We start from the raw sequence: 55,187 nt of genomic DNA, 5'->3' as shown, positions 1-55,187 counted from the left end.
GCTTTTTAAATTTTTTTTCACATAATTTATAGTGTGCACACAAGTGCTGTGTTTTAAAGGGTGCACGTTTAACATACTATTAACATACTATTGGACAGCTAAGATTCTTATGGAAATTCATTGGCTGATATTTCCATTTAAAACATTTCTTATTGACAAACATTCTGATGATTTCAGAAAAAAAAAAAAAAAGAAAAACACTTCCAGTATATTACCACAGATTGCTATCGCATCATTTCCAATTACCCGGCTTTATTGTTCACATATTCTTTTAAGTTACATTTCTATGCAAATGTTCATGTTATGGCTATTTCAAAATACAGCCAATCATCTTAGATTTTGCCTGATACCTAACTGAAGACTCTAGGACAAGGATTACCAACTCTGGACCTCCTGGGCCAAAATCCTTCAAGTTTTTACAATTTTTCCTGATGCACTCAAATCAAATGGTTCTCCAACAGCTTTTTACCAAGTTCTGCCCAAACCTCTTGTTGGCCCATTAATTTGAGTCAGGTATGTTGCAACGGGGAAGGATCTAAAACCTGCAGCACACTGGCCCAAGAGGTCCGGAGTTCACGATTCCTTCTCTAGGAGCTTCCATATCATGTCCACAAGTTACCATAGCCACCTGCAGAGCCAGAAAGTGTTCTGCACACCAAAAAAAATAAATAAATAAAAATAAAAAAACAGCTGTAAACAAGCTTGATCAGGTTGAGGTTCGTTACAATGCACCCACAACTATCAAGACAGTTCCAGAGCTTTGGAGTTTTAAAAGTGTGGCAAGAAATGTCCTGGACCTTCTAAATGTGGCCTGAGTGATCAGATCTGTTGTTACGCCTGTATCGTGATCCAATCCACTTGTGATCCGATCACCCAGAATTGATGTTAAATTTGGGTCTAAGCTCCCTTTGAGTTTTAAATCTATAACAGCAGACCTTTGAAGAACTGCACTTCTATGTTTCTTTTATTATTATTATTATTTTATTTAACTGAATTAACTTCAGGCATGACTGTTTCAGTCTTTGAAAGTGCCATACAGCAGTGGAGACGTAGGTCTGACGAGTCTCCCATCTCTTTGCTTTGTACGGTGCAGCATTTGTACAGTGAAGTTGTATTTTTGTACACAGTATTATTTATTTTTCTGCTTTCTGCTTCACTCTGAAACTCACACCATGTTGTCCTTGCCTAAAAGCAAGTTATGCCTGCCAATGTTGACTAAGAAAAGTGATGGAAACAATTAAAGAAAAAACTTTTGTTGTTTGACTCCATGCTCTGGTGTTTGCTTTCTGACTGTGTGCTGTTCATATTTACAGCTGTTAACATTCGCATAAACTCTTTCTTCAAAAACTCGCACAATTTCTACATTTATCCTTGTTTTTATTCTTCTTCTGTTTTTTTGTTCCCTTCTTGATTCTCTTCTTCCACTCTGGTTTGTTTCTTTCTCTGGCCACATGTGCGCTATTGTGCTCAGCACTGCCCCCACGATTTCTGGTGGTATTGCTCCGTCTTCTGAGTCAAGTGACAGAAAGCTAAGCTCTGTGAAAACTGTCCGTCTGCCTTAAATGGGCCTTTAGTTGTAGACCTTTAATTATTTCCCAGAAAATAATGCATGATACAAACATTAGGAATGCAAATATAGTTAAATAACACTTAATCTAGCACTAGGCTGAAGATAAATGTCATTTAAATTTATTTAAATTTCAGTGATATACTGAACTCCTGCCAGCAATATGTGTGTACCAAAGATCATTGACCCTTACTTTAGTACAACCAAATTAGTGATAAACAGATACAACACTAACTTGGAGTAAATTCAGAGTTTTGCAGGAAATTTATTTTTCTTTCTGAATTTCAAGTTGTTAAAACATTTAAATAAAAACGTGACATATTGAGATATCTTTTATATATTAAGTCAGATTAGTTTTAGTCTTCTGAGTTTCTCAGTCATATGGATAGGTGGCTGCACTTGACCTATGTTTCTTCATCCTCGAAGTGTGTTCAGCAGGAGTGGCACAATGCTTCACTTCACATCATCTTCACCTGCCTAGTAAGGGAACCCTGCCTGGATCCAAGATGGCACCAGCATGACCACTACTGACTTGTGATATGCCCATCTTTCAGTCAAGTCTGTGACGCACTGGTAAAGTTCTCTTTCGGAGTTTTAGATTCAACCCGTATCAGCTATTAAATTTAGTTTGTTGCTGTAAAACAGAAAGTTTATTTTTTATTTAAATGACACAAAAAAAGAAAAAAAAGAAAAAAGAAAATAAAAAAAACACAATTATGACTCCTATTTAAACATGGACGTGTTATTTTGTTAAGCAGCTTCTGGAGTGTTGAATGTAGATGAGTAAAGGAAAAAAAGAGATAAGAAAAACTTTTTGAATATATTGTCTGTTGGGTAAAAATGGAGTAAAATCTTGGAAAAGGCAAAGAGGGAACTTTTTCTTTTAAGGAAGGATGAATGCATGGAGTTAGCCCTTCTGGAAAGAGACTTTTTTTTTTACTAAGTTACTATTTTAAAATAGTTTTATTAGTTTTTATCAAACTTGCTTTAAGTTTATGAACCTTCCAGAGCCTTCCGGTCATTGGGGGCTGGCCTCTTGTTTATTCCTAAGGTGGGGACTGAAACATGAGGAGAGGCGTCTTTTCGTCCTCACATGTTTCAGACGACCTGAGGGCAGCTGGGAGCGTTGGTATTTTTAAAAGAAAGCTTAAGACTTATATTTTTTGTAAACATTTTAATTAAATTGAATGATAAAAAAGATTTGAAGGCATTCTTTCAAATGGCATGAAAATGAATACATATAGCTTGTGGTAAAAAAAAAAAAAAAAAAAAAAAAAATCTCCCTAATGGCAGTTGGTGCCTAGGTTATGTTGAACATTTTTACACCACATTTGTTTCTCTGAAGTGTTTGTTTCATGCTGAAGCTTATTTTAAAATATATAACAGTTTCATGGTTGAAAGTAGAAAACCAGGCAGTTGCTGGTTATCTGCTGACCATGATTCTACCCATCAGCTGAAGAACTTTCCGATTCAAGAGCAATTTCTGCTTAAAATGTCAACTAATTAAGTCAAAGTAAAAAAAATAAATAAATAAAAAATTAAATAAAAGATCACATCCTGGACACATCTGCTCTGCTGTTAAAGCAAAATTTGCATATTGCAGCTGTAGTGTGCACATGACAGTGATTTTATATATTTGTTTTATGTAAATAAGATATATATATATAAAATATGACACGTCATCCGACTGAATGGACATTATAAGTGATTATAAGCCCATATGGTCCAAATATAAGTGAAGCTAAATGCTGAGGATGAGGGGTTTCATATTTATCTGAATTATTGGGATGACAAAGTTTAGGCCATTGATATTGCATCTGTCCGATCATGACCTATAGTGCATCTTTTTAATTTTAAAGAATTTCTCCAGTAATGTGCTCTTGCTTTTTATTTGATGAATCGGCCAGTGTGTTGATATACAGTTGCTGGCGTGTGTGCGTAAAGTGAAACTCAGATCTAGTGTTATGTTCCAGGCCCCTCAGACAGCTCCAGAAATGTACATAATAAATGTCAATGTGTCATCAAAATGACTAAAAACATTTAATTTTAAGGTCAGAAAGTTGCATTGTGCTACTTTAAACTGAAGTTTATGTAATTCTACAGCCGCTATGGTGTCGCAGCATCAAAACAATATGTTTGGACAGTAATTTGGGGTTTAGATTTGTCTTTCCTCTTTTTTAAACATGTGTTTTGGAAAGCAGTGTTCAGTTTCCTGGAAGCTGTCCTCGGGTTTAGCTGGTGACCTGTGCTTTACTTCCAGGTCAGTGCCTTCTGTAGGTCTTCGGTGCTCTCAACAATGTATCCCTTACATGAGAGGGAAGAGCTGGCGCTTAAGCGAGTCCCTCTGGAAGCTCTTCAAAACACCGTTTCCATGGTCACAAACTTGACCGAGAGAGAAGTGAGTAGCGTGGTTGTGTACACTGTATGAGGAGAAAACCGGGGGGGGGGGGCGTACAGACAGGACTGTGTATGCGTGCGTGTGTGAGAGAGTGAATGGGGAGGGGGAGTGCAGGTGCAGCTTAAATTAATGTTATAAAGAAATTAATAGCGGGACTAATTTTATTTACTTTGTTGTATTGCTCCTGTTTTCATAAAAACTTTAATGCCCATACTTAAAAATAATAATAATTAAAAAATAAAATAAAAAAGACTCCCATGACAAAGCTGTCATTGACTCTGGCCGTGCGTACCGCCTGCAGCCGTGCGTGATTGACTGCCAGCAATCTGACCCACTGAAAGACATTGACAACCAATAGGAAGCGGAGTGCGCCTTGTTTCCATGGGAGGCCCCGGGAGGCGATGCCAAGCCGCTAGGAAGCAGCACAGTGAGCGGGGAGAAACGCAGGCAGCAGTCGGGACTGTGCAGATCCTGCAGCCGCTCTGTGGAACTCTGCACGCGGATGAAAGCGGCGCGAAGTCGCAAAGGTATGTGCAGCGTCGTTTTCCTTCCTTCTTCTGCTGTACAAGTTTATTGAACACAGAGGAAAAGATTTCGGTGCGCCCTCTAGTTCTGCGCGCACTTCTTTTACGCATCATATTGACTGACTGGTAACTTTACAGCATCGCCGTCGGTGTCGACGGTAATTTCGTTTATTGAAACGCCTGATCATCGTTTCAATCTCTCTCTATCGCTCTTTTTTTTTTTTAAAGGTTGATGGGGCAGAAGACTGGACGCTTTGGAGATTCTTCGCCACCACGGTGCAGAATGGATGGATTTCACGACCAGCAAGTGCCTTACTGTAACTCCAAAGTGAGTGAATCGCAGCCTTTACAAATAAAGTTGAGCCAAAATCAGCTTATTAAGCTGGTTTCCCTCCCTTCTTCGAGATACCTTCTCCTGATTTGTCCATTTCTCACAAATCAGATGGCAGTTCTTCTCTTAAGCTCAAGTTTGTTCTAGTTTCGTGTTTTTTCTCTGCTGCTGCCAAGATTTCCTCCTCAGGGACCATTTAAGTTTCATCTAATCAGCAAAGATAAACAGATAAACGAGGTGCCTGCTACTTCACAGCTTTATTGGTTATGCACCTTGTTACATCTTAATTATGGCTGATAAGTGAAGCACAGACCCCTTTGCATAAGTTAGGCTTTAGAAGTGAGTGAAGCATCAGTGAGTGGCCCATTGAGGCTCTTTCATTTGCTATGTCAGTCACACAAGTGTTGCAGCCAACAAGAGGATTGCTGCTTCATCAAGGAGAAATAATAAAAATATCCTTTTTTTTTTCCTCCCTAGAAGCTGCAAGAAAAGACAACAAGCCAGGAGAGGCCAGCAAATGACAGAAAGAGAAAATTCATTAAGTCCGACCTGGCTTTGGACACTGAAGGTAGGCGCAGGACAGAGGGAGAAGCTAATTTCACGGCTTCTAAACATTTAGCAAAATTCAATTGGTTTGTGGCCACCTGTGCTGCTAACTACAGAATCTCAATTACAGCACAGCAGCCTGTGATGATTCTCGCAAGCTTCTGTCAGTGGTCAGACACATAAATTGACTTGTTATTAGCTGCACACATGCCCACTGAGCTCCAGTGGCATATCAGCCTCCCATAATGAAGTCAGTTGTTTTTGATGCTTCTCCTGGGCTTTGACAGTGTTTTCTTTTTTTCTTTTCTCTTTTTTTTAACTGCCTTCAAACCTTCTCTTCTCTGGTTTCCCTCCTCAGAGCTCTTCCAGGACCTCAGTCAGCTGCAGGAGACTTGGCTGGCAGAAGGTGAGTGTTTCAAATCTCAGGCAAAAAAGGAGGAGAGATGGATAAAAAATGGAAAGGTTGCGAAAGGGGGGGAAAAAAGCTGCCTGGAGTTACATGCCTAGCGTCGCAGTCCAATTAAAAGCCTGTGTGGAAGAGGCACCTTGTGTGTCATGCATACATTAGAGACTGAGAGCGAGGGGTCTTGAGGGAGACCGAGGAGGCTCTACCCAGAGAGTGTCATCACAAATTACCAGGAGAAGGCTCTCCGACGCTCACTGTCTCTCCTGCTTTTGGCATCAGCTAACACGCCACGCGCCAGCCGCCGCCACTACCTCCACCTCCACCAGAGCTCTGCTGCAGCCCACCAGTTCTCTCTCTTTCTCTCACCCACTCTCTCATCTGCCCCCCCACCCCCCCTCTGCCACCCCCCTTCATTGCTTCCTCTCAACACTCCTCTCTTTATCTTCTACAGCTGTACTGTACCATCACCTTGTCTTCTTCAATTTCATTTCTTGGCGGCAAAAAAAAAAGAAAGAATGGATCTATGATCTTTTTTTTATTTTTTACTTTTTTCTCACAAACTTCGAAAACACCAGAGTCAGTCTCAGAGAAAAAAGAGGGTTTTTTTATATACATATATATATCTGCACATTTCTCAGCTTTTTTCATATTTTGTCTCTAATGGCAAGACTTGCTCGTTGTGGTCTAACTGAGACGTGATGCTTCAGGATTTAAGCGCGAGCGTCCTCTTTCCACCGTGTCTACAGCATCGAACTTTTGGTTAGTGTTGGAAAAATATGTTTATCTTTGTTGTGTTTTTATGTGCATGTGTGCATGGCATCTTTGTATTTGCATCTCACTAGGCTGCTAATTATTTTATACTGCATGCAATGTGAGAGTTTAAAGTATCTAAACTTTCTCTGTACAGACATTTAAAGTATTAAAGTACGAAAAATTCTCATTTTAGTGCATATTTGCAGTAGTTGAAATCTGCTTCTACACATGCAGAATAAATAGTGAAAAGCTATGAAATGTTAGGTTACTAAATGACTGAAATTGTTTTGAAAGTAGTAAAACTTAGAGTTTTAGCAATTCTCATTATTAAACTGCATTTGCTTGATAATGCGCTACATGGAAATTGAAAAAAGTATAATCTAATAATTCAACTAGTGTATATGTGCAAAATTAATCTACAAACATCTAAAAATTGAATTGGGGTTGTATTTTAGTTTTTTAGTACTTTATTATTAAATTTAAAATATGTAGCTAGAAAATCATGCACTTAATATATCATCCGGTGTCTCTTTATTTACTATTATCTTGCCATATATTTTGGTCAAACATCTGGTTCCCAGTTTATTTATTTGTTATGTGTTGTTTTATTACATGTTGATATTACAGCTGCAACATGCATGTTTTATTTTTTAACAGTGCAAATTTTGTACAGAAAAGTCATAACTGGTTAAAAAGTCCAACTTTTAAGCGTGTAATTTATTTAAGTTAACTTTAATACTTAAAAAAAAAAGTTATAATACATCTGCTGGAAAAAGTGGAGAATTTCCGCTTTGACGTTGCCCAGAAAAAGACTCAATCATTTATGGGCTCCATTTATTCTTTAACACATTTGAAAACGCTCGCAGTGCAATCCCAAGCTTTTAAAAAATGAGAAGTATTCTTTGAAACAGATATTGGAAGAGTTGAGGGCTGTGCAGACGGAGGTGAGATGAGGCGTCGCGCCGCACACCGCAGGGTGTGCGAAAGAATAAGACAAGATTTTAATATTTCAGCATCCAAAGTGAGAAAGGAGACGGCAGCTGATAAGAGGTATTACCGTTAAAGATTACAGTTCTGCCTGTCATGGATCAATGTGATGATGTACGGCTCAAGGTTGTAGATTTAATGAATGACTTCCTGTCCATTAAGATGAAAAGGGATACCTTCCCATTTTTAAGATTTATTAGTTCAGGTAATTGGAACAAGAGGAGGAATTATGAGCGACGAACTGAATTTCCGACTCCGTGGGTTGAAGGTTTGTCAAATGACAGCAGATTTCTGACCGTCCGAACCACATCAAACCTCCTTCTCCTCACTTGGACACAAAAAAAAAAGGACGAGATATTAAACTTTTTTTTTCTGTTTTTAATACATTAATTTCACTGACAAAATCTTATACAATTATTTTAACACCAGTAAATTTGAATAAATTAGTTTAAAACCTGCTCGCTTTTCCTGCAGTTAAATAAAACAAAACAAACAAAACTCATCCAGGAGTCTCAGGCCTTGTTTCATTCAAGCTTTGCAACTTTTTTGCTTTTGTCCTCTGTCTTTCTTCCCCTCTTTTTTACCTTTTTTTTTTTTGTGAATGGCGGCAGATTTCCAGCTCTGCCGTTCTCCCCAGGAGGTTATTGCAGAGATCAGCTGGCTCATTCACAGACTGAGACCAATGACTCACCCATCCTGTACTTCATTTTGGACACAGAAACACTGCTCCTCCTCCTTTGTGTATTTGTTTCAATAGAGAGGTGTTTGGAGTTGTATTGGTTTGACAGATTAAAATTGTGCTTTTTTTTCCCCTTTTTTTTTAAATTAAATGATTGACCACTGAGTTAAGTATTTCCTCAAATTTGATAATTTCTGGTCCTGTAAGGGCTTTCTTCATATCTGTATTGGATTTTTTTGCATCACAACTCCTTAAGAAAAAGCAAATTCTTGTCTGTTTCCATCAAAAAGGGATTCAGATGGGCTAAAATACAGTTTGTGTGCAAAATAAACAGAAAGTAGAGTGCTGATGGCTTTAACTAACTAGAATCTAGAGCAAAATGGATTCATTTTTGCTGTTTTCTTCACATACTTGACATGTTTTAGAAAACAAGGAGCAATTTCTTTTCTTGTTCTGTTAATTGTTTACTCTCCTCAATTCACACCTCTGGTGAAGGAGACATTAAAACGTACCCCTGACCACACCAAGGGTGACAAAAGTGGAAAATCAGTTAATTTTTTTCCGAAGATCTCTTAACTTGTCAAGGCAAGTTACTGATCCTGTGATAATGAGGATCCACCTCATTGTGTGTATAAATAGATGTGCTAATGACACATTTAAATCTCTTTTTGCTTTCTGCCAGGGAGAGTAAAACTTGAGGGACGGGTAGAACTGTCACAGAGTGTAAATATGTGTGATATAAATATGTGCATGCCTAATTGGAGCCGAAGTGGAGCAGGCTTCATTATTTTAGCATTAGCCTGGGTGCAGGGGCGTTTGAAAGCGCAGGTGAAGCACTGGAAGGTTTGGAACAGACCTAACTCGGTAGGTACAGGTGGATTCACCAGTAGGGAAGAAGCCAATTAGATACTGTTAACAATGGGTGTTTGGCTGCTGGCAAAGAGTGAGAGGCGAGGCTGCAGAGCAGTCAATGGACAAGGCGACCTCAGGAAGTGGATTTAGGAGGTAGACGGTCAACTAAAGTAATGTAATATCTCCCTCTTAGGCAGAGCTTTGTAGAAAAATGTAAACTCATTGTAAAAATTTGTAATATTTTGTGGAAAATATTCAAAGTATTATCTAGCATGCATGTTGACAGATGTGTCAGATTTGTATTTTATTAATTATTTCTTGCCAGACATTTATGTTTTCAATAACAGTAATGCAACACAATACTTACAAAGTGAGTATTTTCTGTTTATTCAAAATTAGATTGTCTGGTATGACATAGAAATGTTAAAATCAATGGATAGCAAGTCCTTAGTGTTGAGAAAAAAGGATGGTGTAATACGATTGAAGGTCTGCAGATGCCAGAAAAACTGCTCAAGAATTTAACAAGAAACAAAAATGATTTTATTAAGTTGTTACACAGACTGGGACCCTGAGGTTGTCAAAGCCTATTAAAGCTGTCGCCACAGATTTTAAAATTTATACTTGGTTGCCTAAAAAACATAAAAGAACAAAAAAAGTCCTAACCCTAAAATCCTGTGAAATATATTTTTTGTAGTAACAATGTTCTTGGACCGACAGTAGAGCCAAACACTGCTGAGATAGGCCAAGCTAATATCCCATGGCACCGCTTGGCGGTGGATGGTATTAGATAGTAGAGATCTGCGATCAGAGCCGCGTTGTCCATCAACATCAGAAACAATCATTACCTTTCTTCTTCTCTGCTTGTGTCTTTAGCTCAAGTTCCCGACAATGACGAGCAGTTTGTTCCAGACTTCCAGACTGAAAACTGTGAGTAAGAGACCATGTTGCTTTTTTTCTGTATCTTATGTGTGTGTGAACATCTGTGGTGTTTCTTTTCCTTGCAAGTGGCATCGTGTGTTTTTCCGTGCTTCTCGGTGAACTCACCTTCACTTGCACAAGTGTTCTTTGGAGAGCTGCAGCAGTCTTGAAGGATCTGCAGACAGGTGCATGGGGCAATGAGGGGTTATCTTTTGCTGTCTTCATCTCCTTCCACCACTAAGATATTATTACACTGTGACTTATTTGCATAAGGAAACATCAAAATATTGAGGCAGACTATTATTTTTATTTTTATTTTTTTTTTTTGTGGTTGAGATGATATTTTTAACTCCAGGTGGTGCAAACAGCTGTCAAGTGACGGTTGTTTTATTTATTTGTTTATTTTTTTAAATAAGAGCTTTTTTAAAATGCTCCCTCAGACCTTTCCTCAATGTTTTTTTTTTTTGTGCCAACCATCAAGTGTGGTAACAATTTCTAAATCAGGCAGAGTAATATTAGAAACTACATCTACCGTTGCAGTTGGAGCTTGGTTCGCCTTGCACACTTCCCACCCTTTACTAGGGCTTTTTATAACAGACAAGCATGGATTTTTTTATACTTGTTGACAACCTTTTTATTCATTTGTTTATTTTTATTATTATTTTATTCTAAAAAAATAAAATTCTGTTTCCAGAAATACTTCCCAAAAGTTAAAAATGGTCCTCTAATGTCTGTCAGGAGCCAGTTCTGTACAATGATAAAGATAAAGTATTTAATGCAACATCACCTGGTTGTGAACGGTGTTTGCACATGGTGAATGGTGGGTTGGCACGGGACACTTTAGGAGGAAATAGTGCCAAGGTAGGGACAGAAATTGAGTGAGTGGAGCTCAGTGGGACCCGGAGAGAGCACATGTCTTTCAGATGAGCCAATATGCGCATAAAACTGTGAGAAAAAAACACATAAGTGTGTGTCCACACCCTGTATCTTCCCTATGTCTTCAAAGCCCTTTAACCTCAATATGAAAGTTGAACAAAAGCAGTATTTTTAAAAAAAAAAAGTAAGCATGAAATATTCCATAATATGTTTATAGTGACAGGCGGCATTTTAAAGTCAAAGTCAAAAATTTAATCTTCGTAATTAGATAAGATTTGGAAAAGATTATACTGAGGAGAATCCAACACCAAGCAAGGTCACTGACCGGATAACATTATTTAATCTAGATTACCCTGCAAGATCACTGAGCACATATCCATTTGTTATCTAAAATAATAATAAAAAACATGCTGCATCAGCATGTTTCCTTTACTTTTAAAAATGTTATTTTAGCATTTTGATGATGTGTGTAAAGTAAATTAAATACTAAAATATAAATTTTAATTTTATTTTATATTTTCATCCCATTTCTCTACATTTATCTGACCACATTTTTTAATTTTTTTTAAAAAGCACAAAATGCATGAACTTAGCAGCTGTAATGCATTTAAAAAATTAAAATCAGTGATGTGAATTTGCTTCCCTAAAATCCATGATAGAGGAGTTATGTGGTTTTCAGGAAAGTAGAGAACCAGAGGTCACCAAGACTGTCCTGTTGTCCTTCAGAGGTAGCCAGGGTGGGTGGCCATGATGGCAGGAGACTGCTGACCATCTGAATTGTCCTGTTGGCAAACCTGCAGCAGACTGTACAGGCACTAACAGATGGCAGGAGGGTGAGGGCACTGTGGTTGGGCGCTTGAGTAGGCATCCCAGCCGGCAGCTCTCCCATATGGGTTTCACCAGTCCGAGAGACGGAACGGTCGGTGAGATAGAGAGCAATGAAATGGGTGAAGGTGGAGGGAGATAAAGGAAGTTATGCCCAAACAAAAGAGACTGAGAAGAAAAAGGACAGCAAGGAAGCGCCAGTGTTGTCATAAAATACTAAAGGTGGTGAAAGTCTTTGTTCTTTTAATCATTGGGGGCACTATTTACTTAGCATCAGTCCCACATACATTATCCTTAGATCACAACATGTGTATTATATTATGCGTATCTGCAGCTGAAAATTGGTGACTACACTCTTAAATGGATTTTGAGAAGCATTTGCAACAGTGTCCAGTCAATCCCATATCCAAAGCTAGCAAAAGAAATAATCACCATAACTGCTTTTTAGAAAAGGTTTTTAAAATAACTAAGCTAATTTAAGCCAAAGAACAACCTAAATGTTGTTGTTCTCCCATTTTTTTAGTGTCAAGCTAGCATTAACATGTTTGCTAACTAACATTTCCTAACATTGACATGTTAGCTTGAAAGAGTGAATACATTAATATGTTATCTTGAAGGCATTAGCTAATTTATCAAATTTCTTTTGAATCAAATGGAAACTAAAACTTAGAATACATGAACACTAAAAATCTATGATAGCAGCATAGTTAGTTCAAAAAGCAAATTTTCCTGTCGAGATATACAGATATTTTCTTAGCTAAGCTATAAATTTGGCTAGTTTGTAACAAAAGAATTAGCAATAGCAAGATAAATAGCAATAGCAATCGAAGGGGAAAATGGATTTGAATTACTTGCTTTTTGGATAAATGTGTTTTTTAAATATATTTATTCATTTTGAGAAATTTGTTTTATATCATTTTCAGTATCAGTAACAACAGTAGTGTTTTTATATTTTGCGTTCGTTTTTCTTTTAAAAGTCAAAAAGACTGGTACAAGGAAAAGGGAAACATCTGTGTGTTTTGATTTAAATATTGCATCAGAAAAGCATCTTTAAAATATTGTTTCAACTTATTTTATTTCATATTTTCATGGCCTCTCATGACTTTTTTCAAGAAGCTTTGCCAGTTTCCCTCAATGTCAACTTTACAGTTTGCACTAGTGTGGCAAAGAAGCAGCATGTGAGCGGCCTCAAAGTAAGAAGTGTCCTCAGGCTGAAGGAGAAGAAGGAGAAATTTCTTTGTCTCGAACTCCAACACAGATGCTTACCATTAGCATAACTTAGCAGGGAATGAAGGAGTAGAGGAGGTGTAAAATGAGGCCACACGTTACCAGCAGATCTGAGCCTCCATCATTTAACAGGAAAGGCGAGCACCTACAGTAGGTGAAAATGGAATGGAAGGTTTTTCGCTGTTGCCAAAAGACCTGTATTTTTTCATGAATGGGGTGGAGAAATATCTGCCAAACGTAGGCTCTGGTTCTGCCAAAAAACACAGTTATTTCCTTAGAGTACAACTGTTTTGGCCAAGAGTTCTTAGATAGTGTTATGAAAATACTGCTATTCATCGTGCATCTGAAATTAAATTAACCTTTTCTTAAATAAAAGACAAAATTAACAGTTTTGCTAAATGTGCCACAGTGTTTAAAGCAAATATCTTTATCTGTAGAGCAACAACCAAAGAAAATTTCTGCCGAGAAAATAGATAGATTTTTTTTTTAAATGCATTGAAAATAGACCCAGTAATTGCTCTAAATGCTTCTTCTAAACAGCCTACCATCTTAGTTAATCAATATGTAGATAATGAGAGCAATCAAGCGGTGATGGGCATGACATTCTGGACTAAAAAGGAAGTCTCTGTTTTAGTCAGAGGCAATGCCCTCACTATTGATTTGTGTACCTTGGCACCCCACTGACGAAATCTATTGTGGCATTTCCATTTCTTATTTAAGACTTTGTGCTGCTGCACACATGAAGCCATTGTTAGGAGCTGATAAAACAAACAGTTAAAACACCATTTTCATAGACGGAATATCTCAGAAAATGTATTCAGAATTAAATGAAGAAATGGAAATTAGAGTTTTGCTTCAGATGACCTGAAAACAGGAAGTCAGGAGATTAAGCTCTTGTTGCAAACAAATTTATGTTTATTGCAATTGGTAATCGAAGTGACACTGATTTTAATCTTGACAGGCAAAGCTAAGATATTGTTTTGACTCTATAAGCTTTTAACAAGGCTTTGCCATGCCAGTACCGTCAAAGGTCTCCCCTCAGGAAGTGTCTCTTTGACCTCAGATCGATGACCTGGAAAGGTCAGGCCCCCAACGAGGGCTGCGAACAACCCCTGAGCACTGTCATGCCGGGCCCGTGTGGCCCGTCCCCCAGGGGCTCGGCTCTGCATCAGATGGGGTGTTGGCAGATCGACCCCTGCTCATACGGCAGCTGTCAGTCAGTCGTGAGAAAACCCAAAACATCCTCCCTTCTAGACTCTTTTGCAGACTTGGAGACTCTACTGTTGTTTTTTTTTTTTTTTGGGGGGGGGGGGGGGGGGGGGTTTCCTTCTTCTTAAAAGAAAAATATTCCCAGACCCCAGCTTGATCTTCATATGTCTAAATGTTTCTTCTTTAGTTGGACTAAGAGTTGATTGACTTCTGCTCTCAGTCTGAAATATCAGTAAAATAAAATCCTCCCTTTCAGCCTCGGCTGGTCCTCTCTTGTGTGTGATAGAGTGCTGTGGGAAGGCTTCGCTGCTGCTTTGTGTGCAGTCGCGGTGAGACAGCGATCGCGAGGAAACCTGAGCCTGACTTCATTCTGACTGACTGGGTTTTCGTCAGAGGCGCAGTCAATTGGATTAGCGTTGATCATGACTCAAGAAGATGGGATGTTAATCAGGACTGATCAGGCACTTAACAGACTCTCAGATGCATCGCGCTCACTGTGGGGCCATAGGTAGAGGGGCCCACCCACCCCTCCCACCCACCCCTCCATCCCCTTCAGATCAATGAGCCCTGTTGTTGTCGTCTGGAACGTATTGACAGCCAGCTGAAAGCAGATAAAGCATTTATGGGAGCTCGCCGCACAGTCAGTTTTATGATTGTCATATTTCACTAACAGAGTCCCAGGAAAAAGCCAAACAAATGAGATTTGAAGTGAGTTGTCTGTGTAAGTAATGGCTTGAGATGTCAAATCCATTGGAAGACGGAAGCTCTGAAAAGCAATTTTTTTAACCTTAAAGGCTGAATAATTGGGATTTTTTCCTTAAAAAATTTTTTAAATGTTCTCATTTGCTGCGAGGGATAAAAAGAAGCTTCCGTATAAACAGTCTGTCTCCTACATCAAAAACGTCTTTGTCAAGTTTTTCTACTTCAAAATAAGAGTTCCGTGCCGGAATAACTTGGGTGCAATGTATTGCTCTTTCCAACTTCCTGGTTCTTTAAAACCAATCATTTGCGACTCCCCACGCTTGCCTAACAACAACAAGGCAGCATTTGGTATTTTATGTCGGCAAAAGAGCAGCAGCGTGCAGGTATGGAAGTTGGTAAAAGAAGCGGGCAAGAAATAGTTTTAGAAAAACCTAAAAGGCCTCAGCATCCAGCTAAAAAAGCAGACGACAAAAAACGGAATAAAACAAGGATCAATATTGGAGAATCTTTTGCAAGGTGGAGAAGTCTGAGCTGGCAAAGTTTCTCCTCGACAGGTAAACACCGGAATTTTGCTTAAATTAACCAAAAATTTTATCTTGATTTACAAAGATTTTAGTCTAATTTATTTCTCGGCACTCATTAAATTAATTTGTGTGACTGTATGGATGTATTAGTGGAGTAAATTAGTGGCCTGTTAGTTTACAACAACAAATGTAATGATGTTTGGGCCGAGTGAATACTGTGTTTGTCCTTATAAAATTATGAAATTACTATCAAATTAATTTAAGTGAATCTAAGGTTAAACTGCCGCTGCGTGGCATTTGTTGATTAATGTAGCCTTTGTTTACACTGCATTTTATGCTAACGTAAATTAGCACGTAAAATTAGCGCTAGCATTGCAAAGGATAGCAACTTACTGTGTGTGTGAATCATCTTCTTTCGTCATCATGATGTTTGATGTGTTCTCCGTCCTTCATAGACCGTATAAAAGAACCGTCCACTCACAAACCGGCAACCTACGCGAAACTCTCCGAGGGGTAGGAGGGGAGGGGGGAAGAACGCGCTCCGTGTTTTTATCTTTCGACTGCAGTTCTGATTTGAAACACTAGGTGTCAATCCTACTTATTTCGCCTTTAATTTAGCCATCAGAAAGTTATTTTAATGTTGCTTTATGTGGATTTTTTTTAATATCTGCCCCCTGATAAGTGGCTGCTAATGATATGAATGTGAATTAAGACCATTTCTTTTTCTAGTGTTGTATTAGAACCATTTCAGGGACTTTGGTCACTGCCATAGATAATATTCTGTTATAAATATGTGCCAGATGGGAGGGACTGGCAAAAATCAAAAATATGATCTGCACCTGCTTTCCTGTCAAATAGTGAGGTGGCATTTTTTCTTCTCGCATTGTAGTGGCTTTCCACGGACTGCAGCTGAAGATCAAGAGGGAGCTGCACAGCCCGTGCTCGGAGCTGAACTCCAACTGCAGTCAGGAGCGGCCCTTCAAACTCCAGTATGGAGAGAAGTGCCCATACAGCATCAGGTGGGCGCCCGCTCTGCAACTTACCATTATTTAGAGCGTCTTTTATTCATGCAGGTGCAGTTTTTATAAATGATGCTTTAGTCATGGTCACAGTTAGTAAATTAGACATTTTCTTTTGAGTATTTCAACTCTGAATCTATCTAAATGACTTTCTGACACTACCAGAAACAGATTGTGTTAAATTTATTGAAAGTCAGAGTCTGTTGAGAGATCCATGTAGTCATGTGCCTGTTACCAGGGGCAATTTGAGTGATGCTTGGCTATTCTCAGTCTTCACTTGATTTGATTTGAATCACATAATACAATCAAACTTGCTTGCTTAGTGATATAATGACGAAGGCATGAAGCTTTCCTGAGATTTATTTTCTAACCTGGTGGCCTCTTACAGACAGCAAACACAAAGGCAAAGTCTAGCACTTGGCAAGGCTTGCTTTGCAATAAAATCTTGATGCAAGATAGTAAAGTGTTTCCTGATTTGTTCACTGTAACTGATCAGTCCAACTCTGAGTCAACATTTAGTTGACAAATGGAACATAAACAACCTAATGACAAAGACAAAACATAAATAAAAGTTAATATTACTATACATTTATATAAATTTTCTTGTAAAGGTAAAAGCAACTATTATTTTTAACCTAATTAATATCAGTTTTGTTTGCAATCTCTCAGAGGTATTTCTGTAATCTAATAATCTAAACTTGTGTGAAAGCAGCAGCATCTATTACATCCATGTGCGTGGAAATCTTCTTTATAATAGATCAAACTCTAGATGCATCAGATGAATCTTTCATTTTCATCATTGTCGTTACCACAGTGCCTATGAGCAGAAGCAGCCCGCAGGTATGAAGCCCTCCAGCCCAGTGACTCCCCCCTGTAGTACCCCCGTGTCACCCCTTCACCATGGCTCACCTACAGCAGCCCCGACACCCAAACCAGACAGGACCTATGCCCACATACCGCCCTCACAGCCTCTCCCCGACAACGCCTACTCAATGGACCACAGGTACTGCAGCCTGCACCCTTATACATTTCCTCCACACTGGGCTGGAGGTTGTTCTCAGCAGACCAGAGTTTGATTTACAACTTAATTTCTTTCTCTGGATGAATTCTCAATGAGTTAGCACATTGTTTGATTGTCAAACCTGCATGACAAAGATATTGCTCAGTGTGCTTCTTTACTCTTGTAATAATTTTACTTTAATCAATCAGCATTTTAGTCTTTTTTGTGATTAAAGTTTATCTTTATCTTTATATATATATATATATATATATATATATATATATATATATATATATATATATGTATATATTAATTTAGTTAAAATCTAATACTTCTGTATCAGTGTATCAGTAAAATAGATAATAATAATAATAATAATATGTTAGTTAGGCTTCTTTTTAGTTATTTAATTTTTTTTTTTTTTTACTTAGACATGTACTTATGTATATATTATTTATATTTTTATTATGTGATTTTATAACTGAATTATTTTAGAATATATTTATCAAAATAATTGATTGTCAAAATTATTATGACTACTTAGGTTTTTTTTTTCCTTTGATTAATTTACTGTCACATGCAAGTCAGTTAAGTGAAAAGGGGCATGTTTTACTCTTAGAAGTACCAAACTGTACCTATAGGGAAACAGAGGATTGTCACAGTGGGTACTTCTACTTTTGTACCCCTAAGGCTACATTTTGTAATGTTAATTTTTGTTTACAGAAGATTTCTGAATTATTTCTTGATTATTTTTATATTGTAACCTTTGGTTCAAGTGTCTGGTGGTGTGTCTTGGATTATGAATCCACTGACTTTTTTCCTCCAGATTTCGTCGTCAGCTCTCAGAGCCATGCCACTCGTTCCCCTCCCCACCGACGATGGCTCGAGACAGCAGGCCCATCTACCACAGGCAGATGTCGGAGCCCAACATCCCCTTCCCTCCTCAAGGCTTCAAGAAGGAGTACCCCGACCCCCTCTTCGAACACCCTGCCATGATGGGCGCGCCGCTTCCCCACGGGTACCCCTCCGGCATGATGATCAAGCAGGAACCGAGAGACTTCAGCTATGACTCAGGTGAAACATTAGAAAATGAAGAAAAGTAGCTGGTTTTTAGTTTTTCAGGTCACTTGCAAGTCTGGTACGTGAAAGGGCCAAAAAGAGATTTGCGTCCAGAGCATTATCATTTCAGGAATGAGAGAAGACATGATAGGAGGGGGCGGCGCTTATTGAGTTTGCCCATTATTAGGGCAGGGGTTCTGGGTGTCTGTGCCGCTCTGTACCATTTCCTGTGGAGCTCTAATAGAAAAGAGGGTGCGGGGCAGGGGGGGCTTTGCCTGGTCACAGTTCATAATCTGCCCGCCCACACTTGTCCACTCCCTTGTAAAAGAGTAAAGGGACATCATCATGAGGCTCTGTAGAGCCCGAGGCTACATCAGGACATGAATGAACATTCGCTGGACTGCTGGTTCATTCACAAGGCGACAGAGAGAGGACCCAGGAGAGACAGAGCTGGAGGAGAGTGTGTGACCAGTCAGGGGGAAAAGAAGCCCCATGGCGACCAGTTGAAGGAAAACACTGGGGCCTCTCATATCTCTTTTACTGTCTGTTTGCCTAACAGCAGCCCAGCGGTTCTTTATCGCTGAAACGCCGGATAACTGTCGATTTTGGGGGCGTTTTCTCGCTTTGCAGCGCCATAGATGTGTTTACAGAGTTTCACTACTGTGTGTCTTCTTAATGCCAATTAACACCAGTGGATGATTTTAATAAAAACACATGGGTTTCAGCACAAAGACATTTTTTTTTCTTTGCCAATGCTTTACTAGGTTGTGTGTGTTTGCATCATCAAGTGAACTTTTTCTTTTTTCTTTTTAATCAGTTATTTTATTAAAATATAACAAAGTGGTTGCATTCTGGCATCATTAACAAGATTTAAACCTGATAAAAGCGACAAATTCTCATATTTCTGCATTTTTCTTTTTAAAAAATAGCTGAACAAGCCATTGGTGGCAAACACAGAAAAGGCAGAAAATGTATTAATTATTGAAGTTTTAAGAAGTCTTGCTGGTCTTGCTACCAGTACTGTGCTGCACATGCAAGATGAGTGGATTTATTAGGAGTCACAGCGGAGCATGTTGACTGGAGCAGGCCTGTCGTAGAGGATGGGAGGGGAGCTGGTAATTTCATTAGCAGCAATTTCCTCCACAAGCCCATTACTTTGATGAAGCTCAGAGAAATGTTTATGGGCCTAAATGAAGGACCTCAGTGTGTTTATTGAATATTCACTTTGTAACCTGTTTGGCCGTTTTTTTTAATAACACAGAATCACATCTGTGTTGTGGGAGGTTTCGATTTACCCAGTAAATAGACAGGTCAGTTAGTCATCGCTGTAAAGCAAACATAGGCAGGTGAAAGAACTTTTAGAGAATTGTTGTTGATTTTAACCGCCAGATATTAAAAATGTATATTTTATGGTTTAAAAATGACACAGAACCAAAAATTTAGGAGCTGATCACAGAAGACAAAGTAAACACTGATTCATGTATTTATTTTAACCGTTTGCAAACAATTTAAAATATTTTAGCATAATAAGCTAATCTGCATCCATTGTGAGTTTTGTGTAACAACCAGTGAACTGCATCATAAACACTGCCAACGCTATCGTCACTTTTTGATTTTAATGTCACTGTTATCACCAGATATAATATTATGTGACATTATGTTATAAGTGAGTCTCGTCCAGGAACACTAATGAGATGTTCAATATGGGAAACCAAATAAATAATTGGCGTATTCATGGGGAATGCTAACTTACAATAAGAGAAAAATCAAGAAGACAAGCTCGGGTGGTCTTTGAATCCAAATGATTTTAGTTAACGTGCTACAGTTGCACAATATTCTCTGAAAAAAAAACTACCACCTTCTGGTTCATTCAGTTTCGATCAAAGACAAAAATGTGTAAAAGCATCATATTGCGTCCTCGCATTATGAAAAACTTACATCATGTCAGCCTGTGTTTTCACATTCAGTGATAAATCCTTGTGTGTTGTGTACGCTCGGGGTGCGTATTAACAGCAGATACAGTAAGCTTGCCCGTGGCTGCGAGCCATCGCTATGCCGACGCTTGAGGGCATTTCCTTTAATCAGAGCCAGTGGTGCATTGAGTGAACAGGCTTTGACTGCTCTCAGGTAACTGAGATAGTGTTCTTAATACCGCCTTCGGGCCCTTTAACACCCACTCTCATTCTTGCCTGGGTTTCAGCAGAAGTGCCTAGCTGCCATTCTGTCTACTTACGGCAAGACGGCTATCTGGCTCACACTAACAGGACTGAAGGTACCGACGATGATACGTGTGGATGTTGTGATGGTGCACTTTTACTAAATAATAAATCAAATAGTCTTTATGTTTTTATCTTGTCTTCCAGGTTGTATGTTTGACAAAGTGGCGAGACATTTCTACGATGATACCTGCGTAGTACCAGAAAAGGTTGAAGGTGAGTCATCACTGAAAGAATTTCAGGAAATAGCTGTATTTGTACTCATTTACATCCACCATACAACACTTATCTTTACCTTGTTCTGCAGGTGACATCAAGCAGGAGTCAGGTCTGTACCGTGAGGGCCCGTCATACCAGCGCAGAGGCTCATTGCAGCTCTGGCAGTTCCTGGTGGCTCTACTGGACGACCCATCCAACTCCCACTTCATCGCCTGGACTGGTCGCGGCATGGAGTTTAAGCTCATCGAGCCAGAGGAGGTGAGAGGCTCAGAAACACACAGTCTTTAAAAGCAGACACAATATGTATGACTCTGCTTCTACTTTACTTCTTCAAAAAGATTTTCAGTGTTTTCAGTCTTTATACTTTCTTGTTATTTTTCATTACAGTCTAAAGGGGATTTGATTTGATTTAGCAAACTGAGATTGCTCACTGTCAACTACAGATAGGACAATGAATTCTCACAAGGACTTAATACAACCACATAAAAAAAAACAAAATAGATAAAAATGGTAAATTAATAAAAATAGGTGATAACAGATCAAATAAAAACTTTAACGTTACCATAAATTATCTAGGAAAACATTTATCTACACATTTCACTTGGCCCCTCCCACACAACCTAGTGTGGCCCGGGTCTACGAAGGATTTCATTGGAGGTCTCATTGTACACGCCCCCGAGTGCAGGACGAGTCCTCGCTCCTAAACACTGAAAATAGAATATCTAAAAAAAACATTTTGCCATTGTTGGATCACATATTAGTTTTCGGATATGGCAAGGCAGTTTATTTATAAGGCAAGGCAAGGGAAGGCAGTTTTTTTGTATAGCCCGATTCACCGACAGAGTGAATCAAAGGGCTTTACAAAAACATTGAAACATCAGAAAATAAGAAGCAGAATTTAAAATGGAAAACAAAAGAGAAAGGAAAAAGAAAGAACATTAGATAAAAACAGTATTAAAACATGATAAAGTTAAAAAAAAATCAAGCTTAAAAGAAACAAATGCAGATTTGGACTTTGAAATGAAAGCTATTGAGATGCAGCAGAGAACAGGTGGGTCTTTAACCTGGATTTAAATAAACTGAGTGTTTCAGCTGATCTGAGGCTTTCTGGGAGTTTGTTCCAGACATGTGGAGCAGAGAAGCTGAATGCAGCTTCTCCATGTCTGGTTCTGACTCTGGGAACTGATGAAAGACTGGATCCAGATGACCTGATGGTGTATTGTTCATGGCAGATCATATTAAAACACTTCAACATTTTATATTAATATAAACTGAGTAGCTGGAACCACCTCAGTTGTTTCCAGGTTTTTAATTGTAAATTATGCTTCTTATTTTCTGCTGTGTGATGATGTTTTAAAGCGCTTTGAAATACAGTTGTGCTATACAAATAAGCTTGCCTAAACTATATTCATTAACCCATTGAAACAGAAGCCTGTTTGATGGAGCTGGATTTTCTCTTACCGAGGTCATTTCAGGGTTAACTTGTGGTTTTCTGTACAACGTATCTGGTTAACTTCTTACTGGGATATATCGCCATGACAATTTGCGCTGAACGGCAAACCATTTTCCAGAGCAGGTTAGGTTCTGGATAAGAGCTCAACCCCCTGACCAATCAGTTCTCTTAGAAAATGGCCCGCCCATTTTGTTGACCGGATCATGAGAGAAGCACTAAGTAGAGACAGAAGTTTTTGGAATAGATGCATTCTTTTGATTAAGAAATAAAGCCTTGTCACTGACTGCTTTGAAGTATGTTGTTCTTGACTTGTTTCCAAGTCTGGTTAGATCCACTAGGGTTGCAGCTGAAGTAATGAGGTCAATAGTAATGGTCACACATGGCAGAACGGCAGAACTACTGGTGCCATTGTGGTGAGGAATAAATATTCCAAAACAAATACGCTCACACAGGGATACTGAGCCTCTAAAGAACTTATTGGAAACTAAAACCACTGAGAGCTCTGCCAATATTTGGTTTATTTTTATTTTTTATTTTTTGCCAATGGTTATGCCCATTATTATTGATTTAGAAGCTCTAATGGCAAAATTATCCATATCTCCCCATAGTAAAGAATCCTTTAAAGATTTATTGGATCAAGGCGGTGATCTGGATCAGTCCCCAAAATCTAATTGCTTGTTTCTTTTTTACTGAAAACTTAATCTAAATCCGTCCATAACTTTTTGAGTTATGTTGCTAACAGACAGACAAAGAAAAAATAAATGAAAGTAAAGAAACACTAATAATAAAGTGAAATTGAGTGATTAGAGTGCTGTATGTCTGATGAATTAATATTGCATAATCTGATGAAATTACGCAGTCGAAAATTTTCTGCCAGCATTCCTTCCTTGATGTTGCTACGGCAACTGTGTTGCTTTTAAACTGGAAGATGTGTTTGAATTCTTCACGTGTGAAGAATAACTATCTGCTCCTCAGTGGTAAAGTAGGCTGCTCTGCAGGGTTTCTCCATGTCTGTGATTGGTCAGACGCTGCAGAGACCACACCTTTTATGTGAACGCACACTGATCGAGATGGGAATGTTAGGGGATGTTAAACTTTGTCGTACAGGCCTCTGGTGTCCCGTAGGTGGGACGTAACAAATAAACATGTATTTTACTCAGTTGCAAATTTATCTTTGAAGCCACACTGTTCTCCAGTAGCAGATGATGCTGCAACAAAAATGGTCTGGTTATATCAGAAAGGGTCCAGTAAAAGTACTCCAGTAAAGTAGTTGATCCACAACAAGTCTTTTATCCATAAAAATCTGTTTTAGATGAAAAAAATTGTTAAATGTTAAATATGAATAGAACCAAACTGACTCCAGTTTGATTACTGACACAGATTTGCTGATTTTTGTTGGTCTCTGTTTTTATGATTTCAAACTGCAATTTCAACCTTTTTAAAGATTTTTCTGTTTTCTAGCATGTTTTTTTTAAATAAAATAAGTAAAGAAAACCTAATTGTTTTCATTCATCTCTCAAATAAAGTAAGCTTGCTGTTTAAGATCAGATGAACTAATTAATATTTTCTGCCCAAGTGGTTAAACCTGGATTTTTTTTTCACATTTGGTTGTTTCACAACCAGATCCAGCTAACTGACCCTCTTTGTCTGTCCCTGTTAAATATTTCACAGGACATAGTACTAAAAATACAACCCATGTTGGTGGTTGGGCTTTTTGAAATGAAAACAGAGGCTGGGTCTGTGTGTGTGTCCACATCACAAACAGTGGGGCTTAGTCACTGTTGGAGGCTTCATCAGGGGAGTGGGGGTAGAGAAAGAAGGAAATGGAGGAGTATGTGGCATTGGTCCACGTAGCCCGATGGTGTCTAGAGGTACGGGCCAGCTGCAGCTAACAGGGGGGTCCATTCATGCCATCAGGTGACCAAACGCATTTGGGACGCAGCAAACAACCATTAGCTAACGGCTTCTGTCTTTATAGCAGGCAGGTGTTAGCATGTTAGTGGACAAAAAGACACCAGTTCCATTGTTTGTGACAGTATCCTCAGCAAGAGTTAGAGAGAAAATTTGAAGTCGGGTAGAAAAGCAGAGAGAAGAAGCTGAGTGCTGTGGGGTTGTGGGTTTGGACTGCGAGGCCGGATGGTGGGTGGTCTGCTAGACAGGTGCTGTAACATCTGCTGCCTCCTCAGCTGGGTGTGTGACAGGCTCCTAATGAACACATCGCTGATCAGGTCGGCTCAGGCTGGACGCCGGCTAATTACTGTTACTAGGAAAATAAGAATTAATAACTTTCTTTAACATTTAAGCTGTTGCATTCTTGTCAGGGAATCAGGTCAAGCGTGCACGGCTCTGATCATCTTCTTGTTGTCATCCCTTTGTTTACTGATAATCTTTGTGTTGTCTGTTTGAACAAGGTGGCACGCCGATGGGGGATACAGAAGAATCGGCCGGCAATGAATTATGACAAACTCAGCAGATCATTGCGTTACTACTACGAGAAGGGAATCATGCAAAAGGTAAAGTTAAAAAAATTAAATACAGACAATATTTTTCTAAAAATGAAGAGATCCTTTTCACCTATTTTCATCAGCAAACTGACATATTATGTCAAGACTTTGAGCGTTTACACATATTAAACAGGCTGATTATTAATGTGCCAACTCCCCTCCTTTGGGCTGCTAATATGAGGAGTTTTTTTTTTTTTTTTTAATTTTTAAAATTTAATTATTTCCTTTTCTCAGGTAGAGCCTGTCAAAGCAGTTAAACTAGCCTTTTGTGGAGCTAAAAATTCTGCCTCATCTATTTTAAACTTAAACATAAACTCACTGGAAGTTTTTTTTTTTCTGAGGAATAAAAGAAGTAATATTTCTGTTTAATGAATAGATATTTAACCTTTTAATTGTAATTTATGGAATCAGTTTGAAAATACGGCTGTGAATATTATCAGTAAAATAGAGCGAACATGTCCGTCTTCCTCCAGGTTGCCGGTGAGAGATACGTCTACAAGTTCGTGTGCGACCCCGAGGCCTTGTTCTCCATGGCGTTCCCTGACAATCAGCGACCGGTGCTGAAGACGGACATGGAGCGGCAGATCAACGAGGAGGACACGGTGCCGCTGTCGCACTTCGATGAGAACATGGCCTACGTGCAGGAAGGGCCCTACTGCCAGCCACACCCCTACAGCGAGGGCTACGTTTATTAACGTCAGCCCCACAAACGCACACACACACTGACAAAAACACACCTTCACTCTAACCTGCTGCCCCCCCCTGCCTCCTCCATACACCTGAGACTGTCACATCCTCTGGTAAACAGCCTGAACACACACATATATGCACACACACACACATAAAAGGGCACTTCCCTCTATCTGTCTTACATAAAAACTACACACATCCTCTTTTTGCTCTCGTCTTTCTGACGTCCAGGCTGCACAGCAGGATGGAGAGTGCACTTTATGGACAGGAACGGCGCGATGGTTGGCTGTGTGGTTGACTTTAACATTGTTTATGTTTGTAGATTATTATGGAAATCATTCAGTTCATTTTTCTTTTTAGTTCCTCTGATTTTGAGCATGTGAGATTGGACTCAGTCTCTAACCCGTGGCCACCCGAGGCTAAATTCCTAAAACTTTGATTTAATCTACACATGTGAAGCAAATCAAAGGATGACTCCTGTTTTTTGTCGGACATGTCCTTTAGTCAGCCCTTACTTAAACATCCCATAATGGAAATGTAACAACACTTTTATGAGGAAGAGACGAGATTAAAGACTTGAAAAGAAAACAGACTTTGGTGAGAAGGCTGAACTCAGCAGATCTGTCCGTCAGTGATTTCTGCCCCTTTGTCCAGTCAAACTGTAGATCTCATCATTTAGGTGTATTTGCTGTAAAGACATAAACTCTACTGGATTGTTCCCTCATGAACTGAAAAAAAAAAAAAAAAACACTTTGTTGGTCGGTGAAGACGAGACTTTGGAACACTGGAACTGTACAGAGGAAATGAGACTTTTTCCTGCATCACATGTGAACGGACCGTGTTTAGGATGAGTCACCGAAGCTCTACAGGCTGCTGTAAAGTAACTCAGAAGTTGATTTGTGTTCTGAAACTCATCAGAGCAGAAATCGTTTATTCACCGTTCAGGTGTTCAGTTTTTCAATGAATAACAGGTCAAAGTTTATGTACAGATGAAGTGGATACAGCAGTCAGTTCCATTTCAGGATAACGTTTGCATCCATCAAAAAAAAAAAAAAAAGGAGGAAAAACATGATTTCATGAGTATAAATGATAAAAAGCTTGAAAAAATCTAACATAACGTCTAATCTTTCCTTTCAATTTTTCATTTTTTTTTCCAGGTGAACATGAGGTGTAAATTTTGCTTTAAAAAAATGCATTGCCTTTAATAGGTTGATTTTTGTTTGAATGACAAAAAAGGAACTATTTAGAGATTTATAATGTGGTGAATAAAAACAATCATGTTATATGAAAATGTTTCGTTGTATAATCAGGTAAATTCACATTTTGTTGCTGCTTTAAATTGTAAGTGTATTTTCTAGTCTCAAGAAAACAAAAGTCAAAAGGAAAAAAAGGAGTGTGTGGCAGATTCCTTTCATTTTTATTTATTTATATTTTATTTTTGTTTAATTCAAGCATTAAAAGATGTCTGGTCTGTTGAAGTTTTGTTCTCGAGGTTCACATGTACGGGATGGGATTGGCAATAGGAAAAATTCTGTAATAAAATCATTCTCGAAAACTAAATTATGGCCACTTTTCAAATGTTTTACATAACTAATGAGGTTTTCAAGGGTTGTCCTCTTTGCTTAGCATTTGCATGCCTCTTTTTTTGCACTCAAACACATTTTTATATATTTCTCGACAAAAAAAGATCCCACATTTGCAAAGAGGACAAAACTCATATAGTCAACTAATAGATTAGGAGTTCTTGTCAGTTTCCAGTTTGGAGAGAAAACTTCCAACCACAACACATTTAACCAAAGTGACACCTGAGAAAAAAAAAATCAATGACTAATTTAAAACACCACTTTTTCATGTAGGTGAACAGTTTCTGTCCTTTTTTGTTTTTGTTGCTCTTGACGCAACTGGCAGTAATGAAAAAAAGCAGCAACACTCCCTTAAAGTTATTATTTCCTTCTTTAAAGTGTCACTATTGCTAAAAATCAATGACTAATTTAAGGAAGCATTGTTTAATTGCTTCCACTGATGGGAAAAATGAAAACGGATGTGTAAGTAATGAAAAAACACTACTTGCCTTAATTTGTCAGAGCGGGTTTACGAGCCAACCCTATTACAGTCCCTTCTCTTGGAGTTATTTATTGATTGTCTGTAGTGTGGGGAATTGCCCTTAACTTTAAACACCTGATTGCTTCCCTGAAGATATTTAACATCTAATCTGACATGTACAAGGCTAAAAACAGCAGGACAGCTTTTAATATGATCTATGAGATTCCTTGTGAGGGTTTTCTATTAAGAATGGGAATAAGATAGAATGATAAGCCATCTTTTTATAGCACAAATGTAAGATTAATCTAGAAAAAAGTCTTTTTAAGGTGTACATTATTGTTTTATTGCAAAAACATACTTTTTTTCTTTTTGAGAGTAAGAGTTATGTACATGACTTGGTTGTGTTTTCCTCAGAGGCTGCCTGTGGTTTGACTTGTTGTTCAAATGAACTTCACGGTTACAGACCGGACACAGATGATTGCGGCATATTCAAATTCTCATCATTGAAATCCCATGCAAATGCCTCAGTGCTTTAAATATGTGGTGAGATTTCCACGTCAGCCGTGACTTGCGGATGGGACTGCAGCACTTTCCACCTGTGTGCAGCGAAGAGCCTGAAGGTCACTTGCAGGATTGCTTGTCTTACACCTTGTAAGGGGGTTGTGTCGCTGGGTCTGAAAAAAATCACCATGCAAATCCTGTTATCTGGCCCCAGCTCAGAGAATCAGGGCCTTAGCCATCAACATATTTACCATTTATGGACATATGCTTTACATCCTGTGCCACCGGCCAATTCCTTCCCTCCTCTGCTGCACTACCGGCTAATATTCTGTGTATCTAAACTGTGAATTGTGGTCCTCCCCCACTGTAACAAACAGATGGCCACTCGATCTTGAGTCATCACAAACCCATTACGAGAGTGACTTGTCCTTAGCCAGGCGGCCTTGATTCGTGCCCGATGGCTCTCGCCAGTGTTTGCTCAGGCTCTTAAGTCATCCTCAGGCTTCGTGACACACACTGTTTGCTCAGGTTAAATGGCTTGTGTTGCCCGAGGAGTGCCCTGATTGGCTGTGACACTGCAGTGTTTGACAAGTGAAATGACACCGAGTGGCCCACGTCGCAGCAAATGTGTTTGGCTGTTTGAAACAAGTTGGCTTTTAATACAGTGTGTTTACACACCAAAAAGCCCTAAGTGTGTTTCTATCTGTGTTGCCAGGGTCTATCAGTGGCCAGACCACTGAGCATAAATCATTCAGGGGTAATTCAGAGGAACAACAGAGGCTCTAAGAGGAAAAAGAAAGGAAATTATAAAGCCTCCATAATGGAGGCACCTATTACTGCTGCTGGTCCACTTAAAACTGTCTTATGAAAGGTTTTATTTCTTAGAAGGCTCCATTTTTGGCAAGCCAACCAGCACATCCAACCAAAATCACTAAGTCGCACCACAATTCAGCCGTAATCAAAAACTTTCTAAACACATCCCTATTTTCTTCAGAAATTCAAAGCTGACATTTTCCTTTTTCCATTTCTTTTTTTTTTTTTGGGGTGTGTGCGTCTGTGTGAGGGTGGGTGTATGTGCGTCAATTACAAACTAAACCACAATATGCTGTAGGACACACACCCGGGTCATAATTTCTATCAGCAGCAGTCAGTCTGGCCCGATCAAAGTTCTTCCAAAAGCTGCTGACTGCAGAAAGAAGTAACGGATTCTGGTCTAATTTAATAAGGATGCCTTGTTTTTCTTTAAAAAAAGGTTTAAGGCAACACCACAGGTTCCTCACTCATTACACTTTACGCTGTCTTGTTGATCATCTTCCTGCTTCACAGCAGATGAAACACAAAAGCCGCCTCCCCTCCTCCTCAACACAAAGACTGTGACAGTAATAAATAGCCTCTGTGATCCAGGTTTAGAAAGCTGTGAAATTGGATATTGAGATGCTCTCTGGAGCTGCGGGTCGGGAGTAGTTTCAGACTAGACTGTGGGAATCGTCTAATCCGATCACTGGGAATGTAAGATGGGCTAATCGCCTAACAGGCCGGGTCTCTCATACCCACAGGGCATTGGAGGTGGGGAATGGATACTGGCCCCCCTTTGAATAGAGATTTATCAACTCTTTGTTTCACTTTGACACACCAAAACAATTATATGTCTTTTGGTTCTTAAAATGTCGCTGTGTTTGATTTAGAATTACATATTACAGTATAATTCAGTGTGTTCGGCTCATGATATGGGTTACATGGGTTCTTTGTATTCTTTACATTGAATTAGTTCGTATCTGATTAATCTGATGTGATGAAATACTCCACATAAAGCTGGATCAGCATCTTATATTACTGACATTAGTACAAGCCTCCTAAATGTAAAGCAATTTTAAGTTCTTTTCAATCATTGGTGAAATGTCTCATGGCAGATTGACACTTTTCACCCAGCAAAGCCTGCAAGCTTCAGTCCATCTCTCTGCCCACACTTCAGCCAAGGCAGAGGCTGAGAAATTACTCCGTGCAAGTAAGATAGCCACACATTATGTTCTCATTTCGGTGACTTTACAAAGACACGGCTTATGCAAACAGCTTTGAGCGCAGCGTGATGCAACCTAATGAAAGCTGTTTGCTGTAACGTTTGGATCTTTATAAACATGAGAGAACATGAGAATGAGAAATTGTATATTGGCCACCTCTGTTATTCACTCTTGCTGTGATTGCATGTTTATTTCTGACCAGTCACACAAAAAACAGCCACTATAATGGCAATTTTTGTATCTTCTGTATCTTTTTTTCTTATTTTTATATTTCAAGAAGTAAACTGGGCCATGATAACTGGTAAAAGGTTATTAGTGTTTAAGAAACTGGTATATTCATGAATGTCTGTCAGTAGTCACATGACTGCAGTAAACTGGTTAAAACAAATGTTTTTTTTACTAAAAAACACATTTTTATGCTATTTATTTTTTCCCAACATTTGGAAAACCTTCCTTTTTAGTAAATTAGTCTGGAATATGTTGAGATTTCTTTCTGTAGCATGATGTACTACATATTTATTTATCTCTACATTGTGTTTCAGAACCTTTCCAGAGACTTTACTTGTGAGTTTTCTCAGTAAAAGTCCTAAATTGTCCTGGTTTTCAAAGATAGCTTTAAACATTAACTTTTAGTAACTTAAAGCTCAAGATATCAGCATTGGCTGCCTCCTCCAAAGCCTCCAAACGGAGCTGTAACTCCATCCCTCCCAACCTGACCTGGCACGCCACCCGTCTCTTCACCTTCCACAATGTCGTTTGATCTCTGCAACGCTGTCAACGCCGCGATCAGCCTTGCAACAGACCTTGTAGCCACAGCCACCCCGCGAGGTGTCCAACCATCTGTCACCAGAGCCTGGAGACCTTGGGCAGCAAAGGGCCCCAACCCCACCCCATTCAACCCACCCTTCACCCCCTCCCTGGGCCCATTAGCTCTCCCTAATGCAGCCAGCGTAGCTCCAAGAGGGTCCCTAACAGGCACAAGACGGACTACTTATCCTCTTTAATTCCCAAATGAGTTCCCTTTAGCATATACATAATTCATTCCCAGAAGTCACTTACTTTCAGCCGTTTAGCAAATACTCTCGGAAGGTTTATGCTCTTTTCTAACACGTTCTGGTGTGTAAATGCAATCACAGCTGCTGTAAACTGTACAGAAAGATTAATCTAAGTAAGAAGAAAAATATCTGAATGTGAAAAACAGAAAACGAGAACAGAAAACGAATTCATCTGGAAATCAGAGGCATGCAATGAGACTTAAATAGCGAGCAAAGAGCCTGGAAAAGTATACTCATGTAGTCAGATGAAGACAGATATTATGGGGGTAAAATTAGACCACCTCACATTCATAACACCTAATACCCTTTAAATAGGCTTAAGAGGAGGACTAGAAATAGACTCTAAAAATTAATTACTTTCAGTAGATTTTCTTCTTGCTTTCTTTTCCACAGGCGTATTAATTCTTTCTCTGTGAATGTGTGGCAGCCATGTCAAATCTACTAAATAATGCACTTACTACAATACACCTTAATTTCTTGGAAAAAGAGGAATTCATGGGGTATTCGCTTGTTTAATAAAGGCAGACAGTCATGTTTCAGAGATATTTTTCTTCAGGTCATTATGTCTTCTTCTGCAAGTGAAGAAAGCTTGTGCAAAGATGGTAGATTTGTGTGTTTTAACAAGAATTTATTCTAAGGATCAGATTATATTAAATACTGATTCATGTGCATAGTATTGAATATCTAACATTGCTTAAAAGTGCATTTGTTGGCTTTATGTTTGAAGCGAATGTACAGTAAATGCATGCAAACTAAACTGAGTAAAGAACTACCAACACTAAAAAAAATGCCAGAAAAATAAACTCTGCTGTGGTAAACAGTCATATTTAGTGCTCAGTCTCAAAACACGTCATAAATAAGAGTGACAAAGATATCTCTGGTTATCACAAAACCTGCAAAACACACAAGACAAGTGCAGCCTTCTCTTCGTAAGCCGCATGAGAAACAAAGGCATAGTGTGATAGCGCAAATGGCACACATCCAGAATCCTCTCCGCAAGCCGCGCCATGAAGAGCTGAGTAAATACATTACAACTGGAGGACCTGTAAGCACAGACACAAAGGCTGCAGGAGCAGGCCGCAGCAGCAAGCTGACCATTACGAAACCACCCATGTGAGAAGAGATTCTGCTCTGGACCCCTGTTGCCTTGTTTTGGCAATGGAGGGCAGAGGGAGTGCGCGTCGAGCCAGGACAATATGTTTTTTCAAATGCTCCTCGGCCAATATTTATTTAGCTACAAGCTGGCATGTCTGAGGAGTCCGGCGCAGCCAAGACGGGCGTGCAAGCGTGATTTTCAAGATGTTACAAACATCAGGCTTCAGTATGATCCTGACCTTGCTAATATCCAATATATTACAAATGAGTTGTGTATATGATAACTGCTGCGGTGCCGTGTTTGATGATGCATAATGAGGTGGTTGTCAAGGCAAAAACAAATCAACAATATTATTTACCAAGAAAAGCTGATGAAATAAAGTAGTTTTCTGGAATAAGAAATTGAACACTTTTTTTCATTTTGACACAATTTGAAGCCAATAAAGGACAGTAGTCACAGCAGTCATTTTGGTGGCTAGCTGTAGATTGCAAATGATGAGGAGTGAGGTGCAGGATAATAACAAAGCTTTATACTGTAGACTTGTGGTAGAAAGAGTAAGTGGGGGAGAGAGGAGGCCAGAGAGAAGCACACAGAAAGAGCAAGAGAGAGAGACTGAGAAAGAGAGAAAGGGGGCTCTTTATTTATTTCTTTCTGGCTTTTAAAACAGATGGTTCCTTATGTGCTGAGCGGAAGTGTCTGTTAACTCAGTTGGCTCACTATTGGTGGCTGCCGGCCAATAACAACAACGAGATCGGGGAGTGTGAGCAACAGTGCAGTTTGCTTTTCTTCAGATGCTCTGTGAACAGAAGGATGGCAGCCTGCAGATACTGTTGCACGGCCACCCAAACGTGGCGATGCCAGCACCGGCACCCTTCACACCTCTCGGCAGCACCCACTCCACCTCACTGCTGCAAGAGCAGGTTACAGGACAAACAGAGGCTGAAAGCACGCAGAACAGTTTAGGTTTTAATCCTGAATATTGGGGTTATTTTACATGCAATAAACAGGGAGAAAAAGCTGCAGCTTATGTATCTTATAGTAGGGAAGTTTCCTATTATATTTACATCTCAAGCAAGGCATGAAGCAGGAGACTGAAACTGTGCATGTTCAAATTTAACATGTTGATGGTCTCCATGGCAGAAGACCTGTTTTTTTAGCAGCTTTAGGAGTTAAAGTTCAGTTTTCTAAACTGTATTCAGGCAGAGCAGCATCACGTTTTAATCTATATATTGATGTCATCTCAGATTGTGCCTTCCATGTAGAAATTCAATAAAGTGTTAAATACATGTTTGTCATAAAAAAGACGGCATCAGAGGGATCGCTTATCAGATTGATATGAAACATATAATTACTGTACACTTCCTCCAAGCAATCAAGTTGCAGTTTACATCAGTCCTCCCTTTTTATTCCTAAATTATGGGTTTGAATAATAGTATATTACTTCTTTGTGAATCATAACATTTAAAATGATTAATATAAAATTTGGGCATTATCATATTTTCCTAGTTAGCATTTGAGAGAAAAGTCAAATTAATTAGTAAAACATAGGGACAAATACATGTCTCGTGTGGTTACAGTGAGGTTTTACCTTCAGTGACCAAATTCTACCAAGTGCATGTATAAGTTTAAGTGCCAAATTTTGAAAACTTCACCCCAATGAGCTTTGTATCATAAAACAGTGTTTTAATAAGTTCATGTTGGGTTTCATTACTATGATTTGTGCTGTCATTTACCATGTAATATGACAGTGACACTCCCTGACCCATAGATTGATTTGAAGTGTCACTTTAACTGTGTAAAATTACACAAACACACACACACACACACACACAAACACACACACACAAACCTTTAAATGCATAAAACTGGCACTTATATGAGGGTGGGACTGACAGATGTTTGATGACCAGGCATGAGCACTGACTGGGAAAATGGTAGCTCAGATTAATTTTCTTTTTCTTTTTTGAGGGTCTCAATTTTAAGAAAAAATAAACTAATTATTACAACTAAAGTGGTCATCTAATATAATAAGTAAAGTCCAATTTGTAAAAGCAAACAGCCTGGTTTTTATTTTCATCAACATTTACTTTGGATGATCCTGTATCATATTTTCTTAATCACTGCTGCACAAACACTTGCTTTGGGCCAAATCACAAGCTTCATTGTTTCTTCAGGATTCTTGGCTGCTTAACTTTGCTCAGTCATCACATCTGGCATCCTCTTCATAAAAGTAAACACTTTGGACAGTCAAATATTATCACCCACATAGGCAGTTAGTGAGACGATGCTCTAAATATGCTACAATGTGATCAAGAACATAGTACTGTTGGTGTATAACATCATTGAAAAAAACACTGAAGTACATCAGTACATTGATATCGGTCAGTTTACACTAAACAGATGTTAGAATTTGATTGTTTGTTCTTGAGGGACCATCAGATTTTAGGGGTGGTCTCTGGCCTCACCCTATACATGACATATACAGTATGTATGTGTGGAAGGGTATTGTAAGCCTCTGTGCAATGAAATGTTATATTTATATTGCCGTTTCCAATTCAGTGTCAGAAATACCAAGATACTGAGAAAGTTACTTAGCGTTAAAGGGTCAGATGTGGTGAGACTTCATATTCATTAGCATGTAAACCGTTTTGGTACATATGGATAATGATTGCTGCAGAGTTGTGTCTTAAAACAAACATCCATGTTGTTGCTCCGCACTTCTTTGTCCAGTATATTTTAATATGAATAGATATTTATCTCTCCCAGGTATCTGAAAGTTCCTGTCATGGAGAATGTGGGAGGGAAAGGGCCCAAATGCAGGTAGAGAACAAGGAGGCACATGGTTAAAAACAACCAGAAAAACTTTAATCAGATAAGAACTCTGCAATGGAGGAAATTCAAAATACATCAAAGGTATAAAACAGGGTTTGGCAAAAACTGAACTGGTCACAAAAAGGAAAAAATAAGAAAAATAAGATCTGAGGCTGAGTACACATGACGGTATTTACCCTCCTCTGAGAAAAAACTGACAACATTGGTTTTAAGTTCTGTGTCACTGTGTGTTTTTATGTCCTCCAGTGTTCTGACTGCCTAGTTTCTCAATAGATCTGGTGAGTAACTGTATTTATGTGCAAACATAAAAAAAAGTCTATTTAGAAGGTTAAAGCAACAGCATTATCATGGTCAAGGTTTTCATTACCATGGCAACACAATGCGCGGACATCTTGCCCAATATCTGTATATTGTTTTTGTTTCAAACTGTCTTAAGCCCCCAGTTAAGTGTCTCTTACTAATCATGACATCCTTAACTGCAAGAGATTGCAGAGTATCAGTGTTCTTTAATATTTTAGGGTTTTTGAGTAGGACTCAAAATCCCCAGTGTTGCTAGAAAGTAAGCAGACTGTTACTTGTTTTAGTAGAATCTGTAGTTTGGGGGAAACAATAAAGATGTAGAGCTGCTGTTGAAAGCATATCTGGTGTCTATAGTTGGGCCGATACTAGCATAGAAAATGGATAGTTCAGTGGGCAGTGAATCTGTCTCCCATGCAGGAGACCCGAGTTCAAACCGGGGACAATTTTTAACTCCTAAGGACCCAACTGGAGGGTTCCTTAATAATAATAATAATAATAATGGATTAGATTTATATAGCGCTTTTCAAGGCACCCAAAGCGCTTTACATTGTGTGAATCCATTATTCATCCACTCCTCACTCATACCTGGTGATGGTAAGCTACGTGTGTAGCCACAGCTGCCCTGGGGCAAGCTGACGGAAACGTGGCTGCAAGTCTGCGCCTACGGCCTCTCCGACCATCACCGAACATTCATCCACACATTCATACACCAGCGATGCCAACACTGGAGGCAAGGCGGGTTAAGTGTCTTGCCCAAGGACACAACGACAGATAACTGCGGGAGCGGGAATCGAACCGCCGACCTTCCGATCATTGGACGACCTGCTCTACCGCCTGAGCCACTGCTCACTCCCTCAACTTCCTTAATGCTACTGCCTAACCACCTTCAGATGTAAGTCGCTTTGGAGAAAAGCGTCTGCTAAATAACCGTAGAATAGAGTAAAATAAATACTCGCCGAAAGTACGGGCATCAGTATCGGCAAATATTTCCATCTAAACATCATTCAATACCACGGAAACAGAATTATAATTCTTTGTTTCCTGCCCTACACAACCATACACAGTCTTGCATGGCCATGGTTTTGAGTTAGTAGGTGGAATCACTGATGTGCTAACATTTAGCATTAGTGGTTTGTTAGTAATTTGGCGCCATTATTCATTAGAAAATCCCGCTAGCAAAACAGTGACATGCCCAATATGCAGGACTGAAGTTTCCAGAGGCAACATGAATGTTGCACCAGCATTTGAGTTGTCATTACATGGAAGAGCACGAGGAGTTTGTTGCCTTAAAGCACAAAAAAACTGCAGCATAAGCAAATGCTGGCAAATTTGCTGAAGAAAGCCAGAAAGCCACCGCAGTAACGGACATTTTAAAATTTATTGTCCTTGATTAGCAGCCCCTGTCCTTTGTAGAAAATGTTAACTGTAAGTCCAATTTCAAGATAATTTTAATAGAAATTCTTTGATCTGAGTTTATTTACTCATTAATTTAAAAAGTTCTGTGGCAATCATGGTTTTCATCTGTTAATAAAACATGAATTATAAAATAAACATTAAGGCTGTCGAAAATAACACGTTAACGGCAGTAACTAATTTATGTAACTGCGTAAATTTTTTAAATGGAATTAACGCTCTGTCTTCCCCCACACTAGTGAGAGGGTTCAATTAGTAAAAGAAAAAAACTTTTCCTGCAGTTCTGTACTAATATGCCTTCTCCTCCTCCACCTCTACTCCGCCTCCCTCTCCTGTTGTTTGTGACCAGCTGTCGGTGATCAGCTGATCGGCTTCTCTGGTGTTAGCACCGTCTTTCTTGTTGAGCTTGTGTATTGCTCATCTGAGAAAGAGGAAACTAGTGGTTAACAGGGCTGGTCAATATTAGGAGATTTTCAGATATATCGGGACTTATCAGACGCGATATAGGAGGGAATATTATTTATATCGAGATAGCTTTTTCAAGCTAAAAGCATCTTTTCTTTTGCATTTTGCATAGCTGTATTTTTGTTATGGTCATTAAAAAATATTTTTCATTAATTTAGTTTTAGGAGCATTTAATTTAATGTCAAGCTACTTTAATTTCAGTCAACTGTTTTAATACACATGTGCTGCTGATCCTTAATTAAAGTATATTTAGCACTGAAGGCTGTAAATTAGAGCTGTCTCTTTGGTTACTTGACAAAAAAGGATATATATTGAGATATATATCGTATATCGTGATTCAGGTAAAAAATATCGAGATATAAAATTTGGTTCATATCGCCCAGCCCTAGTGTTTCATCTCATATTTACCCCAAAGTATTGTTATTGGACGCACCAGAAATAGCAAGAAATGATCAGTCTCATATCAATCAGATCCATGTCACTATCACGTGAAGCTGAAGAATGAAGCAGAATTTATAGAGGCCTTAATAAAATAACACAGGTATCGGATTGGTACTCAACATCGGCAGATACCTAAACCCCAGGTATTGGAATCAGTATCGGACAAAGAAATGGCATCGGAACATCTCTACTGGTGTACAATCTCTGTTGTTTTGTAGCAAGCTGTGTAGTAAGGGTAGGTAAATCCACTAAGATTGCACGATTTTATTTGGCTAGTACAGTGTGTGCAGTAGACCTGCAAGGACTCTGGTTTTTCATGAAATATCACAATTATTCATGCTTCATGTGCACGCTAACCATAAATTTTATGCATATCTAACACGTGGCCACAAGTTAATCATCTTGTTTCCATGTGTTAGTAATACATTATCCCAAATTAGTAACAGATTCATGTGTTTTTCATTGATGTCAAGTATTAGCGCCCAAAAACTGCTTTTGCATATGATGGGTGCAACTGCATAAAACAATCTGCGTCATGAGTGTAGAAAGGAACATGGAGTAAAACAAATTATAAAAACTGAAGATGGCAATGACAAACACAAGGCAGGTGTGGTAATTAGGAAATCTGGAGCCAGTGTGTGGACAATCAGAAAACTTAAACCAGGGAACAAACTGAGGAAACAAAAGAATTGGCTACAGGACAAGGAATCAACTGAGATGAAGCAGGAAATTTAAGGTGAACTTAAAGATTTATGTAGAAAACATGGATTATACTGTAAATGTCTAAATGAGAATGACACGGTTACACTAAAACAGCACCAAAACAACAGAAACTCAAAGTTCTTGATTTCAAAATGTAAACCTTTTTTCTTTGTTTGTTTGGTACCAGGACTTTACTTGTGGGCCAGATGGTTTGTTTTACAGAAGCATCCAGAAAGTTCACAATTTTCAGAAGAAATATTCAGCAGGTGATCAAATGAATCATCTATCAACAGCACCAGGTAACTTTTACTAATCAGATACACCAGGTGTTACTGCCAAACTAGTAAGTGAAATGGAGCTGCTAATAGCATGAGAATGACTGATGAGGGCCGTCATTCCCAAAATGAAACATTATGGTCTTTTTCAGCTGATGTTTTCATCTTGAATGGGACTTTACAATCTGTCGAGATTGTTAAACCTCAAAACAAGGAAACTGTTGTGTCTGTAAACAACAGAAATGTGCTGTGAACAAGGCAAGTCTCATTCAACAGACTGTAGTCCTGTTGGATATATTAAAAATTTTTATATTGAAAAAAGTTATGCATTTTAGCCCATATTTAAAGCATTCTGAATGTTTTTGTTTAACCAAAGAGAGAATAGTCTTGCCTTGCCATGTATTGGATAATTTAATTACAAATGCACTCCATACATCTTCACACCAAGAGGTCCAGGAGGCATAATCAGTCTATAGGAAATTTGTCTAATTAACCAGCTGACAAATCAGTACGCTGATGAAACCATATTGAAACAGTTTCATGTATCTGACTTGGGTCTAGCTTGTAATGAGATCAAATCAGAGCAGTGGGACAGTTGCTGTTTTAAAATGATGTCGCGACTGTCTGGCAATATGTTCCTCCACATTGAGGAGAAAAAAAAAACACCACACAGAAACACTTCTCAGTCTACCCATATGGCAGCTTTTGTGATGCATCTGGCTCAGCATGCCGTATACAGTTACCAACCTATATTTCCAGTTGTATTCGCACCTCACGATGCCACGCGCAAAGTGAAAATTAAAGGCAGAAGGGTTGTGTGACGGGATTAATTAGACGGAGGCCAAGTGAAGTCACACTCCTCGTGGCAAACACGCTCCAACCCTCAATTACTCACAGTGAACAAAGCAATTAAAAGGTCTGTCCTATGGAGTTACCTGGGACTGGATTGTGAGCTGTCTATAGTGAAACCCCCAGGGGCCAAAGGAGCTCCACTAGTCAGGTCCACAGGTAGGTAATTACTATTGATCAACTGGCATTAGAGCATGTGAAACGACATTGTTATTTTTGCCAGTGCTCTATTTAGCTGTCTACTTGTTTAGTTCTCATGAGGTCTTACAATGAATGAGATTCAGATACATGTTGAGAAAAGGGGCTTCACTGCTTCATTTTCTTAAGCACATTATATGCTGGACTGTTGTTTAAGAAAAGGGGGGAAAAAACAACCTTAAATTGTCCAAAGATCACAAACAAATTCTAATAACTGGGTGTATGAAGACTAAGAGACTAATAGCAATGAACTGAAGGGATGCAGATCAACTGGAAGACTGAATGCAGATCTTCAAAATTATTTCCAGGGAAGTGGCTGCAACTTATTTAAACGAAGTTTCTAACGAGGAGCAACAGCTGTGGAAAACTATAATATTTTTCATAAAATTCCCAACTTTTCCAGAATTTTGAGGCAGAAATTGATAGCAATATAAATGACTCCATATTTATTTATTCATTTACATCAGATATGCTGTACATGTATGTTTTAGCTCATTTTATGAGTGGTCATCTCACCAACAAGTGCTACACCCCCCCTTTTTAATTAATATTTGCGAGATTGTTCATGTTTAAACAACCTGTATAGCAAGAACTCCACGTGTCTGACATTATCTCCTTTTTCTTGATTTCAGATATCATATTTATTATATGTAGATGTAGAATAAAGACTCTTTTTGATAAAATGAAATGGAATAATAAAAACTAGTATATGTTTTACCTAACTGTAGATACAGTGGAATATTCAGGGATTGCTGTCGTCTCGCTGCATGTCATCTGTGCTTTTTAAGGTGAGTTATTTTATGTAACTTTATGTCCAAGTTTTTTGTTTGTTTGAATTTTGTGACCTTTATTTTTGACAGTGAATCTGTTTATGTGATCACCAAAAATTTGATCATCACCTGATTTCTGGATTAGATAATTCAAGTGTTTATGTAGACATCATAATCTGATAACCTTTATCAGATAACTTATCTGATTATGAGAAATCAGATACACACACAGATTTCTCTGCAATTCTCTGATGTCTTCATGCATGTAGACCCATATATCTTAATTATTTTCCCTTTTTACATCAGCACATGTGCATAAAACTACGCTGCTACTGTCTTTTTAACTGCTTCAGTCACTTTGTGCATTTCTCACATCAGAATTAACATTTGCACCAATCAGTTAATTCATTTTTCAAAACAATTAGTACAAACTGCAGAACCTAGTGGACAACCTGCAAAAGCGTATCACTTGCTAAAAATAAATTATTCCATCCTTAAAAAGCAACTATTTGTCAATGAAACTGTCAGAGCCAACAAAATTAAAACACTGAGTACAAACAAGATACTCCAGCAGCTTAGTCATCTCAGAGACATTACATCAAAATGCCACAGACAGGACTACACAATAAATGTACAGCCATTTGAAAACTAAAGTTATATGTTACTGTTAGTAGGGCAATTGAATACGTGACACAGTATACATTTGTTTCACATTTTCACTTTGCCATCTTACAGTAATTTGTTCACAACATTATGCAATAAAACATACAATTCAGTCACTCATATATAGCAAACCTAAATTATCAACCCATGGGTAGAGTACTGTAACAGTACATACATATCACTGTGGACAAATGGCTTATCATTGGTTACAACTAATGCTTCACACACCTAATCATTGAAAGCTGAGAGCTGCAAAATATAAAGAAATGTTTAAAATCTGCTCGTCAGAATTTGATAACTAGTTTAACTCTTTTTGTATGTAATGACTCAGGCAATGACACTGTATTTCTGAAATGAATGTAGATACATAAATTAAGATTATTACGATTACCTAATTACTCCCTGATATCTGATTTTGATGGTCATGTAAACAGGCTCAGTGACAGGCATGACTGGTGGCAGAGAAGCAGTGATGGGAGAAAGGGCATCAAAATAAACCTCGTTACTTTTTTCATCAATGACTAATTACTCTTTCCATCGTTAAAAAGCTGTCACCATTACAGAGGAGAAAAGGTTACTGACGTTACTAGTTACTATTGTAAGATTAGAGTAATTTTCGTTGTGCATTTCTTTAGACTATATTGTGCTACAGTGGAGAGGAGGCGGAGTTTAAACTGGAGAATACAGTGTTTGCGTAAACGAGTCGCTGTGTTGTGACCGGCTGCAAGCTAAAAATAAAGCAGCATCATGTGTTCGAACCAGAAGTTGTCCCCAAACTATTTTTACGATAAATTTAGTTAAAAGTTAACGCTGAAGATGCATATAGCGCCCCACTATAATCCTGCCCACTGTATCTGTCTTCATCTGACCTTGAGCTTAGGGGGAGAAACAACCTTATAGCCAAAGTGATGATGATTGCCTGATAAAGAGTAAAACATCATGGCAGATTTGGGTAAGTCAGTGTGCGCAGCTGGAATCACGTGACACTCCTTTCCTCATGAGGACACGCAGACAAGACAGCCTGAGATAGTGTCCATGATTTTTCTGTTTTTCTGTAATTTATTCCATTAGGTTTCCATTTCATTTATTAGTCATATCTAATGTTCAGTTTTATTATGAATAAATGAACATGTAGATGAATTTGAAGTTCAGTTAAAAGGAAAATTTCATAATTATTTATTTATTTTTAAGCAAAAGAATACTTTTTTAAGTAATTTATTGCATTTGCTTTGTAAGTCTGTTATTAGCTCTTTTACTTTAGCACAAAGTAATTAATAACTATAATTAAGTACTTTTTTAAAGTGTTACTACACCCCCTACTTTTTGTGTAACTTGACCCACTGCTGAATTTGAAAAATGCCTGAAACTGCAAGGGTTGAAGTGGGAGGTGTGGGCTGATCATGGAGTGGAGAGTGGGCGGGATGGAATACACAGGCAGAAATGATTGACAGAGAGCAGCTCAGCTCACTGGCACTATGCGAATCAAGATTCACAAAGCACCTACAACACAGAGCGGTCTCTGAGGTGGAAAACTTTTCCCCTCCTGAACCTCCTCAGCTACACATGAACAAGGTGGTCCTGAGCTGTATCAGTCTGAGCCGTTAGCTCTGTTATTCTGGTCTGTCCGCAGCTCCAGCAGCTCTGAAAAGCTGTAGAGAGTAGGCCTGTCATGATAACAAATTTTGCTGTGCGATTAATTTTCTCAGAAATTATTGTGCAAAGCGATAATGTCATTTTGAGACCATTTTCAACTAAAAATATGACAGTGCCATAACAATGCAAGTACACCCTTTCAAAGATCAATAAACTTTCATTTCTAAAGAACATTTTACACTGGAACTGGAAGAAATTTTAAATAACAAAACAAAAACAATAAATAGAACGGCCTCTCAGTCTCATTAACAATTAATAAAAAACCAACACAACCAAAAACAATAAGTATGATAATAAAGTCTCTGTTCTGTAAACAAAATTGCTTTTCAAAAAATATATAAAAAAATATTAAACATGGGGCTCAGACAGGGAAAACAGGCAAAACTGTCAGTTAATCCCACTTTATTAAAAAGAAAAACGAGAAAGAAATATACTGCGCATTGTTGCTGTTGTGAAGCGGAAATATCTCCCCTCATCACTGTGTGTCAGACTAATCTATGAGCAGTGAGTGAATTCACCGCTGCCACGCGATGGTCCGCTTTGTCACATACGCCGGGACACAGGCCCAAAAGTAATGCGGCCCATGCGGAATCATCCGAACCTCTAAATTAGCAGGTACTGCTCTTGATATGTATTTCAGTGTTAGAAATCGGAGGTTTAGCGTGAAAGCGTGAGAAGCCACTCAAATGTATGAGTCTCACGGCCGATGCGTGAGAGTTGGCAGCCCCGTAAAACAAATGCGGCATACCGGCTCGCACAGGTTAAGTGCTTCACCACGGTCTTGTGCTGCAACATGCTGCTGTCAAGTATGTCACGAGAGAGACCACTCTGCAGGACAGGAGAGCAGTCAGTTCAGATACTCCATAGTTAGACAAGTGAAACCTATTGTCATACTCCGTCTATGGTAAAGTAAGATAAAAAAAACAAGCTAATGAAAATTATCAAGGCCAGCAAACTCATCACGCTCATTTTTTCTTACCGTGCACATAATTGACTTATTGCTTATCATGACAGGCCTAGTAGAGACTCGCAGCAGGTTGTGGCAGCTGCAGGAAGTGCTGCAGGAAGTTGCTGCTGCTACAATTTGAGGTGCTGTCTGTCACCATATGAGGATCAGCAGGCAAGGAGTAAAGTCCTGTGTTACTTTTACACCCCTCAAAAGCACAAATCCGTCCCACTGCAGGAATATTTCATCAGAAACTCTGTGAAAGAGTAGAAGTCTGAAACTAGCAAATCTACACCAGATAAGTTTAGATCCCTTAATATGCGTTTATGCGTTTGTGGACGACCCATCTGTTTGCATCTGGGGGGAGGAGCTGTGGATTTTAAAAATGTTCTCTTTTTTTTTTAGGGGGGAATTCATGATTATTTTTATGCTTTGTTTTCCTGTAAAAGCTGAAGGAAATTCTCTGTTTCTGTACAGGTGAAGCAGTTGGTTGTCTTGTGTTTGTTTCGGATTGTAGGGTTGTTATAAGGTTGCCTGCTACTATGCTGGACAGGACAGGGAGATTAAAAAAAAAATATATATATATATATGTATATATATATATACACATACATATATTCTGCATTACCTTTTTTAATGTGTAATGCTTTAGATTATTAGTTTCAAACAAAAGTAACAGTGTTACAATAATATGTTACTAGTAGCTCCAAAACTACCCAACGCTGAAGACAGGTCAGTTCAAACTTTGTATTTTACTACTGCTGACACTGTGTTTAACTCCAAAAGACTGCAGGTCATCATTATTATTCACTCCAAGACTAAAATAAAAAAAGAATAAATCATATTTTTCCCATGCCTAATGAATAATAGCAGCTCAGTGCTGGAGTTCCTTGTCAATGTGCAGCTGAATGATCCCATAATCCATGACCACAGTTAATTATCATGTTCCCACATAATACTAACCCCTGGTCATGCCATAATACCCCATTTCCAAACTTCAGCGTCTCTTGGGGCCACAAAAAAAAACAAAACAAAAAAAAAAAAGACAGAAATGTGACAATAAAAAACAGAATAACCCTAAATGTTGACGCTGCACATAAATCAAACTGTGTATCATGTGACTCGGATGTTATTCTTCCAGCTCTTATAGCATGCAGTGTCTCTAACAATGTATCCATAAGCTTCCTAATGCACGTCAGCTTCCTCTCCGCAGCTCCTGTCCAGCCTGCACACTCCTACCAACTGTAAACAGACTGTCCATCAATAGCTTCATTGACTATGTTAGTCCTCTCCAGCACACACACACACACCTACACAATGCTTTCTTATTAACTCTGCAGCATGCTATCCTTCAATAGACTCATTCACAGACAGATATATATGCATCCAACCAGAGCAGTGACCTCGGGGCAGGGTACAGCTCGTCACTGATACCACCCCCACACTCGCTAACACACACACACCTCCCATCAGCCACTTGATTGATTTAGACTGATCATTTCAGTGTCATGTTTAGTCCCGAGTCGGACCGAGTTGCCACCGATGACGTGCACTTCGTTTGACTTCTTGACAGAGCTATTGTCTTATTCAAACGCTTTCCTGGGATTTTTTTTTTTTATTATTTTTCATTGTCACCTACTTTAACCTTTTTATTTATTTATTTTTTTTTTTATTCCCCTTCAGTCTCTGTTTTTCCTGCCTTTTGTGTTGCCTCACTTTCCGCACTTTGCAGTTTTTCTCTCCTCTCCTGCAGCTATTCTTAGCTGGGAGCTGTGTGCAATGACTGTCTCTACCTCACAAACAGAAATCCTTTAGGGAAGAGGGATTAGAATACAGGTTTGTACCTTAAAGTGGGGGAATGTTATTGTAGAGACTATAGAGGTCCATCCAAAAAAGTGCCTGTGCTGCAGGTCCTTGGAGGCCTTTCAAAGTTTAATGTGCTGTAATGTAACAGGGGATCCAGAGAGTCTTGCAAGATATTATCCTCAAGCATCAAATGTGCAGCTACTTTATTCTCCACTTATTTTCTTCACGTATTGGCTTTTTATCCATAACTTTTAAGATTACCTATTTGAATTAATCTTTAAGGTGAGATGCTGGATTAAAATGTCTTTTTTGGATTTTGAAATTTGAAAGACAGTATGCTTACCAAAGGTCTTAAACTTTATGAATGACGACATTATTATAAGTTAAAAAGTAGTGAGACCCCTGTCTAGAATAGCTGATTGGGGATCTTTGACTTCAACAGTACATGGCCAGTTTTATATACATGCACCAAAAAGTGGGAAAAAAAAGTAAGATTGGAAATAAAGCAGGTAGATGGTGTGTACATTCATAAAGGAAAAAAAACAAAACAATCCATTGTAATTTGTGATTCCCAGAAACAAAGCAGCAACATATTTTCCTGGCCATTAAGTTTTATTTGATTTATTTACAAAATATCCTCCAACATGCATTTGTCACCACCTCCTGTGATGAGAGGTTGTAAGGACGTTTTTATTATTCCTCACAAGTCAAGTGCCAGAGGTGGAATCTCAAGAACATGTTGAAGAGAGGTCCAACTTTAATATTCTCTATAGTGAAGGGTGATTCTCAACCGTTAATTAGCCATGACCACCATTCTTATAACATCACATACATGAGGAAGATGTTATTAGATACACATTTACTGTTACACTAAGAGCAAGAGATCTGCCCTCTTTCATCCCAGTTACGTGTTTCTCCATATTTCTTTCGTTTCTCCCTTCAATGCGGTCAGTTAGCCCTGATCTCTGGTCTGTAGTTCTTCTTCTTCTTGATATTTTTTGGCAGTTGGCAAAAACAAAATTGGTGGATTACTGCCACCAAAGAGCCCAAGTTGTCAAAACATTAGTTTGTCTGCTACATTTCCCCAATCACTTGCCTGGGATTGGGAAAATAATAACCATAACCTTGTCATGTTGCCACGCCCCCCCTAGGGGAGCCTGCCCCCCAGTTTGAGAACCACCGCTCTATAGTTACGCATCTACAGGTGACATCTGGAAAATGGTAGATTCTGAACATCCGTACAGTTTGTTTGAGTTGACAGTTGTCAATCCACAATAATCTCATAAAGTTAGCCTACATATACATGGTATTCAATTTTGAGACTAAGAATGCTTTTCTTGTTTATTGTCTTTCTTTTTTTGTAACATCCTCATTTTTCAGTCATTTGCTTCTCTTTTAATTTCACTCACTGTTAGTGCATTACAACTATTTAGTCCACATTAACAATGCAGATCTTAATGCTGATTTATTTATTGGAGTAGTTTTTCTCATAATTTAAATGCAACCATCATCAGACTCTAGTGTGAACATGTAATGTCACACTCTGCATCTTGTGTTTATACATTCCTTTTGTTGTTTTGTTATTCCAACAATGCAGATTTGTGACATTGTCTCACTTAAATGACATAAATGTTTGATAAAACGCGTTCAGACTGAGTTTGCTTTAAAACCATCATATCTGAACAAGTTAGGACCCCATATGAAAGTGGCCTGAGTCGGGTTTGAAAAAAAAAAAAAAAAAGGTGAATTTGTGCTGTTCCGAAGGGCGAAAGAAATCTGATTTCAGTGTGAACATAACCGTACATAAAGCATGGGGCCACAGTTCACTGGTAAGGATTGGGAGTCAAACTAGTGAGTTTAGGGTAGAACTGGGTCGTGATTTGGGCTAAAATATACACGCCATCTTACTTGTTGCCTTGGTGACATGTCATCTTATGGTTTTGTATGCACTTTTCTACACAACAACCAGAGCTTGGGCCCTGATTTTTGTTTTTACCAAATAAGTCTTCAACATACACTAGTCACAACAAGTTAGGAATATTCAACTTTTCAGGTGAAATTTACAGAAAATTTGAAAAGTTCGTACCACATGGATATTATATTATCCAATTTCTGCTTCCATACTTCAGAGCACAACTTAATGGCGGACTGAGACTGGATTATAAGCTACACTGACTCACCATCTTCTGTGATACAAATTGGTTAAATGAGCAGGTACACAGTGGCACTAATGTATGCCTCTTCACAGGCACATATTGCAGGAAATTTACATTTCAATGTCAGCTTGTAAACTCATTTAAGACTGCACTCCATAAAAGCATCCATATTTACCTTGAAGACACTATTTTCACAACAGTCGCCAAGTTCAATAGAAAAAAAAGGTTAAAAAATGGAAAACCTGAGCAAACGATCAGGCCAGTGATCGCTAAAATTAACATCTCAAAGAATGCATGAAAAATAAATGGATATAATTTAATAAATTAATGACAATTTGTACCCTGAGAATGCCAGCGCTAGAAAACATTTCTTTCCTGTCCAGGATCAACTCATCAGTCAGGAATAAAAAATAAATTTCTTGAATATCAGATCGACTCAGAAACAGCTCTCCTTCTGTTCTGCTGCTGCTGTGTATGTGAGGACAAAGCTAACCAGATCAAGCCATCCCAGGAAAGAAAAACAGGCTCAACTTCAGCAATCCCTGGCTTAATTCTCATTGAAGCCCCAAATTGACATGTCTCCCTTGTGATCTTGACATATTATTAAGATTTAATGGTGGAATTATGATCATTAAAACAACATGACTGATACAGGGGGCAGATGATGAGCTATTAATTTAACGTACTCTTCCTGTAATAATATTGAAACAGACAGTCTGCCAGTTATTAGATCATAATTAGCTGGTGCAATCTGTACGGAATCCGAGGAAATGACGCCAAGTTAGCGGCAAGACACAAATCGCTCTCCATTTAGCCTGAGAGAGACGGGTAGACGTCACCTGGCTTGTTGTGCATTAAAGAAGCCTTTTTCAGTCAGTTTTATGAAACAAACTGTACAGTGCATGAAACCATTTGAGCAAGGAGGGCTATAATGGACCAGATGGTAGTTAATGAAAATAACTAGCAGTGTTGTTGGAAGTTCTGCAACATGAGGCTTTGTGCATTCTCAGGGTTTTCAGTAATTCACTGAAACCAGGAAAAATACATTATATCTCTTTCATTTGATCTTTTTCCCTATACATGCAGTAAAAATTAATCTCTGGGCTTTTCATGCATGGCTAACTACCCCACCCAACTATTATTTCCATACAGTGTGTGTGTGTGTGAGCATTGTTTGTGCACCTACGTCGACTGTGCCAGTTTAGCATGAAGAATCTGCACCCTCAGCTGTTTTATCTGTAGCATAGAGGAGAGAAAGAAAGAGCGCACCACACTGTTGGCGTCCCTCTCTTTTAGCTCCCCCCTTCGGCATTTCTCCAGGTAGCGTTCGCCAAAGTCGTCCTATTAATAAGCAACATATTTGATTTTCAATGTGAAATGTATTATCTGAGGCCCCCCAAAACGGAGACACAAGACGTATGGTCGGGGCAGAATTATTCAGTAGAGTGTGGGAGAGGTGTCACGCCGCCCTGGGGCGCCCAACATGCTTTGGGTGGGTGAGAAAGTGGAGCTGAGAACACGGAGCTCACCAGCTCAGATGCCCCAGGTGAGCAGGGAGCTGAGAATGCCAGATCTTACAATTAGATTTCATTTTCCTTCTCACAACAGAAATTGTTTACACATTGGCAAGCCGTAGAAGCTAAAACAGTTATCAAACAACTTTTCGGAACATTCATTAATAAACTTATATATATATATATATATATATATATATATATATATATATATATATATATATATATATATATATATATATATATATATATATATATACATATATATGTTTGAAATTTGCAAGTACAGTTCATCTTTAATTTTTTCTAGTACAATGTTCTGCAGCTGGTCTTTATTGTAGTTGTCACCAAACATAAGAAATTAAACTAACTTTACCATCAGACCCACATGTCTTTTAAATTAAAATGCAAAGCAGAACAGATGTAATTGCTTTAAGAAATGCTCTAAATGCTTGTGGATGGAATGTACCAGATAGATGTATTTCTATAATCTGTAAATAAAACTTGGGAGAAACCTCGGTGAGCTGTTTCCCCGTATTTCTTGACTTTATGCTATAATAACAATGTGTATTGAAGCTTTAGGTCTATAGTTAATGAACGAACATCAATATAGTTTAAGGGCTCTCATTAAATTTTTCCCAGAAAATATCATTTTGCAATGGTGGTGTCAAACTCTGGTCCTCAGGGGCTACTGTCCTGCAGGTTCTGCAATCTGTTTATTAGTTGAAAAAAAAAAAGTTGTGCAACCTGGCATAAAAACAAAGCAGGGATGGCTTCTTGTTCAGACCAACAGATTTTCTTTTTGTTGATTAAATTACTGTTTATGTAGCTGAGGCATCTATCACTATCTGGTTGCTACTCCGCCTCTCAGGTAAGGTTATGGTTGGCTGTGGAAAAACAACAAGATTACAGTTTACACATCCACACCCTAACCATCCTGACCCACACCCGTTGGTGGAAACGAGGCTTTACACGTTTCCCTGATTCACCACATGAAATTAAATTAATGAGTCATGGTGCAGAACCTGACAACAAGCTTGACACATTTTATTTGAATCAGGTTTGTTGGAGCAGGAAAACATCTATAACCTGTAGGACAGCGGCCTTTGAGGACCAGCGTTTGACATCCCTGTCATCCCTCTTATACAGGTTCTATGTTTGATATTTCAGCATATATGCAGCAAAAAATGATGTGCTATATCAAGATAAAGTTGATCGCCAGCACCTTACCAGAAAACAACAAAAAACTCTCTCTAAATGTATTCTCTGCCATTCAAGTTTCTCTGTTTTATACTATCTTAAAGCCACTGGGCCACCAATATCAAATTTTTCTCCACTGAAGCAATTTCTTAACTACATTAGTTGGCTAAAAAGTCCTCCACCAAGGGAAGTCATAAAACCAGGGCCAAAATGAGATAAATCCCTTTGACGTGTCAAAGCAACACTTTTGAACTTTGGTGCCCCCTAATTAAAGCTCTTTTTTCTTCTTCTCTCTTCTTCTCTCTTTTTTCCTCGCGTCCTCCAATCATGTCAACATGTGTTTCTTTGCTAAATCAACCATGGTGGGCATTCAAATCGGCCAGTGTGTTGATAACCAGTTGCTGGCTTGTGAGGTGGAACTATAAAACAAAACACAGCTGCCACGAGCTGAAAATAACATTGTGAACTGCAGTTTCTTTGTCTCGGGATGCTGCAGAACAGTGACACCAGCAACGTACTTAATGAATATCTGTGTGGCGTCAAAACAAAATCAGAAGCCCAGAGCTTAAAAGTTGAAAAGTTACGTAGTGTTGCTTTAATAGACTACATACAAGATTTCAGATTTGGTTTTGTTTTGTTCTGAGATGCTTGATCTTATACCACTGATGCATGCTAACCAATGCTACTGGACAAAATATGTTTTTCTTAAAGTACGCAGATGAACAGAGGAAAGGATTTGCAAAAGGAGGCTAAAAGCTACAGAGTTGTCTGTTAAACCTGGTATCTGACCAAGCTGAAAGAATAGGAGGGATATGGCTAAAAAACAACGGTTCAAAGACCACTACTGTGGTCTTTCTCAATCAAAGATAACCTCGGGATACATTCTCACAGTGTCCAAAATTTAGGATTAACATCTTGCAGTTTCACTGCTGCTATGATCTACTGTATATCTACTACCCAAACAATAGGAAAGTCGCATGGGACGATGTGTTAACTAATAAAGTATAAAAAGTCAAACTTGAATAATATCAATAAAAGTCAAATGAGCCAAAAGTCATTACAAGAAAGCAAATTTTAGAAAACTTAGGAGAGGTGGACCAGGTACATTTCCCTGGAATGCCCCCCAATGTTTACTTTTTTGCTTACATTTTTCAGTAGTGTTTATGGGCCTATACACCAATGTTTTTGTGTAAATATGTGACATATACTATATGTCACCCAGCTCAGAACATGATGGCACTAACAAAGACACAGCTACTGCATGAATAGCAAACTAGCAAATAGAATTATATTAAAGCACATCATATTGAACACTAATTTTTCAGTCTTTAAGCTCAGAAAACTAACTTTAGGATCTGTCTTTTTAGCAGGTTTTGTCATTGTACACACTTTGCACACACCAAACATGATGTTGTAGCCGAGGGCCATCAGATGACTCTCACACAGACCAGCTTGCAGTGATATAACAGCCTGCCAATAAAAGTTGCCAAACTATTTTCCTTGAGGACCCCCTTCATGCAAATACTTAAAAGCTGTGGACCCCCTGCCCCAACCCGTGCTGAAACCATGTATTCTGGCTGAGTCCTGTCCTTTAATGAAGCCTAAGTTAAATTACCAACATATAGCCTTACTTTTTTCTTAAAATAGGGACAATGTGTGGACAATGATCACAGCTGCTCTGAATGTTCAAAGCCTCGGGGTCCCCCAGGTTGCGAACCACTGGCTTTAAAGATGGCTAAAACTGTGGTGTGTAGCCACTTTAAATCACCAGAATTAAATTCTAAAGCTGACCTAATTTACAGTACCAGTAAATAGTTTGCCCAAACTTTTAACTGGTACATGTTTTTTTAATTGTTTGCTCATGTAATAAATAAATAAATACATTTCTGCTTCATGTACTTTGTCATATTGCTCGAATGAAATATATTTAGAGAACTGCATGTTGAAGCAACAATGATTTTATGAGCATCCTTTTTAATAACACATCTGATAGAAATGCTTAACACTGGAAGGAGTTTTCTTCTAAAGTTTTATTATTATTATCATTATTATTATTTATTCACCATTCTAATAAATTCCCAGTGAAAGGCTTCTTTTATAGACTTCTATTTGAAAGTAGTTAAGAAAATGATCATTTTTAGTGCTAAAAACATAAGATTTCACATACAACAAGGGTTACAGAGAATAACGCTCTTTACCACTTAATTTTTTAATCATGTTTTAAGTGTATGCTATTTATAAAGGTCTTTATTTTTCTCTGTGTAGTTTTGGTACGTAAATGTGCCCGAGTCATTTTACTTAACAAGCTTAATGAGGACTGACTGGGACTTGCCTCCACACCTGTTAGCAGATGCCCATTATTGCCTCTCAAGTATAAAAAAAAAAACGTGGCTCCTTTTTGTTGTTCTATTTATCATATTAAAAGCTGCACTTTACTCATCCATTTATTTATATTAGCGCAGCACTTTTCACTGCGTTATTAATTGACTTTTTTTTTTATTTTATTTTTAACTTCTTTGCTCCTTTTGCTTTATTAAGCATCTGGTTTTAAGTCTGCCAACAAGCACTAACTTTACAGAAAAAGCATTGAAAATGTGGAGCCTCTAACAAACACGTCTCCATGTCACAAAGTTCAGACTATTTGCAGACAAAACAATAACACAAGATGGGAGCCTGCTGCTCGGCCCATTGCTGCCCTCGGTTAGGTAGTGGTGAGCAGCGGTGACTGTGTCCTGTGCTGATTACAGAGCTGATGGGCCTCCGTTTGTCACTATTCCTGCTAGCTCCAGCGCAGAGCAGCAGGGTTCCTTGATTACTTAATTGCTTGTAAGAGCTCATTAAAGCTTCCTATCCATCATAAGTCGTATGGCGAGTATCAATTTCAGAGTGAGAGATGGAGGGAGAAAGACAGAGAGATGCTAAGAACTCTGATGAGCAATTAGTGACGTGAAACGCTTTTGAATTGTTAGTCATTTTTATTTTTTCGTGGAATATGTGAAATTCATCACATGGATGGATGCTGCTGTGTTACCAAGTGATAAACTCATCACTTTTTAAAAAGTTTTAGGGGAATGAGATTATCAAAGGGGGGATTTTCACTTTACATAATAAGGCATAAAATCATGTAGGTCCAAGAAACATGAGAAATACTTTGTGTTGAAATAATGTCTTATTAAACTGTAGGCTCCCACACTGTGTTGCATTTCTCATCTGTTAGCCTCTCAGCTAAATTCTATTTTCATCACTTAAACCACAAACACTTTTCTGGCCAAAAAGTCATTTTTATGGTTTTCAACGATGTCGATCTTGATGGGTTATGGACTTTTGCCATCTTTTTTTTTTCTGCTCTGGTCTCAAAAGGGAGGGGTAAAATCATCCAATAATTTAGATCTATAGCTTAGAAGAGCTTTACAAGATACTTACAATCTTACCAGGTGCAAAATTAGAATTGGATGTTGTTCGTATTAATTGGTGATCATTTGCAAAGCGGGTGGAAAAAACGTCTTTTGCCAAGAGCAAGTCTTACAAGCCCCCAGCTGGGGTTGTCAGGGGCAGGCTTGTTGGCATTGTGGCAGCATATGTTTGGTGCCAAGAACACCATTGATTTGCATTTCTTTTATATGAATTTTACAAAGCAGAAATGCTCTTTTGTGTAGAAGTGATCCCAAAAGTGAGTGTTGCAATTAATCACAAGTGAAATTTATCGGCTGATGAAAAGCCATAATTCTACTTGCAATCTTTTTTTTTTTTTCTTCTTTTTTTTTTAAGGAAAAAGTGGCAGCATCTGCAGTGCACTCGCTTTTTGATGAATGTGCCTTTAAAACTGTGCAGTTTGGCTCCATTTAAAACTGGCTTGAAGGAAGAAAAACAGCAGTTAGATCTTTGAGATACTGCAAATGTCATAAGTCATGAAAATAGTTCTTCTGTCTCCAAAACAAGCACTGCATAATGTGGTCGAGTGACGCAAACTTAGAAAAAGTGTTCGCGTGATTGAAATGGGGCTGTGACATGAGAAAATGAATATTAAGTAAGCTTTAGAATTTGTTCATATTTGTCTCAATATATGACGGAGATGCGGACGCCTCTCAACACTCAACTAGAATATAACCACCAGACAACTATGTGATGCACCTACCGCACATCTATTGGGAGATCTAATTGATCCAATTAAGCAATTAATTCTTTGGTAGGATTAGAGACGTTGAGCCTTGTAAGTGCAGAGACGAGACCGGCCCTGCCAAGAGATGGACAAGCTCCAGGTTTTCTGCTTCATCTCCAAGATGGCTCCAGATGGGTTGGGGGCTTGAGACTCATCTGCGGCCAACTGGTCCAAACCTCATGCTGAGCCTAGCCTACAGTATCACAGGCCTAAACTCCCTAAACATATGAAACATATTCCTGCATCTTCTTGTCAATAATCTAAAATCCTAATTAATCAGTACATTTCCCTTTAGACTTCTTTCATCTCTGCTTTTTAAGATATCCCATGGAGCTTTCTTGTAAATACATGTTTACATTTTTTGGAGAGTGCTGCTCAAAAAGGTCTCTGTGTTTGGACAAGGTTTGGCAAAAGGCTCTCTTTCTTATTCAGATGTTATCAAGACATTTTGAAAGTAGTGAAGCACTAAAAAGTAAGAATAATCACCTACATTTGCAAATGTTTGAATGCTTTCTCACCTCAGCAACTATTTTCAGGGTATGCAAGATTTAAAACCCCACCTTATGTTGCTAGCTACACAGCAAAGTTAGCAAGTTACTGTTAAAGGGGTAGTGCACATAATTTTTTTTTTTTTTTTTGAGCTGCAAA

General features: G+C 38.5%; 1 protein-coding gene across 5 annotated transcripts; it reads left to right on the top strand.

Annotated features, from left to right (window-relative positions):
- Window positions 1-3,898: 3,898 nt before the first annotated feature.
- On the top strand, window positions 3,899-26,545 carry etv1 (ETS variant transcription factor 1). 5 transcript variants are annotated; one of them, XM_041988692.1, is made up of 14 exons: window positions 3,899-3,965; window positions 4,267-4,492; window positions 4,718-4,817; window positions 5,298-5,388; window positions 5,725-5,772; window positions 9,917-9,970; window positions 16,214-16,343; window positions 17,158-17,346; window positions 18,170-18,417; window positions 20,606-20,674; window positions 20,766-20,834; window positions 20,926-21,095; window positions 24,702-24,803; window positions 25,268-26,545. In XM_041988692.1, exons 2-14 carry the CDS (start codon window positions 4,347-4,349, stop codon window positions 25,487-25,489), a joined length of 1,638 nt encoding a protein of 545 aa, XP_041844626.1. In that variant the 5' UTR covers window positions 3,899-3,965; window positions 4,267-4,346; the 3' UTR covers window positions 25,490-26,545. The 5 variants fall into 5 exon arrangements, with proteins under 5 accessions (XP_041844626.1, XP_041844625.1, XP_041844627.1 ...); XM_041988691.1 differs by having other exon boundaries at window positions 20,603-20,674; XM_041988693.1 differs by lacking the exons at window positions 3,899-3,965; window positions 4,267-4,492 and adding an exon at window positions 4,568-4,647 and having other exon boundaries at window positions 20,603-20,674.
- The last annotated feature ends 28,642 nt before the right edge of the window (window positions 26,546-55,187 follow it).

This window comes from Melanotaenia boesemani, chromosome 6 (assembly GCF_017639745.1).
Source record: "Melanotaenia boesemani isolate fMelBoe1 chromosome 6, fMelBoe1.pri, whole genome shotgun sequence".
Classification (NCBI taxonomy): domain Eukaryota; kingdom Metazoa; phylum Chordata; class Actinopteri; order Atheriniformes; family Melanotaeniidae; genus Melanotaenia; species Melanotaenia boesemani.
This window is presented reverse-complemented; position numbering and strand designations above follow the sequence as displayed.

Coding starts and splice junctions, on each gene's coding strand:
- etv1 (XM_041988691.1), top strand. CDS start 4,347: ATGGGAGGCCCCGGGAGGCGATGCCAAGCCGCTAGGAAGCAGCACAGT. Junction 5,389..5,724: donor CCTGGCTTTGGACACTGAAG/GTAGGCGCAGGA, acceptor TTCCCTCCTCAG/AGCTCTTCCAGGACCTCAGT. Junction 20,835..20,925: donor AGTACCAGAAAAGGTTGAAG/GTGAGTCATCAC, acceptor CTTGTTCTGCAG/GTGACATCAAGCAGGAGTCA.